The sequence below is a fragment of the Gobio gobio genome (genome assembly GCF_949357685.1).
Source record: "Gobio gobio genome assembly, chromosome: 24".
NCBI classification, from domain to species: domain Eukaryota; kingdom Metazoa; phylum Chordata; class Actinopteri; order Cypriniformes; family Gobionidae; genus Gobio; species Gobio gobio.
Genome location: NC_137120.1, coordinates 37,300,864 through 37,372,952, shown reverse-complemented (window position 1 = coordinate 37,372,952; position 72,089 = coordinate 37,300,864). Strand labels below are relative to the sequence as shown.

The window sequence follows — 72,089 nt, the reverse complement described above, 5'->3', positions numbered from 1 at the left end:
TATAAATATAGAAAATATCTTACCTTGTCGAATATTTCACATCTGTTCACCCAAATCACAGAACAGATGCTGAGTGCTGATGGCGCCTCCACCGGCTTGCCGCCTTCCTTGAGTTTTTTTTTTTTTTTTTTTAAAGGCGCATGCGCAACTAATGCGCATTTGCCACATATGGAAACAATTCAAGTATAGTGTATGTAATTTGATCAGGTTGGACTTGGATCCATTATATTCATGTTGTGTAAGACTAATTTAGATCAATAATGCTTATTTTATAAATTTTTAAATATGTTTTATTTGAATTGATTGCTTAAATTCAATTACTGGCAAGAATCATTTTTTTGAGTGTGTATTTACTATATATATATATATATATATATATATATATATATATATATATATATATATATATATATATATATATATATATATATATATATATATATATATATATATATATATATATATAAATATTTTATATATAAATGTTGGGTTTTAATGTTTTATGGGGACATTCTGCATTTTTACATTTTCAAAAAACATCACTTAGTCTGATTTATAAGATGTTTTCCTCATGGGGACCAAAAAATGTCCCCACAAGGACGAGGATTTTGGATATTACCATCTTTGTGGGTACATTTTGTCACACACACACACACACGCGCACACACGCACACACGCAGACACGCAGACACACACACATACGCAGACACACACACACACACACACACACACACGCATTTTATGTTGAATACTAAGATCATTTTGTAGCTACAATAAACTTAAAACTTCAAATCTCAAAAAAGTGCTCACAAAGTCCAAACCCATCCATCATCAAGGTCCCATAACGCTCATCTCTCCCCATGTAAAGTGCAGTAGGTCAGTCTCAAACAAAGGCTGAACCTGTGTACTTTTGCTGAACAAAACTCTCCGATGATCTCTGATAATATACAAGTGTAACCAAACATCAGCACGAAACCACATAAATCCATAGAAAATAATTGGATTACAAAACAACTCCAAAGAACAAGAACAAGCTCAGGCCCATTCGTAATATAGCTAAAAAGCCACATGACAACCAACTAGGACAGAAAACAGGCAACATAAATTACATAAGACAGCATTTATAAGAGTCCTCACACCATAAAACATTAAGGGGAAAAGGTTGGTGTGTGTATGAGTGAGTGAGTGAGTAAATATGTGAGTATTAGTGGAAAAGAGAGGGTAAGGAATATTAGATTGTAAACCTATTATCTGATCCACACTCCGGAGCAGAAAGTGGCAGTAATGCACCAAATAAGCTGGATGCCAAACACTGTAAAACAAGAAAGAAGAACATATTAATGGCTAAATCCGAAATCGCCCCCTATACCCTTAGACCCCGTCCACACAGAGACGCGTTCAGCTGTATATGTAAAAAGTTTGTACCGTATCAGCGTTTCGTCCACGGATCTGGTGTTTTGGGAGCATGAAACCGATATTTTTTGAAACCGGCTCCCAGAGTGGATAAATCTGAAAACGACATCCTTGCGTTTTCATGTGTACAGCCAATCCGTATATTTTGTGAAACGGTGATGTCATCACACCACGTCCCGCACGGAAAAGACTAGAAAGGGATAAAACTACGGGTATTGGGCATGCACACATCAATATTGCATCATTTAATTACTGTATTTGAATTATTGTAAGGGTAGGGTTAGGTGTAGGCGTTAATATATTTACATTTATATTTATGCATTTGGCAGACGCTTTTATGCAAAGCGAATTACATTGCATTCAAGGTACACATTTTACATTTAATCAGTTCTTGCTTTCCCTGGGAATCGAACCCATGACCTTGGCGTTGCTAGCGCCATGCTCTACTGTTTGAGCTAAAGGAAAGCTGTAAAAAATAAAACATCTGGTAAGTAGCACATTTATTTATTGTTATTTTATCGTGAGGTTTTGCCTCACTTCCTACCATTGCTGTACCCCTTCTCATAGATATACCTCATAGATATACATAATAAAGGCTAGATGTCTCGTCCGCGCTGCTGGCCAATAGAGGTCGACGTCCGCACCTGGCGGCCATCTTGTCAAAGTCAAAGTGTTACACTCACTCGTAACATTGTGTTTTAATGTTGGTGTACTTTTTAAATAACCATAACTTGCTCAATTGCCCGATTTTCTAACTGTTTGGTTTGTTATAAACGTCAGAGATGTAGTTATGACACTGCATACTTATGAATAATTATTCATAATTTGTTCAAGCATCCAGAATTATAGCCACGTTAATAACGTTTGTAAGAAACCAAACCATTTGTAAATTCGTCAAGATTTCAGCGAGATAAGAGTATTTGTGTTTGTGCAGATCACTCGCCTTACATCAGGTACCACAGAGCCCGCCAGAAAGCTTGCCTGTGACAAGATGGCCGCCGGTGATGACGTTAGAGACTCCGTCGTAAGACATTTAGCCTTTATTATGTATATCTATGCCCCTTCTAGCCACAACTCTTCTTCTCCATTTTTAGTGTATTTCTGTGGCAGAATTACAGCGCCACATACTGGCCTGGCATGTATACTACATCGTTTTGAGTCGGTTTCAGTGCTCTCGCGTGTACGCAGATATTTCTTGAAAGGAGGGGAAAAAAAGATTGGATCGGAAAGCTCTGGCTTCTTGTGGACGGGGCCTTAAATAGGGCATTGTTTGAGGGGACAGCCATTTGTAGTGGTGTCCGAAACCATAGTGGACATTATTGAGTGCACTCATTCTATCCCACATTGCACTGCAATAACGAGTGTACAGCCGATGTACACACAGAGGCTGTCTGAATTCGCTCACTTGTTTTCATTCACTCCTTCAAGTGAACTACACTCACTTAAAGGATTATTAGGAACACCTGATCAATTTCTCATTAATGCAATTATCTAATCAACCAATCACATGGCAGTTGCTTCAATGCATTTAGGGGTGTGATCCTGATCAAGACAATCTCCTGAGCTCCAAACTGAATGTCAGAATGGGAAAGAAAGGTGATTTTGAAAGGTGGTTGTTGGTGCCAGACGGGCCGGTCTGAGTATTTCACAATCTGCTCAGTTACTGGGATTTTCACACACAACCATTTCTAGGGTTTACAAAGAATGGTGTGCAAAGGGAAAAACATCCAGTATGAGGCAGTCCTGTGGGAGAAAATGCCTTGTTGATGCTAGAAGTCAGAGGAGAATGGGCCGACTGATTCAAGCTGATATAAGAGCAACTTTGACTGAAATAACCACTCGTTACAACCGAGGTATGCAGCAAAGCATTTGTGAAGCCACAACACGCACAACCTTGAGGCGGATGGGCTACAACAGCAGAAGACCCCACCGGGTACCACTCATCTCCACTACAAATAGGAAAAGAGGCTACAATTTGCACGAGCTCACCAAAATTGGACAGTTGAAGACTGGAAAAATGTTGCCTGGTCTGATGAGTCTCGATTTCTGTTGAGACATTCAGATGGTAGAGTCAGTAAACAGAATGAGAACATGGATCCATTATGCCTTGTTACCACTGTGCAGGCTGGTGGTGGTGGTGTAATGGTGTGGGGGATGTTTTCTTGGCACACTTTAGGCCCCTAAGTGCAAATTGGGCATCGTTTAAATGCCACGGCCTACCTGAGCATTGTTTCTGACCATGTCCATCCCTTTATGACCCATCCTCTGATGGCTACTTCCAGCAGGATAATGCACCATGTCACAAAGCTCGAATGTCAATGAGTTCACTGTACTAAAATGGCTCCCACAGTCACCAGATCTCAACCCAATAGAGCATCTTTGGGATGTGGTGGAACGGGAGCTTCGTGCCCGGGATGTGCATCCCACAAATCTCCATCAACAGCAAGATGCTATCCTATCAATATGGGCCAACATTTCTAAAGAATGCTTTCAGCACCTTGTTGAATCAATGTCATGTAGAATTAAGGCAGTTCTGAAGGTGAAAGGGGGTCAAACACAGTATTAGTATGGTGTTCCTAATAATCCTTTAGGTGAGTGTATTTTAGTGGACTAAAGTAGGGAACAGTGATTGAGGGTTTAGGGGGCGATTTCGGATTCAGTAGGTCCGTCTTTCTCTAAATGTCCTGTTAACACAATCTACCAAGAAAGCGGTTATATAAAATAAATCATTAAAATGTGTAAATGTAGTACTTGAGAAGTATTTTTATGATTAGCACAGCTGAAAATGGTTGTGAAGCTTAAAGAGGTGTGGAGAAAAAAAAAGAAAAATCTAGACTACTTGCATAAAAAATGGGCAGTAAATGTTTATTATGGATGGATAAATCTATGTTTCAGGTGTCGAGCTGTAGTGAGAACAATTTTTCTTTTTAATACTAACACATGTACAAGTTTTTCAAAGACCCCAGATGGGCTTCATTTTACCTCTTTTAATGGCCGATAGCCACAACCAATGCACTGAACCATAGAAGAACTACACAACGATTTAAACAAAAGTTAAAGTCCTTGAAACCTACATGCTGCAAAGAACCAGTGAGAAACATTCATTTAAATTCTGTTTTAGATGTTAGCCCTTGCCATTTTACCATACTTTCAGTGTGAGTAGTATCTGAGAATTACTTTTCAATATCAGCTGATTATCTTGGAAGCATCCAGCTTTTTGTCTTAAAGCTTCAGGCCACCACCTTGCCTCTCTGGGCTTGTTCTTCTCCAAACCAAATTCCTGACTGGCCAAATGTGTATATCCATCTCAATCCCTTGGCACAGAGCAACTCGGATGCCACCTGGAAGAGGGTGGGATGGTTGCGCTGCCTGAGGCTGAAGTTTTAGCCGTTATATCCGCTTCTAATGCCTACAGTCTGGCTGAGAGCAGAAGTCGAGGTCCCTGTCATGAACTGGCTTTAGTGAAGGTTTTTGGGTCTCATTCCCCCTCAAGCTGTTGGATTAAAGTTTAAACCTCATGCCAAGGAAGAGCCTTTGGAATTGGACTGGAAAAAATCCTTCATCCCTCCTCACAATTGATGTGCATCTCTGAGATGGGATTTTCCTTTGAGCCGCAGCTTTGAATAGAAGATCCCCAGAAGTTGTGATCAAGGACCATTGGTATGTTCTGAAATCTTTTACCATCACAAGAGAAATATAAAAGTTTTCTCAGATCATTTGACTGAGACGGCAAAAGCTTCTGGACTTTACACTTGAGAGGATGCTTTGGAGATCCTTTTTTTTCATTCTAGTGTGGCCAAATACCTACCTGTACCAGGGCAAAAAACGTTTACCTGGAAACCCCCCTCCCAAAAAAACTTTAAAGGGTTAGTTCACCCAAGAAAATTCTGTCATAATTTACTCACCCTCATTTAGTTCACCTTCGGAACACAAATGAAGATATTTTTAATGAAATCTCTCCATTCACAGTCTACACAACTGCACTTTGATGCTTCAAAAAATCCATAAAGAGTAAAACTAATCCATATGAATTGAGAGGTTTAGTCCAAATGTTCTTGATTGCTTTATATGATGAACAGATTTAGTCAATTTAGCTTTTACTCTCATATAACATTCATCAACTCACGCAGCAGTTGTGCTAAACAGAAATTCAAGCTTGCTTGATTGCTTGACGTGCAAGAACCAATTATGTTAATTCTCGTGTTACGCAGCACGTTTGAGCTTCAGCGAGAACCAATGAGGTTCATTCCTGTGTTACGCAGCATGTTAGAGCTTCCTCAAGAACCATTGAGATTCATTCTTGTGTTACGCAGCACATTTGAGCTTCCTCAAGAACCAATGAGGTTCATTCTCGTGTTACGCAGTACGTTTGAGTTTCCTCAAGAACCAATGAGGTTCATTCTTGTGTTACGCAGCACATTTGAGCTTCCTCAAGAACCAATGAGGTTCATTCCCGTGTCACGCAGTACGTTTGAGCTTCCTCAAGAACCAATGAGGATCATTCTTGTGTTACGCAGCACATTTGAGCTTCCTCAAGAACCAATGATGTTAATTCTTGTGTTATGCAGCATGTTTGAGCTTCCTCAAGAACCAATGAGATTCATTCTCGTGTTACGCAGCACGTTTGAGCTTCCTCAAGAACCAATGAGGTTCATTCTCGTGTTACGCAGCACGTTTGAGCTTCCTCAAGAACCAGTGAGATACATTCTTGTGTTATGCAGCATGTTTGAGCTTCCTCAAGAACCAATGAGGTTCATTCCTGTGTCACGCACGTTTGAGCTTCCTCAAGAACCAATGTGTTTCATTCTCATGTTACGCAGCACGTTTGAGCTTCCTCAAGAACCAATGAGGTTCATTCCCATGTCACACACGTTTGAGCTTCCTCAAGAACCAATGTGTTTCATTCTCATGTTACGCAGCACGTTTGAGCTTCCTCAAGAACCAATGAGGTTCATTCTCATGTTACGCAGCACTTTTGAGCTTCAGCGAGAACCAATGAGGTTCATTCCCGTGTTACGCAGCACGTTTGAGCTTCCTCAAGAACCAATGAGGTTCATTCTCGTGTTCTCATTCATAGTGCTCTTGTGTATCTGTTTTTTTAATGAAGATGACATTTTAAAATGAAAATGAAGACCCTCACCTTATAAAATGAATCTAAAAGACATTCAATAAAGTGAACTGCAAACTTCTTCACCAGCTTGAATGTGAAAAACATAGGTTGGACTTTTCTGTAATTTATTCTAAAAAAAATAAAAACCCTTCTGAAATAATATGTCTTGAGATGCTAAATCAGAATCTTTCATGTTTTAAAAGGTCATGCTGTCGCATAAAGGTGGCAGTTTAGGAAACCTGTCACTCTGAAAGCCCTCTTAGACCTTGAAATACAACTTCAAAGGTCTCTTATTAAAATGTTCATCTCTTCCATGCAGTTTTTTCCTAGGAAAGAACTGACTTTGTGCTAGCAGCACAGATTTCAAGTTTCTTTATTCTCAAAGTCCTCAACACGCATAAAGGCATTGAAATTTGATTTAAAAAAGAAGAAATTGAAATTCAATGACATTGACATACAATTAATTATTCCCTCAGTGCTATAAGAGACACTTTTCTGTCAGTTTAAGTTCAGATCTACGGAGGCCTATTTAACGCTAACTTCTCTAAAGCTATTTTAGGCAAAAACTATTCCTATCAATGTCTTTCATGCTGAGCTTTTGACTGAGATTGTCTCGCTATCACAAACACAAACACACACGTGTTTCCCCCCCCATCTGAAACTGGCTTTTGTCAGTATGTTCTGTTGACAAGGCTCCAGTCTTGCTTTCTTTGCTCTAACGCTCATAAACAAACTTCACAGGGGGTTGAGTGTCAAATCAGCAGGTAACAAGCCAAACCGTCTCCATTCTCCACGACACACTGAGCGGTATGTCATTTAAGGTAGTATTTGGTCATTTATGAAATGTTAATGAGTACGTTCAGGCCCAAATCCGTCAAAGCTTTTGTACGGTCCTGTTTCAAGCCGTTAACTTCGACAAAACTGAGAGGAAAGTTATTCACTTCTTCAACTCTTGCTGTGCTTATAGTCATCGTTATTTCTGAAAATTTCTCAGAAGATAGTGAAATCTTTTTTTGACTCTTGTAGATAAACTATAAAACGGAGTTGTCTTACCCTTTTGTACCATTTAAAAAAAAAGGAATTTCTTTTTCAAGTTTGCTATCATCTAGTAGTTAATTCTAAATGTAAACAAGTCATATTTTACCACTTCAGGCCTAAAGTACAGGATCTTAAAGGTGCACTATGTAACTTTTCCGTCCGCTAGAGGTCGCCTATTCAAAACAAAGGCGTAGTTTGATGACGCCAAGTTTGAGCGCAGAATCTTGGGACGTGGTCTTCACCTCACAGCCGGTGGAAATCGTGTTCATGGATGTAATTATTAACGTTACTGTAGTATGAAGCAGAGCAGGATGAGTGTTGTGGAACTGAGACCCAGTTCTGGAGCAATTGTTAATAAGATGAACGCAACACACGCCTCGCGAGCAGCGGGACTTTTATTATGCCACAATCGCCGGCGCCATTTCCGTTTTTCCGGTCATGAGTATGAGGTAACGCAGCTCTGTTTATCATATTAGATACATTTGAGTGTGTTGAAAAAGATGAACCTTTAAAAAACACTATTATTTAATTCAATGAATCCTTGGTGAGTAAAAACATATATATTATTTTTTTACCCTTCACTTAAACCAATAATTATTTAAACCCCATAGTAATGTTGGAATTTATATACTTATAAATTAAATTAAATCAAAACATGTTTTGACAATCCTGTTACATTCAAATTGTTTTATGGATGAAAGCTACGGGGTTGAATTTGGTGCATAATCTATTAGGCCAGGAAAATATCATTGCACTATATGTGTCAGTAATAATAACAACAACAACAACAACATGTGTACTCCACATCCACCCGCAATCTAACCATCCCCCCCAAAAAAATTCCCATCTGAGGCTGGATTTTACCACCAGCTCTCCAAACAGTGGGGTAAACAAGGAAAAATCTTTATGACCGGCTGTTAAAAAGCTCTATAAAGCTGACTGTAAATGTTTTCAGGCCAAACCCGCAAAGACATCAGTGTCTGAGCATTATCAAGCTCAGGAAGGACTCTGATAGCTCGTCCTCTCCTAGAGCTTTCCCCTGACCGCTTAAAGCTACTTCACAAGAGAGAAAACATCATCCGGATGCTTTGATCTTAACCCTCTCCCAGGGAATCACAGACTACGGGGCTGAAACCTGTTCCAGATGTCACCCGTGATGTTTACGATGAGAAAACGCAAACTAAAACCACGTCAAAGGAGTATCTGACTTCTCGCTACTGATTGTCAGTCGTCCGACGACTTGCTGAGAACCCACTTGTTTAAATGGACTTTTAATGTTTTTGTTAGTATTTTCAGAGTACACTAAAGACAATCCAAATAGCCTCCATTTAATTTGGACTTGAATTAGGCACTCTCAGAAAGAAAGGTACAGTGGAGGTACAATTTTGTTCCTTGGGGAACAAAACGTATAACTGTACCTTTAAATATACACAATTGGTCCGTAGGGTACAATTATACAATTGTTTTCCTCTTAGAGCAGAGGGCAAGTTCAGTCCTAGTGAGCCACTGACCTGCATAGTTTGGCTCCAACCCTGAAAGAATTCTATAAAAGCTCTTATTGAGAATTAACAGAGGTTTAGATGTTGATGTTTTATTGAAAATGTTCGGTCACCATTATGGTGATCAGTGTTTCATTTAGTTGGGCCATTTGAGTCTTGGCTTTTTATCATAAGAAGCCATAAACAAAAATTATCATGAAGAAAAATTTTTGACTAAACTCACTGACTAAATACATTAATAAATAATAATCACCAATAATACTTTCTTGCCACAGATCAGACATTCTGAATTTTTTTTTTTCAGTGACGGCCACTTGTACCTTAAAAGGTAAAATTTTGTGCTCTTTTTTTTAAAGAGTGGGGGCAAAATGAAAAAAAAAAATTCTCATGGTTTATGTAAAAAGGTGAATTGATTAAGACATTCACTATATGTTTTAGACACATAAAACATCCGCGTTTCATGTCATTATTGGTTGCTTTAATAATAGAATTGCATATGTGACATCATTGTGTGATTATGTAAACAAATTGGTCCATTTTTCTTTTTACCGGTTCATTGAAAATAACTGTCCGAAAGAACCAGTTTGCGGAAAAGAATCTGACTTCCAATCACTAAGGTGGAGCTGGGGAAGGTGGAGGGTTTCTGAAAGTGAGCTGGAATTTCTACAGCAAATGCGGAGCAGTATTTAAAGGATAAGCATAAGCAGAAACCAATCAGATGTGCCATATAGAGAAAGACGTGATTGCAAGCAGATGGAGTTAAATGGTTCATCCAAAAATGAAAATTCTGTCATCATTTACTCACCCTGAAGTTGTCCTAAACCTGCATACATTTATTTTTTACACTGTAAAAAAAAAATCTGGTCTCCAATTGAACATTTTCTAGTGACTGATCACATCAAAATTTTTTAGTTGGCCAAATTGAATTTCTGTGAATTAAATTGCATTAATTCACAGAAATTCAATTTGGCCAACTGAAAAATTTCAGAATTTCAAATTCAAAATTTAAAAAAAGTGTGTAATGTTTTTGCGTAAAAATATCGATTTAATAAAAAAAAAAAAAAAAAATTCTATTATATATATATATATATATATGTATTTGATTTTTTTTTTTTCATATGCAAAGAAAACTAAAAGTGATTAAAATTTATTTAAATTGCTTTCTTTGTTTAAGAATCCAAACAATCTGACATAGCAACACTGGCTCAGCCAATAGCGTGAGTTTGGGGGCGGGGCTATCTGTTTGGCTAACCAATAGAGTATCTCTGTGGAACAAAAGTGGGCATTTCTAAATGTGTGGGTGTTTACAAACTGATGGGTGTTTATAAACCATGCAATGAAAATGATCCCCTTCACCCGAACCCACCCCTAAACCCTACCCACACTGTGACGTGGGCAAATCAGGTCGCAGTGGAAAACGCCCTCTGTTTATGGCCTCGCCCACTGATCTAGTAACTCTTATTACTATCCTGCAGATTCCCATACTTGAACCAATGAGAGAAGGGAGCACAGAAATGGCATGTTTAAGTCTTTAAAACTTTTTAGTGCAAAATATTCTTACAATTATAACATGTCGTATTTCAAAGCAGGTTACACTTTAATTTGATGGTCCCTTTTTGACTAAAAGTAACTTTGCAACATGTCAACTAACACTCATTAGAGTATTAGTAGTAGACTCTCTGCGTAATATCGGCTAACTCTTTAGTGTGACGGTCCTCCAAAAGACCCTATCAGTCTACACATAATGAGAGTTAGTAGACATGTAGGTGCAACGTTACTTATAGTCAACAGAAGGTGTTAAAGTGAAACCCAAAGCTTTGAACAGGTAACACAGCTACGTACCCAGAGCAGGCCAGACACAGAACTCAAAGACAACACTAAAAGCCTCTAATGTTGCAGCACTGATGTCCTCCATCTCAGAGGTGTCTGAGAAACACTTTAATGAGGGTATAAGGGGTTTTACGGGCCCACATCATTCACAGAGCGAACAGCAGGACGTTTTGAGGTTCGTTACTGTAGACCGCAGGAGTTCTTCTCAACACTGGTGTCCACCATATGTGATTTATCATTAATTAAACATCATTACAGATCAGGCTGGACCCGTTTTATGTAACCATGTGCTCCAAGTTAATTAATCACCTTCCTCTATCAAAAGGTTAAATGTATACTCATAAATGTTAAATAGCGTTTATATGATTTCACTTACAAATAATGTGTCTCCATGGTACAGTGATTACATCAGAGAATACCTATATATATATATATATATATATATATATATATATATATATATATATATATATATAGACTGTGTGGGTTTATATATAAAAAACATTGGTTTGCTTTTAACATGTGCTTTTTTAAGTAACTTCAGATCTAAGAGCTGTTTCGGTGAGTGAATCAGCGTTATCAGAAATATCCTGTCGCTTCACTAAGAAAGCGGATCAAACAGACGTGGAGGTGGACGGTTTGAAGGCGAGTTCAGACGTGACACTGCATGTTAGATATGGACTGGTGCAGAGAAACAGAATGAGAAAGAGGGGAGCTGATGCAGGGGTCAGCGGGGGTCTGTCTGGTTGTTGGTTTGTTGAAAGTCAATACAATTTTAGCTGCGGGGGTTACAGCATCATGATAAGGAGAGCTTCAGACTGTTATTTACTGCTACAGTGTATCAAAGTTATTAAAGTTAATTCAGAAGCATGAATGCACAAGCACTCATATTGACCGGGGTGGATCATTTATAACGGCCATTTTTAAAAGCAGTACGAAAAAAGGTCCAGTTTTTGTGCACCCAAAAATAGAGCAAGTTCACTACAGATTTCTGGTAAAATATACCTAAAAATGCTTACAACAAGACTTATTTAAGAGTAAGTTATGAGAAACTTTCATCCAGGATATTAGGTTACAAGCTAGAACAGGGAACAAGTTTACAATAAACTTTAAACTTTTGTGAGATAAGGTCGGATATAAAACGGATATATTTTTAGAATCTGCCGTTGCCAAACCTCCTATGATAACATGAAAATGTCAGAACTTGTTCAACAGCACAATCTATGATATTGCTTTTATAAGCAATTAGCAATAAGTTAATACTTAATAACTTACATGTTAGACACAATATTGTCGGCTACTTTGTCTGTTTTTGCTCCGACTATGAACATATTTTCAAACAAAGCCAAGACAGATTCGGCAGAATAAATCAGTGGTGGTGATTTGTTCTTGAATGAATGAAACGCCGTGTTTGAACGAATCGGTTGAATGAATGATTCAATCTTTAGCTCTAAAGTGTTGGGGTAGCAGTTTAAGACCCCGGACCAGTAGTGAAAAATGAAGACCAAGAGTCAGGAGTGCAATTAATTAAAGACAAATTTACTGAAGAATAGTTTGCAGTTTCATCAGCAGAAGCCAGCTTCAAGTCTAATGCTGCGTTCACACCAAACGCGAATAGAGCGTCAAAATCGCGTCTACCGCGTCTAGTTGGACGCTTGAACATTTTGAATCCATTCGCGCGTCCACAGCGAATTGGACGCGCGTAGAAATTGAGTGTTTGAAGCGCGTTTCAAGGCGCTCCAGGAGAAATATGTCATAAAACACCACTCTGCCTCTTTTCATTTTCATTAAAAATATATATTAAGCATTAATAGCCACACAAATGTGGTCCAGGCAACTCCTACATTATCTCCACTGCATGTATATTTAAATATCCTTAAAAAAATTAAGTTATGAAACTTCTCTTTGCCCTCAGTCAAAACGATTTGGCAGACAACAAATTATAGATTCATGACACCAAAGATCGCCCGTTAGATCCACACAAGACGAACCACTACAGGACATCAGAGCCAGCGGCAAACGGCAGAAGGACTGGCCGAGGAAAGGCTGCTCTCGCCGGGGTTATGAGCGCTGAGCGCCCGGTGATCGCCTGGATCTCACAACTCCAAAAACACAAGATTTTTTTTTTTAAATGGGCGCTCTCTTTATAAATAAACCACAGCTTTGAGCTTTAAACAACTACATTCTCACCTGAAAAAGTCTTAAAACCTCATTTTGTGACACAATAGTAGTATTTTTTAATTATGCAGGGTTTCTGAACACGTCACTTTACCACGTGACAGCAGCAAGCAGGCTCCTGATTGGTTAACGCGGCGCGAATTGACGGCAAAGTTCAAATTTTTCAACTCTGGCGTCAGACGCGAATTTGCTTCAAACACGTGAATGCACAAAAAGCACCACTTGCGTGTAACGCGCATATCGCGCAAGACGCTCAATTCAAGTCCAATTTGCGTCATTCGCGCGGATGAGGCGGATTCGCGTCCATCACACCACGCTAAACGCGTCTAACGCGCCACAGGACCTCCAGACGCACATCAACGCGCCTTTCCATTGACTTAACATTGAAATCAGTCACTCTTGACGCTCTATTCCCATTTGGTGTGAACGCAGCATCAGACTCAATCACATTTCTTCCCCTTAGCCCTTCCCTTTCCTCTGCCCCTTCGTTTTGCGTGTTCACGTGAAGGGTAGGGGTGTCTCGATTCTCTTTTGGCTGGAGTGGTAGGGGTAAGGGCCAGATAGTCCTTCAAACTAAGATTTTTTAGGACCACACTTCGAACGAAGGGGTATGAGGAGTTTCCCTCCACCGACCACCGTGCTAAACAGAATGTGTGTATGATGTCACTTGGGATCGATCACTTGTCTGTCGCCTGGCTGCCAGTTACTCCATAGCTTGCTAAACGCACTATTTGAGTGATGTGAACACAAATTAATAATAGTTAAAAATATATATATATAGCTGGCCATCCTTCATTACGCAGTCGATATTTACATCACGTATCGTCTGTAAACTTTTACGTTACCAAAGCAACGACTGACTTGATGTATAACGGATCAGGATCAGCACGGAATGGAACGGTTAATAAACAAAGAGAACAGTCTGGCCCGATGGAAAATCGGCTTCACTAGTCTTGTATGTTTTGTATCATTTTGTATCATCTTAGGAAACTCTTAGGCTCATACTCGTTTTTAAACTGAAAACGAACGCCGTTTTATTAAGTCCAAATACAGCGCAAAAGTCTGTTGGGAATGAGTAATTTGTTAAACGTGCTCGCGCCTGATATAGCTTACGCACTTCATTGCTGTTCATACTGGTTAAATGTCACAGGACACTAATAAAAGAAACGTGTTATGGTATAGTAGTGGTGTCCCATTTCTTTGGGGAATATTTTCACCCCTACGCCTTGCCACTCTGTTTCAAGGAGCAAGGGGAACGGGTAGGTGTAGGGGTAAGGGAAGGCGAAGGAGTTTGTAGGCCGCGCTCTCTCTACCAGCCTAGCCTCCGACTATCGTACATACAATTTCTGAACAGTTATACGGTTTTCAAGGTCTAGCCACGTCATTACTGCAAGTTGAATGATTCTGATTGGCTCCGAGAAAATGAACAGTCATGGTAAATTTCCACACATTGTCAGTTAATCAGATTCACGTGCACTTGTTGACGCTTTCACCCCGGAATGAGACACGTGGCGACCTTCCAGATTCTGGAGCAGGCGCCAGCTGGCCAGAACAACACGTCCACCCGTCTCTTAGGATGCTCGTAATCCACCTCCAATACTGATCTGTAACACGGACTATAGCGCACATACACAGACACTCAGTCTCTTCAAGGTTGGAGTTGGTGAGATCTGGTCCCAACCAGAGAAAGTTTTCCAAAACATATTGATAACATGTGCTTTCCTCTCAGTGAGAGATACAGACAGTACAGTGTAGGTGCACTTAGGGCGTGTCCGAATCCCCTTTTGCTAGTTTAACGATGGGAAAAACGGTCGGCAAAACAATCAGCGTCTCATCTCCCATTCCCTTTAAAAGCCAGTTGCGCTTGCACCATGGCGGATTCGCTATTTACATAGGGGAATATAGACATCCTCAACCTGACGAGTCAGTTTAAATACATGTGTGTATTGCCATGTTTGGTTAAAGGGTTAGTTCACCCAAAAATGAAAATTCTGTCATTAACACCCGTAAGACCTCCGTTCATCTTCGGAACACAAATGAAGATATTTTAGTGTAAATCTGATGGCTCTGAAAGGCCTCCATTGGCACAATGCACGGTTCACTCTCAAGACCCTTAAAAGGTACTAAAGACGTCGTTACAAAGTCCATCTCACTACAGTGGTTCTAAAATAACTACGAATCGGCGAGAATAGTTTTTGTGCGCAAAAAAACCCTAAATAACGACTTATACAGTGATGACGATTTCAAAACATGGCCTCATGAAGCTTCGAAGCGTTATGAATCAGTGAGTCGAATCATGATTCGGATCGCGTGTCAAACCGCCAAACTGCTGAAATTTGGCGATTCAAACCACTGATTCGACTCACTGATTCATAACGCTTCGAAGCTTCATGAGGCCGTGTTTTGAAATCGTCATCACTATACAAGTCGTTATTTAGGGTTTTTTGCGCACAAAAACTACTCTCGCCGATTCATAAAGTTATTGTAGAACCACTGTAGTGAGATGGACTTTGTAACGTCGTCTTTAGTACCTTTTAAGGGTCTTGAGAGTGAACCGTGCATTGTGCCAATGGAGGCCTTTCAGAGTCATCAGATTTACACTAAAATATCTTCATTTGTGTTCCGAAGATGAACGGAGGTCTTACGGGTGTCGAACGACATGAGGGTAAGTAATTAATGACAGAATTTTCATTTTTGGGTGAACTAACCCATTCTGATACATGCAATGACTATATAGGCATTTTGATCTTAATGTAAACAATAATAATATTTTACATTATAATCCTTTTTTTTATATTTGGCGTGTTTATGCTCTTCTGTGTGTAATAAGCAGAGTGTATGCACTTGTGCACCCGACTATAGGCACATATTACTAACACACCCTTTAAATAACACAAAAAATATTGCGTTATTGACTTTAGACCAGGTTTCAGTTGGTCAATGAAACGAAGGATCCATCTGTTGAATCCTTCATTTCACAGGAAACAAATTTTGAAGGAGCCTTTGAATTGGGACAGCCTTCGTAGCCCTGTGGTGATGCAATTGGCCTTCGAATGATGCATCCTCTGAATTGGAACTTAGCTCATGATAAAGAATATTGAAACACGCAAGGTCACAACCTCAAGGTTGAGAACCTGTGCTTTAACTGCATGAAAATCCTTTTTTGCTATAGGCTATTTTTAAATCGATTTGGTCTCAACTGACCTGTGCAGATTTAGTTTATTGATTTGTAACATGCTGTCAGACTGACTCAAGTCTGACAGACTCATAAAATGCCTTATCTGTGCACACCTATGAACACAGACACGCACAATATTCCCTTCAAAACTAAACAACCGAATGACTTTTCGCTGGACCAGGTGCTTTCGCAGATAAGACCCGAGGAGGCGTGAGAACATGAAAACAGAGATGAACAAATACAAACTGATTTCTCATTCAAATGTTCTGCAATGATATTGCTTACTTCAATAAAATCAGGTTCGTATTGATGATTTTAGATATTAGTTAAAGCCTAAAAATTGAGAGATGATGAATTATATTGAAAATACAAAAGGCACAAATAGGCTATGGGAAATGAAACGAGATATAAAATGTACATTGTGAGAAATAGTCGCATTAATTTTGAAATGCATATCCATTGCAGTATATCAGAAACATTCCCTTTTCCCTTCATGTAACTACGTTTTAATTAGTTACGTCCTCAAACAGAAGGTGAAGTGTCCCTGTTCTAATTTAATCAAAGACTGTTTCTAAACAGTAATTACAGTGATTAAGAAAATTAAGGGTAAAAGGAAGAGGTTTTCTTCACCGCTTCTACTCTCGGCTGATTACAAGCCACTTTGAGAGCCGACTGGCAGCCAAATGTTACACAGTGGCTCATGCACTGTAATTACTCGAGTTAGCGCTAGGCTTCAAACCCACTGCTTTTGAACTGCAGCCTCAAAACGGTGGGAAAAAAAAAATCACTGAGGTGAGTGTAATGACTTCTAATGGTCATACAAATGGTTTAATAACAGATTAAGGATCAATATTTTGCTGGTTAGCATAGTTCAGTTAGCCCCTGCTGGTGACAGTCGTAACTACGCCAGCTGACTGAAACTAAGAAAAACGTTCTCCATTGAAGGGCATTCAAAACATTTTGTTAACACTTTAGAATAATGGTTTGTCATTTAGAGGCGAGTGGGATTAGATGAGCCTTTTTTTTTACTTGTGGTCCTCGGGATAAGAGAAAATACAATGAAAGTATCTAAAGAAATGTCAGGATGTTTCCTATCATTTCAAATGATCAGGATACGTCTGACAACATGTTCTAAAAATATGGCTTATTATTTTTAAAAAGTGTTATTGTGGCTCAATTTACCCCAGGTTAGGGGTAAGTTGATCCGAGTCAGTGGGTAAGTCTGTGTGTAAACTGATCATCTACTGTAACTGAATCTGAATGAAACCCATGTGGAATTTTACAAATAATTTACCTCGTTTAAAAACTAATTTAATAATCAAATTTCCTTTTACAAATAGTCATAAACATAACAACATAAAATCAATATCTTTAATTGTTTGCATTTCTGAAACAATACATTGAACACCAAAGTTGTAACCTTCCAAAAACAGACTGAACAGAGAATTTGTTACCACACCTGTCCCTAACTTCACCCTTAAACTTACCCATACCACCACACTTGTCCCTAACCCCACCCTTAAACTTACCCATACTACCACTCCTGTCCCTAACTTTACCCTTAAACTTACCCATACCACCACACGTCCCTAACTTTACCCTTAAAACTTACCCATCCCACCACACCTGTCCCTAACTTTACCTTTAAACTTACTCATACCACCACACCTGTCCCTAACTTTACCCTTAAACTTACCCATACCACCACACCTGTCCCTAACTTTACCCTTAAACTTACCCATACCACCACACCTGTCCCTAACTTTACCCTTAAACTTACTCATACCACCACACCTGTCCCTAACTTTACCCTTAAACTTACCCATACCCCCACACCTGTCCCTAACTTTACCCTTAAACTTACCCATACCACCACACCTGTCCCTAACTTTACCCTTAAACTTACTCATACCATCACACCTGTCCCTAACCCTACCCTTAAAGGTCCCGTTTTTCGCGTTTTTTTGAAGCTTTGATTGTGTTTACAGTGTGCAATATAACATGTGTTCATGTTTCACGTGTAAAAAAACACAGTATTTTTCACACAATTTACTTATCTGTATACCACTGTTTTCACTGTCCTCAAAACGGCTTGAAAGATTTCCCTGTTCTATGAAGTCCCTCCTTCGACAGCAGCTTAGGGCACGCAGAGCGCACATTACCGGAAAGGTCACGCCTCTTACCATAACGGGGATGCATGCGCTCAATGATCTCTAAGTACAGCGTCCGTGGGAAAGCCAAACAAAGGTGATTTGACTCCGGGATGAAAATAACAGCGTCTCGACGACATGGCGACAAACACTATACAAACGCAACAATTCCTCTTCTCCACGCGGGAGCAACAAGACCACGCCCCCTTTTTCTGCGTATTCTTGTGGGCGGAGGTTAGTCAACAAACTGCTCTACTGACGAAATTAAAGCAGGAAGTACAGAGATGTAGTCCAAACCGGCCGTTCGCTGTAGGCTTTGAAAGGTAACTTCTGTTAAATAAAATATCTCGCTTGGCATTGAACTTTGAGCTTTATAATTTTACAGGTATTAATTATGCTCTAACAGCAACATTACACACTAACTAAAGTTTGAAAAATGGGATCACGAAGAACAGGACCTTTAAACTTACCCATACCACCACACCTGTCCCTAACCCTACCCTTGAACTTACTCATACCCCCACACCTGTCCCTAACTTTACCCTTAAACTTACCCATACCACCACACCTGTCCCTAACCCTACCCTTAAACTTACCCATACCACCACACCTGTCCCTAACTTTACCCTTAAACTTACCCATACCACCACACCTGTCCCTAACTTTACCCTTAAACTTACCCATACCACCACACCTGTCCCTAACCCAGGGGTAGGCAAGTTCAGTCCTAGAGAGCCGCTGTCCTGCAGAGTTTAGCTCCAACCCTAATTAAACACACCTGAACCAGCTCATCAGTGTCTTCAGGATTACTAAAGCTACAGGCAGGTGAGGGTTTTTCAAGGTTGGAGTCAAACTCTGCAGGACAGCGGCTCTCTAGGACCGAACTTGCCTACCCCTGCCCTAACCCTACCCTTGAACTTACTCATACCCCCACACCTGTCCCTAACTTTACCCTTAAACTTACCCATACCACCACACCTGTCCCTAACCCTACCCTTGAACTTACTCATACCCCCACACCTGTCCCTAACTTTACCCTTAAACTTACCCATACCACCACACCTGTCCCTAACCCTACCCTTAAACTTACCCATACCCCCACACCTGTCCCTAACTTTACCCTTAAACTTACCCATACCACCACACCTGTCCCTAACCCTACCCTTAAACTTACCCATACCCCCACACCTGTCCCTAACTTTACCCTTAAACTTACCCATACCACCACACCTGTCCCTAACCCTACCCTTAAACTTACCCATACCACCACACATGTCCCTACCCTTAAACTTACCCATACCACCACACCTGTCCCTACCCTTAAACTTACCCATACCACCACACCTGTCCCTAACTTTACCCTTAAACTTACCCATACCACCACACATGTCCCTACCCTTAAACTTACCCATACCACCACACCTGTAAACTGATCATCTACTGTAACTGAATCTGAATGAAACCCATGTGGAATTTGACAAATAATTTACCTCGTTTAAAAACTAATTTAATAATCAAATTTCCTTTTACAAATAGTCATAAACATAACAACATAAAATCAATATCTTTAATTGTTTGCATTTCTGAAACAATACACTGAACACCAAAGTTGTAACCTTCCAAAAACAGACTGAACAGAGAATTTGTTACCACACCTGTCCCTAACTTCACCCTTAAACTTACCCATACCACCACACTTGTCCCTAACCCCACCCTTAAACTTACCCATACTACCACACCTGTCCCTAACTTTACCCTTAAACTTACTCATACCACCACACCTGTCCCTAACTTTACCCTTAAACTTACCCATACCACCACACCTGTCCCTAACTTTACCCTTAAACTTACTCATACCACCACACCTGTCCCTAACTTTACCTTTAAACTTACCCATACCACCACACCTGTCCCTAACTTTATCCTTAAACTTACCCATACCACCACACCTGTCCCTAACTTTACCCTTAAACTTACTCATACCACCACACCTGTCCCTAACTTTACCCTTAAACTTACCCATACCACCACACCTGTCGCTAACTTTACCCTTAAACTTACTCATACCACCACACCTGTCCCTAACTTTACCCTTAAACTTACTCATACCACCACACCTGTCCCTAACTTTACCCTTAAACTTACCCATACCACCACACCTGTCCCTAACTTTACCCTTAAACTTACTCATACCACCACACCTGTCCCTAACTTTACCCTTAAACTTACCCATACCACCACACCTGTCCCTAACTTCACCTGTATCCCACCTCAATATCAGCAAACGTGTTTTGCAATACAATATGAACACAATAAGTACATTGTACTTATTTTTTTGATGTTATTACATAGTTAAGGCCACCTAATATAAAGTGGGGCCAAAATACCTGCTTAAATTTTTTAGGACTTTAATTAATGTAGGTTAAACATCTTAAACAGTAAAAACTCACTTGTGGAGCAGACAGGTCTCTGCATATCATCAATGATCTTTTATGGATCCTTGGTGAATAAATTGTGCTTCTAATCTCTTGCATTCTAAGTATGGTTTTTATGCATGTACACTGGCTGGTGTGTGACTGGGATTTAGTTTGACAGGAACTTCCAGTGCCCCCTGCTGCCTTTAAATACTCACAAAAGTTTCTGAAGAACTCCTGGGGACTTGAGTCGGACAACTCTTTCAATGGATTACTGGTTAGATTACTTGCAGGTGACACGACGCGTAGATAAAACATACAAGACGTGTGGATTAGTGGATTCATATCATGATTTTGTTATCAAAGTACTTGAAATCTCCTGCAAAGAACTTTGAAACCCTACTGAAATGAATATGAGTAGCTATAACCTACCTGCAGATATTAGCCGCTAATAAAATAATCTTTTTTGACTGTTTGACACATTAAAAAGTTCACAAAAGCAGAAATCTGAAAATTAAAGATAAACACTTTGGAAAACTTTCAATGTGTCATTTTAGCAATGAATATGCTAGATGAGCCATTTCACTTTGAAATTAGAAACTTGGATTAAAGTTTTCCTAGAAATTAACATAAATACCTTTTTGAATGCCTGTATAAGACAAACCTGTTCTGAACTTCTGAAGGATGACAAGACTTTGGCACACGTGCAAGGACGTACAAGTAGTCTAACTTCTAAAGTAAATGTGATTACTTTTTGTTGCTTTTCACATAACTAGAATCTAAGAATGTTTGCGGGACATTTTGTAAAAAAGGCTTTAATGATCAGCTAGTACAGTATAAAGAAAAGAAAAAAAAAAAAGGGGGAAAACCCTTATATACAAGCATTAAAGAATTAGTTCATTTCAAAATGAACATTTCCTGATATTTTACTCACCCCATCTCATCCAAGATGTTCATGTCTTTCTTTCTCCAGTATTTTTCTCCACACCATTGACTTCCATGGCAACCAAAATGTTGAAGGTCCAAATCAATGCAGTTTCAAAGGAAGGGCTTTAGGCCCCGTCAACACGGAGACGCGTTTAGTTGTATATGTTAAAATTTTGTACCATATCAGCGTTTCGTCAACGTCAAAAGGTCCAGCATCATCTCCTTGACCAATGCAGATTGCTTCTCCTTCGCCCACTGTAACCTTGTTTTCTTCTGTTTTGGTGTTAGTGCTTGTTTTCGTTTGGCTTTTCTATAGGTAAATCCCATTTCATTCAGCCGGTTTCTTACAGTTCTGTCACAAACATTGACTCCTGTTTCCGCCCATTTGTTTTGTTGTGCATTTTCTATTTTCAAGGCATATTGCTTTGAGTTTTCTATCCTGGCGCTTTGACGTCTTACTTGGTCTGCCTGTATGTTTCTCTTTTATAACCTTCCCATTTATTTTATACTTGCACCAAATTTTAAACACAGCTGACTGGGATCAACCAACATCTTTGGCCTCACTCCGCGTTGAAATTTCCTGGCTGAAGGAGTTTTATAATCCTTTCTATTGTTTCAACTGACTCTCGTTGGGGCCATGTTTCCTTTCAATTAGCCAAGTCCAACAGCTCGTTACGGTGTGTAAGCACTCCCTTTTAACTGCTGACTAATTAGAATTTTTAGCCTTGTCCTGGTATTTGTTTTAGAAATGGAAATGAAAAGATTCCATATTTTTTTCCCTCAACATGGAGTGATTCCATATTTTTTTCCTCTACTTGATCTAAAAAAAGACATGCCATTAATATACAAAGTGTCAGTGAATTTTTTTGAAGTATGCTTCATGAAGCCAGAATTTAAAGCTATTGAACGAAAAAAAAAAGGTTTTGTGTCATATCTGTGATTTGTTTGTTTGCTATGAAGTAAAAAAGCTGTGTGAACATCCTCTAAGTGTGGTGATTCCATATTTCTTTGCCAGGGGTTGTATTTGCCATGTCTTAAAACATTGCATTACATTTAGCAATTTAAAAATGAAAGTGGGAGCATATTTGTATTTAAAAACAATGATTCAGGCAAACCAGAAACAGCTAATTGTTATTATACAGATTTTCAGACACGTCTATTCCCAGCTCCAACTCTCTTCCTCTGAATCTCCGTTTCTGCCGTAGGTCAATTTATCACATCACATCCGCAGACGTTGTAGACAATCACAACAGGCACAGTTGTAATGCTGAAGACAATGAGTAGACATCTTTCGATCTGTGAAAAAAAATGCTGATAATTTTTTGCGACAATTTGATCCTTTTCAGTTAGCTCAGTTAATTGAGGAGTTAATAAGAGGGTTTATTTTGATGTTTAAATGGCTTCATAAATAATATTAAATGCTCAACTGTCTGGGGTTGCTGTAAAAAAATAGTAACACATGGTTAAATTTCATGTGCAATAAGATTTTAAATAAAGTTCAAATTACTTTTACATACAATTTCATTGATATTAAAAATGCAGGATAAGCTACAGTTTATGACACTTACCTTTGACACGACACCACTATAAAATCAAGAGTCTATTTGAGTCTCTCTGTTTGCGTCCTCTCCAGTTGGTTTACATCCTTTTGTTTGCAGCTCATCATCTTTTATACCACAGGCAAAATATTCACCATCATAGCAGCACCCAAATCAAAGGGAATCAGGCAATACAGGAAAGACTTAAGACTAAAACAGAAAGTATAGATTTTTTTCTTTTTGCCCTGACATGTTCCAATACAGATGCATCCTACGCAACAACATAGTGTTTTTAAAAGGTCTTGTTAAGAGGAGCATTAACATAAATTCAAAACAAGGCGGTGCAGCAAGTTAAGAGATTATTGCATATTGCATGCGCATGAAAAACTGGACTAGACATCTTCTGAGTGTCAGACAACACACACCACAGCTATGTTCAATTATGTTTTTTGCAATTGTAAAACAAACTTTTTGCATAAATGCTAAACACAGCTCTCTAAACATCACTCAAAAACTAACAGCTGATGTGTTTCATTTAGAAAACACTGCCATTTAAATGCCACAATCATCCATTCCCAATTACCTACACCCAACATTACATTACACCCCCTCCCGGAAAGACACAACCACATGCCGGCAGATGAATGAAGGAGTCTCAGGTGTAAGACGAGAGTCCAGGGTGGTGCAGGTGATGCAGGCAGGTGATGTCCCAGGCCACAGCCAGGACTGTGCTCCACAGTGGCGTTGCTGGAGGGAGGAGCCATGGAGGATGGAGTCCAGAGGGCACCATGGGGATGACCGGAAGCGATGGCAACATAGGAGGTGGAGCCCACCCTACAGCCAAAGAGCCAATGTAATATAGGAACACCGAAGACCTTGGTAGCCGAGACAGAGCCGCAGTGATGACAACTTCTGATATGGAAGTAGAGATCCCGAGGGTAGAGGTGGAGTTGGCGCAACCGATGGCGAAGGCGAAGCCGAAGCCTGAGGGAATGTGGAGCTAGCCAGAGCCGTAGGGGTGGAGGGCTGGAGAGCAGTGGATGGCCTGCAGATATGTGGCAAAGGGGGTGAATTGTAAGACGGAGGTGGAGCCGACGGTCTGAGGGAGCCCGGCAAGGCCGAATGCCTGATAGTCCTTGCTGGAATTGAGGGAGGAAGGAGCGCAGGTGCAGGAACCAGGGTGACGAATCGTGTTGAATTGGAGCGTTCTGAGGCCGAAGTCGGAGCCACGGACTCCCCACGCCCAGGAAGAGGTGGCTCACAGCAGGCACGAGGTATAGTCTCACCAATTAGAGGATGAACTGAGGGACTGATGGGGCATGGTGATGACTGGGCGGGAGGAGCCAGACACTCACTCTCAGTGGTGGGAGGGGCTCACTTCCATTCCCTCATACTCCATGAGGGCTCCCACGGCAATGGATGGGGTGGTGATGTCCTGCTTGATCGATCATCTTTGTGCGGGCTCAAAAGTCGTAATGGAGGCGGGCTCTTGATCTGTGGTGGGCTCGTGCTGTTGCTCTTCGCAGCGGGATGGTCTCTGGCTGGGCACTGGTTTAGGAGTGGAACTGGCACAATCAGCTGGTCCGATGGTCAGAGATGATCCACAGGATACCAGCAAAGCTCCCTTGAGGTCCGGGTAGTTGGTGAGATGGGTTAGAAACAGGACATCCTCAACATGTTCCTAGAGGGAGCGAGCTTCCTGCTCATGGCACAATAGCAGAACGGAAGGGTGGGGGAAAAATGATTTAAAAAGTAGGGAAAAACACACACGCAAAAACACTGGAAACACCTAAATATAACGTGTGGTGTAATAACTTCTGGGTTGGGTATTCTGTCACGGGTAGTGTTGATAGATCACACATGAACACTAAGATGAAGGTAAAGATATTAGGCAGTCTTTAATAAATCCACAAGGAAAAGCCACATGGAGCAGTAAAAAAAACACTGACGAGAAACGACAACAATGAAAAGAAACAAGGGAAGTTAAAATACACATGAAAACAAGGATAATTATTCACACACACCTGAACTGAATGACAAACCAAATGAGTGACCATGATAAACAAGGCAGAGAGAAACGGTGCAAACTGAATGGCGCTGTGAACTGATCTTTAGACTGTTGTATCATGGCTCTCATTTCTCCTTGCACAGCAGATGGTGTTTCAAAATCTCTTCTTGCGCCGATCAATAACAAATAGAATAACAATTGCAAAAATGCAGCAGCCCCCAGCCAGAAAATAACCTGTAATCTTGACAAAAATAAAACAAAACAAAAAAATAGTATGAGTTATTAACAAACACATTTGTACTTATGAAGTAAGTATTTGTACTTGTTTAGATTCACAAAACCTAAAAGCTTGTTTAGCTGTTGGTTGAGGTGGTGTGTTGTGGGTTTAATTGGATTAAATCTTATTTGAAATTCCATCATTCAAAATGATTTCTTTCATCTCCAATACTGTTTGAAAAACTTGCCCCTAACCCTATTAAATGTAAAATACATTCGAAGTTGTGGAAGATCCACCAGACCAGAGTGGAAATGGAAAGGGAGTGGAAACAAGCAAGCAAAAAAGTAAATAAATAAAAAACAGCAGAGTACATTTGTCTTAGTGAACTATTCAGCCCTGTTTCTTTCATTGTATTCTTAAAAAAATAGTAAACAAACAGAAAAATAGCCTGCTAATTTAGCCGGGACTCAAACTATAGCCCTTATACTGATTGACAGCTTGTCTATGATGTTAAAAATACCTTCTTTTTTAGCTGATAGTTGCAATTTAATTAAACCTGTTCAATCCGTCTGATTTTTCCTTGCCTAGAACACAACTTGGCATATTAAGAGTGCAGAAATTATATTTACCTGAGATATATTGATAAACAATTGTGTTTTCTCATATTGTTCAGTTTCATTTATTCCTTGGCTCAGTACAGTTGGTTTGCACCAATTCAAACAATTTGGATGCAATTCATTATCACAGGCATAGTGTCCGTTCCAGTCTGTTGCTAGACAAGCCACATAATCCCCATCAATGAAAAATATACAGATCCACACCAGAGATGGAATCAGACAAGATACTATAGCTGTTTCAAAAGTCTGCTCGCTTTCTTCAGACTGAGATCCTCCACTGATCTGCTGAACTTCATCTCCTCTACTCTTCTCTTGTTCTTCATCGCTTCCATTGTTCCACTGTCCTTCAGTTATTTTATTGATCTGCTGTCTTTCAGCTTCACCACTGTTGCGCTCTATTTGAGAACAGCTACATTTAAATTGAAAAGGCCTTAACAATAGAAGCATTATAACAAAAGCAAAGAGAGTAGGTACACATAAGATGAGAAATGATACAACTTGACTCCATCCAAACTTGCATGGACATGCAAATTGTACATTCATCATCGCCTGCAAACCAAGTAATAAAAAGCTCAGTGGAACTGAGGTAAAAAGATTCTTTATGGCCAGTTGGCCGCCAATTTGGTCAAAAAAATATAGTAAAGGCATCTTCTGGGGTCTTGGTGACTCTTTTTTTTGCTCTTGTCTTTTATTCTCTATGGAATGTTGCTGTCCAGTCCACAAGAGTCGGATGAAATGAAACAAATTATAAAGTTCATTACATTTTGGTCGGATCACCTGTAGGAACAGAGTAATAATCATATCAGCAAAGAGAATGACACAATTGATAATATTTAGTGTAACAACATTCGGTACAGCATGAGAAATACTTTTGAAAATCAATATCAAGTCAGTAATTTGTTCTCTAGAAGACAAATACAATACAACACAATCATATCATTAAAATACAAAGACTGTAGGAGCCATTTTAATGCAATGTAAAGTTTTGTCGTCCACTGAGTGACAAGGTAGAACACCTGGGTAACAAGAAGTGTGTAGTGCGTTAGTAATGGGGAAGTACACAGGGTGCTTCTCAATACTCAAATTGATGCTTCCTCATTCCCTCACTCCTCCGTCCTCAGCCCATGACCCAGAAACCGATCAAAGTTAGACATCCTGAAGCACATCTCAATTCTCTAATTGCACTGTAAGGAATTAGGAAGCTTCCTGACGAGTTATGAGCCAAGACACACAAGTGTATCCTTCCCTCACATCCTAAGGGGGTTGAGCAAAGATGTGAGGAAAGGAAGGGAAAAACTAAGAAAACTAAACTAAGAATAAACACAAATGAATGGCGTGAAAGAACGCCCCCTCCCTAAAGATGTGACCTCGTGGCTTGGTGAGGAGAAGTAAGAGGCTTAGGAGGAGGGCGTGGAGATGGCGAAGGGATGGCGAAGGGATCGTGATGAGTGGCCATGGAGGAATGGGGACATAGAATGGGGACATCCGGAAGACAATGAGACCCCGGCAGGGATGGTGGTAGAGGTCCGAAGGCACAGACCCAGAGCCCAGAGACGACGGCTCACGGCGGAGATGAGGAAGGGAGGAGCCAAGTAGAGGTTAAGTAGAGGCGGACGTCAACTGGGGAACGGCGGACAGAGGTGGAGCCGATGGATCCCAGAGAGCAGATGGACAGCTGATGGAGTAGAGCAACACCGCTGGTACAGGAGGCCTAGGCAATGCCGTGGCTACGATTGTCTGAGGTGGAGCCGGATTGTCTGAGGACTGAGGCAAAGCTGGTGTGATGGAGGGCCGAGGCATACCCGAAGGGAAGGAGGAGCTTTCTGTAGCTATAGGGTTGGAGGAACGGAGTGGGGGGGGATCCCTTAGTCCATTGTGGAGGTGAAGTGATGACTGACAAGATCGGTGGCACCGGTGGGATGAGGGAACCCGGTAGAGTCGAAAGGTAGAGGGTGTCCGGTGGAGCCGATAGGTTGACTGGCTGAGATGGAGCGAGTTGTTCAGAGACCGGTGGCAGAGCCACAGGATTTGAAAGCATGGCATTAGAGGAGATGACAAAGGGCTGCAAACCTTCAGCAGAGGCGGGGCTGGAGGACTGGCTGAGTAGGGTGATGATGGAGGAAGATAGACACTCAAGGACATCGAAGGTAAGATATAGTCCATTGTGCTGTCTAGAAACAGCGATGAAAGTTAAGAGCAAACTGATGAATCACAGTCCAAACTATTTATGGTGCTGTCTAGAAACAGCAATGAGAAGTCCAAACAACTAAACAACATAGTTCTGTCTAGGAACAGCGATGCGGAGCATGAAACGGGGTGGGATAGGGTGGGAGATGATACCTCCATATTGAAGACCATCAGCCAGTCCTCAGTCTCTATTTCCACCAGTATACCCTCGGCCACAATCGTGAGAGCCCCCCGAAGATGGAGAGCTACCACCCACTGCAACGCGTCAGCCAGAGCCCGAAGGTAAGTGGACTCGCCCGGGGGGGTCAGTGCTGTCCACTTATTTTCGGGCTCTGGCTGATGTGTCGCGGTGGGTGATAGCTCTCCGTCTGCAGTGGGCTTTCACGATTCCTCCGTGAGAGCGATACGTATTACCATACTGATACATCGATTTGTAGACGAGCCAGTATAATTCACTCTTCCACTTCTTTTTTCTGGTTCAAACATGAATGGCTGAATTAAACCAGTATTTCCACTTGCTATCATCCAGCGTTTAAAGGTCCCATGGCATGAAATTTTCATTTTATGAGGTATTTCAACATTAATATGAGTTCCCCTAGCCTGAATATTGTCCCCAAGTGGATAGAAATGTTGATCGGTGTAAAACCGAGTTCTGGCTGTCTCTCTCTGCCTTTGAGAAAATGACAGGCCAGGCGAGCCAATCCTGAAGTCTCCTGGTTTGACGTCCAAGCAGGAGCGGTTTCCTCCCTTTCCCCCTCCCAGAGAATCTGGCACGCCCATGCAAACACTCGAGATCATTAACGTTACTTGTGAACGAGTGAACACTGGCAGTTTCTCAGTGTTTGGATGTACAAATGAAAACAGAAGTCTTTCTTCAGTTCCTTCTGATCTGTGATCATTGATTTCTTATGTGTAGCTTATTATTTATTATTTGTGGACACGCAGCGGCTTCTCTCTCCCGACAGAACGGTGTTTTCGTGTTTTCTATCTTGTGAGTCAGTGTTTTTGTACGTCCTTGTCGCGTCTATCTGTTCTAAAATGTGCATACAGTCTTTTCTGTTTAACATCAGCAGTCACATCTTTAGAGATAAACTTCACGCACGCCGAAGCTCGGCCTCCAACATCCCCGACCCCCAGTACTGCATCTGGCCCACAGCGGAGGCACCAAACGCGGCGTGAGATTAAGCAGAAGGGGGGTAAGCGTGAGGGTATCCGGCTAGGCTAGCCAGCTTTCCCCACAATAAACTGGATTAACGTTACATTCGATTACAGCTGTTGTGTCTTTGTTTGCGCTGTGTAACGTTACTCAATGCGCGTCAATGACGCTATTCATATAATTGGAACATATCTAGAAATAATGCTATACTCAACACTTACTAACTCGTTCATCTCGCTGTAATGGTACATTGCATGTGTTACAAAGTTGGTAGAATAATGATGAAGAGGACTCGGTGTGACTGGGACTCGTGTTTATTCAGAACTCTCAGATACAAACACAATAAACTCGCGCTGACTGTCAGCGCTCTCATAACTCAGTAGTTACTATAAATAACTTTGTTAGCAATCGCTTCGTCTCCGTGATGTCCGGTTCGCGAACGAATCATTCTTTTGAATCGGTTCTTTTTAGTGAACCGAACCAGTTCACCAAATCGGACTGAATCGTTCTAAACGGTTCGCGTCTCGAGTCAGCGCTGATCCATAATTTACTAAAGTTACTAACTTTCTGACATGAGTGACAGTCCCTCCGACTAGAAATAAACTAATAACCTGAAGTATATGCTAGTAACTACAACAGTTCACCCTGAACTGAGACATGCTGAGAGAACTGATGAGAAGTGAACACAGGTCCATCCGTCTCTATGGCAGACTCGTGCCTGCTCGTGCCTCGTTAAACCACGCCCCCTCCGCTCATTTAAAATGCAAAGATGTCAGCCAATCACAACAGTGGGCGTTTTTACTGAAGTCTCACAGCAGACACGCCTCTTGAAGCAGGGCATTCAGCCACAGGGCAAACAGCAGTATAGAAAAAATGCCTTTTATTTCTAAATTATGACATTTTATGATGTAAAAATCATACTAATAATATAAGTACACCTCAGAAAACACTATAAAATAATAGAAAAATGCCATGCCATGGGACCTTTAACAAGTGGATCAGGTATTCTGAGCTGGTGTGAGTGAATGGAGTACTAAATGGAGCAAGGGTGTAGAGTTACTTATTCAAGCATGAGGAAATTAAGGTATGGGGAAATTTTTTTCACAGGAACATTTTTTAACATGTCATTTTGGTAATCAAAGATGAGTTTTAAGGGATACAATTACGGACTATAAATAGAGAATGATCACATATAAATATATAAATACAATAATAATGTGAATACAAATATAATAAAACAATATATAATTAATAGAATAATAAAACAGATTCTTTCTGAAGTATGAGATTATGTACAAACAACACATTTTCAGAGCTTGTACCTTTATTATAAAGTGTTACCATAAAATCCAATCATAAAAAAAACTATATATCATTAAATTGAAAAAGAAGTAACTAAATACAAAGTATTTACTTCAAATTAGATGTGTTCTGTGATATATTTTTGTTCTATATTTAGGTTTGTCAAGAAAAAAAAAATGACAACAGTGTTTTTAGACTTACTCTATACTTGATTGTGTAGTCAGCTGTGATGGATCGTCTGTGATTTCAACACGCTCAGTCAACTTATCATATGTACTGAAGTATGGGCGGGTTCTCTTAAGAATAACATTGGAAGTTCACCTCTGCGTCATTATATCAAATTACTATATGGTGTGCTTTTTTCGTAGGAGGAGGGTGAACCAACTCTAGGTTAGGCTAGATGTGAATGTGATTCCTCCTTAAAAACACATTTAAATAGAATGTCATGAAATAGTTACATGTCGCCAATTAACAACCTACACATCCCAGCATAAATGCTCTTGTTATTAAAGTGGTCATAATTTGAACAAGCAAGCATACACAAAAACAGCCTAAACATTGCCTTACCTTAAAGGCACAATATGTAAGATTTTTGGATAAAAATATAGCCAAAAGCCACTAGAACAATGTTATATATTTTGTTGACTTGTGTACTTAAATTATCCCTAATGCAGTCCATGCGTTGCCTATCAATGACATCATATCCGCTTAACCCTCGTTTTCCGATTTGGTAGAAACCATGGAAACACCAAAGACGCTTGAATATTGAATCCAGCAAAACGAGAGGATTTGAGTGTGCAGATCTCAGCACTGGAAAAAAAAATTAGTGGTGAGGGGATTCTGACTGATTGGCCATTGTGTTCAAGAAATCATCAGATATGTTTGTGATTGGCTATTGCTCAATGATTCCAACATGACGCTGATTTATATTAGTTTTGACGCTCTCAAGAGCACAATCACCAAATATGTTTATGGTTATCAGTTTATGATGAGTATTCCCGAAAGTGCAGAATTCAGTGTTCAGCTCATGACCAATATATGAAAAGTATTTTTTTTAAAAAGATCTAAATATGTTCATGATAATGAGAAACATAAATTCCTTCTTGTATGTCCAAACCTTTAACTGGTAGTGTATAAAATGTCCTAAAAGGAAAAACAGGTCCATGAACCGCATTAAGCTTAAACGAATCTTACTGCATGCCTTCACCCCCAGTTGGAACCATGGAATGCAATAACATTCTTGGGTACACAAGAATGTGAAAAAGTTTGTTGGGTTGAACATTTAGTTTTTAAAGCTGTGAATCAAGTTCTTTGCATTTCACTTTTGCCAACACACCTGCTTATAAGTAAGAAATGTGCATTTCCCAATTCCATCCTTCCGTTTGTTTCAAACTTGGGTGATGATCAAACTCACGAAGGAGACCTTGGAATAGGGATGGCTGATGCGAATCTGACATTTCGAAAGCGCAGATGTTTCGAAACACTGCTCCGAACAGTGATTCAAAACACCCATGTCATGTGACCAAGGCTAAATGAAGCTTCAAGTGTTTCATCAGGTGGCGCCTGTCGAAACTGTGTTTGATTGAAAGGGGCGGGAACCAGTGGTGTAGTCTACGTGATACGCAGGTATACGGCGTATACACACTAGGAAAGGCCAAGGATTTCCGTATACCCACTTAAAAAAGCGTGTGGATACATAACAACATCGTTTTGCAGACATCCCAAGTCTCCCGGAAGTTCCGGGAGTCTCCCGCATATTTATAGCGGCTCCCTGATGCCCGCAAATTAGTTAAATTCTCCCGCAATCTAGAGCGAGCGAGCAAGAGCGCGCATGTGAAACACATACTGTGCACGCGCGCACGGCAGAGAGGGAGAGAGAGCGAGAGACCTTGCGTGTGTGCTGGTGTGCACCTAATGAAGCGCATGTAAGACGGAGAGCATCCTGATTGGCTTGTTTCGGTAAGTCAACCAATCAATTGTCAGTGTGGGTGGGCTTTTATCTCTTCTCCCGAACCGAATTAATTAGTTCAGTGTATCTAGAAACTGGAGCGCCATGGCAGAGGGAGAGTGCCCCAAAAAACAAAAGTATAAAGTATAAACATAATGACAATCTTGCACGCTGTACAGTTTGTAACTGACATGTTATGGTTGAGTTAAACAAGTTTTATTTCATCTGCATATTTTTCAGGTCGGCTATAGTTGCCAAGGCTACATGAAAACAACAAACTCCTTAGACCTGTTTAAAGTTGCAATGAAAATATAAAAAAAAAGCAGTTTACATAAATAGTATAAGCAGCTTATGTAAATAGTAAAAGTGATCTACATAATTTTACGTATTTTTTTTTACAAATAATTGCATAGGCCTATAGAAATTATATATTAATGATATATTATACTATACAAGTAAAGTCATGTTCTGTGGGGTTTTTTTGTGGGTTTTTTTTTTGTTTGTTAATTATTATTAATTATAATAAATTGGAATGTTGGATGGGTGCGTATGAGGCTGGGAGGGGGAAAAAAAATCACAGTATACTCACTACAAAAAACTAGACTACACCACTGGCGGGAACAAACCACACAGTCACACATCTGTATAAACCTTAATCCTCACAGTTTAAAAGTGGAGTTAATCCGTCTTCACCTCGTGGGTTTTTGTGAGAGGAGAGAGATTTTGTGATAGCAGGGATTTTCCCTCATTTGTATGAAAGCCAGCAACAAATGTCTAGCCTAGAAATCTAGACGCACCCTAGGGGCAGAAAAATTATTTTGCCGCGAGTGTAGTCTAGCAACTCTCGGTAGACCTGAGAGCTGGAAAAACCAAACTCTGGTCAGGCCAATCACATCATAAGGACGACGGCACGTCACGGCAGAGTTGCGGAGGTTCTGCATGCTACTCGTAAAAAAAGCTGACGAATAGCGGTCTTTTGAATCGGCTTTGGCCATGACTCTGGAAGACTTGTCATGGAGTTAAGCTTTTCTTTGAGAAAAGAACAAAGAATGGCACTGAAGTCATTCTTAAGAAAAGAAGATGTGTTCGAAGTTTTGCCGACCGGATATGGCGAAAGTCTATCAACTAACTTTGGCTCGGCTTCACCTTCTTCTTTGCTCTGGTTGGTTGAGGCGCTCATGGCGCTATCTAATTGCGTACAGAGGGAATATGAAAGACAACCGTTTATCCCGCCCCTCGGATTGAGCCCTGTCAATGATGAGTTTCCAGACCCAACATCTTGATGTGGGTCTGGCTTGTCAGGTTAACAAATGTCCCTTGTGATTGGATTTTTTCAAAGACTGGAGAAATTATATGTTTAAAAAAAAAAAAGTCAGCTAAGTCCTTCAACAGCAGAGCAAATAATATTTTCAAAAAAAAATGTTATGTAACAAATGTGACATTGTGGCTTTATTTTTATTTATCATTTTTTATCAATCATTAATCATTTTTCATGACCAAAAAAACCCTATAGTTATCCACAATGAGGAGGCTACAGGTTAAAAAAACAAGATCATGTAGTTGTCAGATTTTTTTTTTACATGGATCCTCAAGGTTATTGCAGATCAACACAAGTGACCACTAGGTGTCGCCGTAGAGACGGGTGTCAAATTGATTCAAAGCTTCGAAACAATATGGCACATTTGCTTCAACTGTTTCAGTGCTTCATGGAGCCTTGGTCTGCCCATCACTACCTTGGAACAGGAACTTTTAATGAACAAACTCACAGGGAACACACCAGTATACGTCGACAGACAAACACTAAGGGGAAACTGAAGACTATGGCCCTGTCCCAAATGGCACACTTCATGTGCACTTTCGGTCTTGTGGACTTACAATGGCCGCTGCGTGCACGTGTCACACAAACACACAAAAACACAATTAGCTTTTGGAATGGCATGCGTTAATTTGTGTGTGCGTGTGTTTTTTTGTGTATAAGTGTGTGTGTGTGAGAGTTTTTTTGTCTGTTTTGCACTCTTGATGTTTTAGAGATTCACCCCTTCACTGTTGAGTCCTTTTTTTCTGCATCCTGGCTGATTTGTAGATTGTATGCAGAAAAAAAACGAATTTCCCATTAATTTCCTGTGGGGGTAATTTTTTACCCGAAGGTCCTGAATGTGACTATTTTTTTAATGACCACTTAGCCTTTTTTAAATCTGGTCCCCAATTTTTTTGGGTGTCAATATACCAAGTACCAATAAAGTCACCAAGTTTCGGACCCTTCCGATGAAGCTACGATTTTTTACTTTTTTTTTTAATATAAAACGCAAGATCCACTATAGTGGTAAAAATGTGCTATTGTGTGATAAAAATGCTCAAAGTGTCCACCGGATGGCGCCGATCTCATTTAAAAAATTGCTTTCATGAGGCCTAGGCTTGACTCTAAAATGAAATGTAATAAAAAAAAAAAAAAAAATTATATATATATATATATATATATATATATATATATATATATATATATATATATATATATATATATATATATATATATATACACACACACACACACATTTTTTTATTATATTCAATGGGAAAAAATGGGTCATAATTATTGCATAAATATTAATTATTAATCATAAAATTATCTCAAAACACCAAAAAAGAAAAGAAAAAATGCAGTAGCAGTAACGTCAAAGTCTGGGTTTGGAACCAGTGTTAATTTCGACAGCAAATTTTTATTTAGGTTTAGTCATAGTCTTTTGACTAAAATGCCATGTAGTTTTAGACATATTTTAGTCACCTGAATTGTTTTTAGTTTTAGTCTAGAGTAACTACTTCGGAAGAAAAAAGTAAAGCATATTTTGTTACCTTTTGGAGCTTGAAAGGGTTCAGTTTGAGCAGATGTTTTATATACCAGGATATGTTTTAATATAGGGGTGCACCGATCCGATATTAGGATCGGATATCGGCCGCGATACAGACAAAATAGCTGGATCGGGGATCGGAAAAATTAACAGATCCACAAGCCGATCCAGGTGTTTTTTTCCGTCGCAGCAGAACCTACGTCATTCGTCAGCTTCACGTGTGTCGCATGCTAGAAGGGAGCGAGCCAGAGAGTCGGCTGTGTGGAGGAGATATTTCACGCTTGCCACGCCAACTAGTTCGTCGCTGTTTCGAGGGTATTACTGCAAAGTCAGGGTCTTTCCTGCATTGACATTTTTTTGACGGCCAAAGCCTAATTTGATGAGTTATTGTGATTTACGAGTGATGTAGAACAGATGCTGCGCTTGTGACAGAGAGACCGATCTGAGAGCTCCTCCCCCGCGCGCGCTCTCTGGGTCTTCAAAATAATCAGTGTTCGCTCTCATATTTCACATATTAATCCAAATCAAAAGCTCGGAAGACCGAAACCATGTTGCACGTGACACATTTGGACAATTTTGTCCTTGAATTATCACTGGGTGTGAATTGCGCTCAAAAAACATTGACTCTTCTCTGACCAGCTGACATAAAGCATACTTTCAATAAGCGGGAGACAAATTATAATCAGTTATGAAGTGTTTTCTGTGTGTTGACATCTTTCGCGATGTTCTAACAGACGGGATTCGCACACAACGCGTCTGCTAATGTCCGATTCGTGACCTAATGACTCCTTTGAACCGAATCATTTTAACGACTTGCCAGAACAACTGATCTGTCCAACACTGAACTCAGTTTATTAATTTACTCAGAACGCAACTGAAATGAGAACACAAGTGTGCTTACCCATTTTAGCAAGAGTGGGTAGTAAGAATTATTTTTAATTATCAACAGTATTTCATCTTATTTCTGTTGACAATGTGTAGTAAAATAAATAGGCCTAGCCTACAATCATTTAATCTGGAGTGAGGTGAAACCAGAACAAAGTTGTTATTAGCTAGCTGAAAATTTTTATTAAATTGCATATGGTAGAAAATTAGACTATTTGTTAATTTGTAATGCTACTTTTTAATATTGATATGATTATATACCAAAACAATTATCTGTAGTGTAAAAAATGTTTGGTAACTGTCAGATTACTATTGTATGTTTGACCAATACACTGTTTTTTGTTTCCACTGCTACATTTTATTTATTTAAAGAAGTTTGATTACATTGTATTTTAGATTTGAATGCACAATTGTTTTTTTAAATAAATAAGAATTCAACACCTTACATACATCTGTTATTTTGTCTTAGTTATGTTTAGTTAGTAAAGTCTGGTGCCTTTAGTCTCTTCAAGGAAGGTATAAGGTGGAAGATATACAGTTTATTATTAATTCAACAATATATCGGATCGGTATCGGGTATCGACAGATACACAAAGCCCAGGCATCGGTATCGGTATCGGGACTGAAAAAGTCGGATCGGTGCACCCCTATTTTAATATAACTCCGATTGTGTTCGTCTTAAAGAAGAATGTCATATACACCTAAGATGACTCGAGGGTGAGTAAATTATGGGATAGGGCGGGATCGGGAAAGGTCAGCCAGTGGCCTGGCTCCATTTTGTTCATAGCACACCAGCTGCTCTCTCGTATGGTCTATTTCCCATACCGATTGGTCCAAATATTGATATGAAACCGTGTCCAGTTGCCCTTTAATACACAGAACAAAAATGACTAGTTTCAGCTTTAAATTTAGAAAAAAGTATACAGCTCTTTTATGAAGTGCAGAGGATTATAGACGGCCTTCTATGATTTAGTAATAAACACCAACAATGGCAAGACCTGCAAACTTAAAGGGATAGTTCACCCAAAAACGAAAATTTTATGTTTTTCTGCTTACGCACAGGGCATCCAAGATGTAGGTGTCTTTTTTTCTTCAGTAGAACACAAAGGAAAATGTTTAACTCCAACCGTTGCCGTCTGTCAGTCGTATAATGCATGTGAATGGGGTCCAATTCTATTAAATAAAAAAAAACATGCACAGACAACTTCAAATTAAACCCCGCGGCTCGTTGCGACACATTGATGTGTTAAGACACGAAACGATCGGTTTCTGCGAGAAACCGAACGGTATTTATGCTATTGTTTCACCTCATATCAGACGAATGTCATCAGCTCTCCAGACCGCCATAATTTCCTGCGAATAAGGTCAAAATACCAGCGCGATCGTAGAAATATATACATAGATTTGACCGATCTGTGCAAGCACTAATGAGGCGTCTATGTATATATCTATGACCGTGCCGTAATTTTGACCTTATTCGCAGGAAGTTATGGTGGTCTGGAGAGCTGATGACATTCGTCTGATAATAGGTGAAATAATAGCATAAATACTGCTCGGTAGAAAACGAACGGTATTTATGCTATTATTTCACCTCATATAAGACTAATGTCATCAGCTCTCCAGACCGCCATAACTTCCTGCGAATAAGGTCAAAATACCAGCGCGTTCGTAGAAATATATACGTAGATTCGACCGATCCGTGCAGGCACTAATGAGGCATCTATGTATATATCTATGACCGTGCCGGTATTTTGACCTTATTCGCAGGAAGTTATGGCGGTCTGGAGAGCTGATGACATTCGTCTGATAATAGGTGAAATAATAGCATAAATAATGCTCGGTTTCTCACAGAAACTGATCGTTTCGTGTCTTAAGACATCAATTTGTCGCCACAAGCCGCGGGGTTTAATTTGAAGTTGTCTGTGCATGTTTTTTTACTCTAATAGAATTGGATCCCATTCACATGCATTATACGACTGACAGACGGTAACGGTTGGAGTTAAAAATCTTCATTTGTGTTCTACTGATGAAACAAAGACACCTACATCTTGGATGCCCTGGGGAAGCAGAAAAACATCAAATTTTGGTTTTTGGGTGAATTATCCCTTTAAGAAAAGACAAAACGAAACACAACAGTAGATTTAGTTAATTTTCATGAACATTTGATGAAAATATAATAATTATAAAAAATATAATAATTCATATAAAAATGTCAAATTTGTTTGTGGTTTCACTTTCAGTTTTGACTCTACTACAGACATATGCTACAAGTTGCTGTTTGGTTTTATGCCTTTTACTTCTAGTTAAACGTCATTGTAAACATTATAGTATACTTTCAGCTCTACCTGTCTTTCCCCAACCTCATCTTCAATAAATCATGGAGAGATAACAGATGACTCATACTTACTGCTTTAAAGTGCCCATTTAATCAGGGTTCCCACTCTTTCATGAACACCAGATTCAAGGACTTTCAAGGACTTTTTAAAGCACCTTTTATTTTAAATCAAGCACAATAAATACGAGAAAGGTGGGTGTGTTACTTCTACTATATCAAATACCTACTGTACCTGTGTCTATCATTAATGCAGTAAAGCTAAGGCATATACTGACAACTAAAATACAATTTCCAATTGGGAAAAAATTCCAATTTTACAAAATTCAATGAGGAAAGAGGCTGGTGTACAAGAGCGAGCGAGTTTTAACGAGAGATGCAGTTTGCAGCTCTTATTCCTGCATTTAACATTTATTTCACACTAGTTTTAGTTTTCTTTTTTATAAATCATTACTTAATTAAAACATCGAAATATAGAGATAATATTGTACACATGAATTTTCCAATTAAATGAAAAGATATGGACAAGTTGATTGTTAGGCATTAAAAATATGCAAAATTATTTATTAAATCGCCTGTACATGTAAAAATCAATTTAAAGGCTTTTAAGACCTGCACATATTATATTTAACATATATAAATGCTGCCGTAATAACGGCCCATTTCAAATGTTTACGTGCTTTTCTTCTTTTTATTTTTTGAACGGTGATGAAATATTGCTCTTGTAAATATTTGCCAGCATTTCAGTAATTAAAGTCTAGATTTTTTAAATGCATCCATATTACAGCAAAGCGCAACCGTACGGTGCTCTACAGGGGTCAAAAAGGGTATAAACAGTACATTTTGAAGAGATCTCATCTTGAAAACTCAGAGATGTGGATTTGGACGGCAATTAAATGACCACACGACCTTGTGGTTAGTCAAAAAACTGTAGGTAATTCGGCCGGGGATTTTTACGCGGGTGGTGGGAGAAAAACACTGACATTCTGGATTCAGGCGGCAATAAAAATCACTGACTAGCCCCTGTAAATGATGAAAATACCTTACGACCCCACGAGAAACAATTACCTTCCGAATAGGGCTTTTGACAGTAGATGGCGCTTATGGAACAGCAGAAATATATTGAAATAGCTTCCTCCCGTAGTGCTATTTTGTTCTGGCAGCGCATGAAAGCCAATTTTTGTTAAAAGCACCATGCTACTCTAACAAAATGCAGTTCATGCTTAATTCAAGCACTTTCAAGGACCTATGTTTGTTTTCAAGTACTTTCCAGGCCTTGAATCCATGTCTCTAAAATTCAAGAACTTTATACTTTCAAGAAGCGTGGGAACCCTTTTTAATGCTATTTTATGGCTCGTTTTCACTGAGTGGTACGGTTCAGTACAGTTCAGTACGGTACAAATTTTTTACCGTTTTCATTGTCAGAAGTTGTGAATGGTACCCTAATTCCGAATCATACTGTACCACTTTTTTGGCACCCTTCCATTAGGGCAGTCCTTCCTGGAGGACCCCCAACAGTGCACATTTTGCATGTCTCCTCAATCAAACACACCTGATTCAGGTCATCAGCTCATTAGTAGCTACTCCAAGACCTGATGTGGGTGTGTCAGACAAAGGACACATCCAAAATGTGCACTGTTGGGGGTCCTCCAGGAACGTGGTTGGGAACCACTGCATTAGGGTACCTAGCACAGAAGTCTGGTACTAAAAGGTGGAGCTAGACTCACTGCAGAACGTTGCTTTTTCAGGTTATGGTTAGGGTTAGACAGCCACATGCTGAGAAGCAAGCGCAAAATCTGCGGTTTGTCGTCCACTGTTGTTTACTGTGTCACTTTCTTCTTTGCGCAAGAATGACGCTACACCATGCCTATCATAAGGGTACTGTTGGCGGTGGAAACGCAAGCCGGATCAGGGTTTAGCGTCCTATTAAAGGCTCCTAATTTTGTTTTGGAGGTCTCCTAAAACAGGTTTACATTTATTTCATCAACTCAGTAAAACGACGTTTGAGGGCTGATCAAGTTGTTCGCAGGCAGACATTATGCAAATGTCTTTTCTACAGGCAGAACCACCACGAGTGGGATTCGAATGACAAATTACAGTCGATTCTTTCTTTTGGGAGACAATAACTTTATTTATCATGCACTTTCGACGTTTACATTCACAAACAGGCATATTACAAACTGCATGAAAGGGAATATTCGAAAAACATATTTAATAATCATTGGGTTTACATTGTTTATTGTATTTCACATCTACACTATTATCACACTTGTTTTTCATTATTAAGGGTTTTATCTGAGCATGTATAGTTATATCAAGACAATACAGCAAAGATTGAAGTACAAACACACAGTGAATCTAGACAAACAGCAGAAGTCAGCCAAGAAATGACACGTCGCCCATGTTGTTCCCTGTAACAATATTAATCTATGTGCATTTGTATGTAGATCTCCCTGATGGGTTCAGACGGACCGCTGCAGTTCAACCTCTGAGCCGTAAACGGATGACTCTGATAGTTGTGTTGGTTTATTCCGCTTTTCCTGACGCTCCAGACATCTTGTTCTAAAATCCCAGCAGCTTACAGCAGCAATGACAACAACGCTGAGGAATGTGAGCAGAACTAAAGCTGAAAACTAATAAAACACACAAAATAAATTGTTAAGAAATATTAAGACTTTAAAGCTATATAAAAAACATTTTTATTTATTATTTATATAAAACCAGTACACTCACCCTTGAGTAGAAAATGATTTTTTCGGTCAGATCTCGCAGGTCTGTTGCGTTCTCGCTGGCGGCCTTCGGTCCGGTGGGTTTGCACCATTTTATCTGGAGTTCTTCATCCAGGACATAATCTCCTTCCCAGTGTTCTATCCCACAAGCGACATATTCACCGTCAAACAACAACAGAAACATCCACAACAAAGGTGGAATCAGACAAAGTAAAACGACCCCGGCACAATCAGAAGATGACCGTCGGCAAGGCCTTTGAACGAACATCATCACAGCCAGAGCCAGAAGAGCAGGTCCAAAAAAGATGAAGCTGATCAGTACCGCATTAAAACCAGGAGAACATGGGCAGGAAAATTCCCGGTCCATCAACTTCTGCAGTCCAAATAACACAAAGCTAATATGCAACACACCGAAAGAAGCTGGGCTTCTTTCTGGATTGTTCGAAAACAACTCGAAAGGCACCATTTTTCATGAATAATGTGAAACAGCCTATACTTTAAAGAGCACTAGCTTACTTTAGACTCCGCTGAAGAGCGGAGACCTTTTAAACAGAACAGATCATTAATATGTGTTTACTGAAACAGGTGTAACAGCGGAACTCAAATCCTACAGCAATTTAGGATTTTTTTTAATAACAATTTTCTATATCAATCATACTATGAGACAAAGGACAAGGGCAACACGACAATAGAAACTAATTATGTGAATGGGAGTCAACTCCTTTCCTTTAATGTATAGACATGCTCAATTCAATGAAATTCTATGAAATTCATAAGAACTAAATTAAATCTTGTTTGGCCAACAAAATGAAAACAAACAGCAAGCATTGTTCCATATCATGGCACATGACAATGCCATGCAGCAAATATTTACACTAAATCTAAACTCAGATTATTAAATTAAAGGACATTAGATGAAGTGTTATTGGCTTCTCTCAATGAACAACTGCAAAGGTTACATAAACATATATAAAACTGAATAAATAGGCTTTGTATTAAAAAAAATAACTAACACAATCCAAGCTGTATTTTGACAATGCTAGCACAGTCTTAGTATTATTTGTAAATAAATGTGTGGTAGATAAACCGCAAATAAAGTGGTAAATGACAGTAGACTACTTACATGTTTTGTTTTGTTGAAGCACCGGCACTGAAATCACGAGCAAGATTTGTTTACATTGGTAAACGCGACCGTTTCCGTTTTTACCTCAATGTGAAATGTTCTCTGGTTTAACTTACTTGACAAGTTTTGCAGTTACTAAAATGACATTTGAAAACGCTGTGAAATAGGTAATATGAAGAGTTAAAACGCTTCCCCAGCTCCCCTAATTTCTCACAAAGCCACCTGTTGAACATCATCCAAAATCAGTTTCAATATTTACTCGTTGTGTTAGTGTAATCTACTAAATCTCATTATGTATTATTACTGTTAATCACTAAATGAACTACAAGGCAAACAAAATAATAATTTGTACAGGTTGTGGTTCAGGGGAAACATTTCAAGGTTCACTGGTTCAAAATAAAAGGAACACACACACACACACACACACACACACACGAAACGAATGACACGCAGCGCCCCCAGTGGCGACAAAGAGAAGTTCAATAATACTAATACAATTGGGTTACTTTATATAGGTAACCTACTGTAGTTGTGTAAAAAAAAAAAAGTGTATTTAAAGCAGAAAGATAATATTCATAATACATTCTCAGACAACAAAACTTACTGAAAAGCAACAAGATCAACAAGTGAAATGTCTTTATTTGTGAACTTGTGTCTTACACATACATTCCATATTTCTATATCATGTGGTTGACAGGAGAGACAAGTAAATACACTGAGTCAATATCACAATGTCAATGAGGTTTTGAGTCAAAAGTCCAATTACAGGACAAGGGCTTTCATGTATGTTTTTTTCAAGCTTTAACAGCAAGTATTTTTCATAATCATTTATGGCAGGTCAGGGCAAGGCAAGTTTTGACCTGGCATATGTTTTACATTTTTATTTATTTATTTATTTAAATTACAATATTGGTTAGGTAAAATGCTAGTTTGTCTTTTCTTTTCTTTCTTTTTTGTGGTGAAAATCAAGTTTTTTATGTTGTTTATAAATGTGGTGTTTTTGCTTCAAGACAAACCATGTGCAAATTCATAAGTCAAGACCATTGCTGAGTATTTTCTCTTTAAAACAGCAGTGAACCAAAGACTGTCTCAAAAACGCGGCTTGAAATCGTGTTTCTGATATCACAAACTATAACAAACCAATCACGTCAACGTGCCAGCATATCATTAATTATTCTCTGAACCAGTCTCAAGGGAAGCCAGGTTATCCCGGTATATTTTTCTGTTTATGTGAAAAATCTGGTAGATTTAGCAATCTAGCAGGTGAATTACGTACGGTATATGATGTATATCACGATGTTATAACCCATATGACTTTATCGACGTTCTAAGTTGTTCAAAGTTTTTCTAAGGATACTGTCTGATACGAGAACATGGTTTGTGTAACATTAGCAACACATTTCATATTTTTTATTAATGTAGTCAAGCCAAAGAATAATCATATTAATAACGTTGTAAAGAGTGCCATTGTGCAGCGTTTACCTCAGTGAATTAAACGGGACTACCAATGGACTACCAATGAAAACTAGCCTTTGGGCTAATTTGGGTAAATTAAAATGTATGAATGTTGATTAAATGTACATTGTCCCTTTTTAAATAAATAAATAAATAAGTTGGCGACTGTATTTTGGAGCTCGTGTGAGTGGAGGCGGGGCTAATTTGCATATTCATGAATCCGCGTATACTAAATGAAGCAAGAGTGAATAGTTACATTCAAGCTATTTTAAAGGAACACTCAAAGGCTAATTTTCCAACTCCCCTAGAGTTAAACGGTTGAGTTTTACCGTTTTCGAATCCATTCAGCCGATCTCTGGGTCTGGACGTAGCACTTTTAGCATAGCTTAGCATAGATCATTGAATCTGATTAGACCGTTAGCATTTTGCTATAATATTAATACATTTTTGATATATTTACAGTCAGAAATGTACAAAATATCTTCATGGACATGATCTTTACTTAATATTCTTGTGATTTTTGGATTTTTTGGGGAAAAAAAATTATTTTGACCCATACAATATATTGTTGGCTATTACCACAAATATACCAGTGCGACTTTTGACTGGTTTTATGGTCCAGGGTCACAAATATTTATGTATTTATCTATCGAAATCAAGCTCAGATAAATGTCAGGAAAACACGATTCCTGGCTGCATGGATCACTGGATCTTTGTTTAGTGGAACACTAAACCTAGTCCAACCTTTAGTTTAAACTGATAACCGTTTATTTGACACGTTTTCCCCTATTCATGCTGCAGCCCTTCTGCCACTCAGTCCCAGCTGAGGGGGTGTGTCCGACAGGAAAGTGAAGTCAATCCATTCCCGCTTTTAGCTGAATTTTCCCTTTGAGGGCAATATGCACAGTGTGAAAAACATGCTTCCAGTAACTGAAAAGGAAGTTCGTCAGAGGGCCATTAAAACTTCATTTCCCTTCCCAGACAAAATGAACGAGTAAGGCTGACTAATTTCATAGAAGCTTATCTTGCTTTCTACAGAAATGTGACGTGCGTGCAGGAGCTATTTGAAACATTTGTAAGTAAGGCTAAATGCAGCCCATCTGTTCTGCACACATTTACAGTAAAACAAACTTCACAGACTGTTCAGAATTAACTTCAGCATGACTACTCCCATGAATCTGTGTGTTTTATGGGTCTAGCCTCTAGATCAGGTCCCCTTGACTTCATAGTTTATTCCTCTGTTTTGACATATGTGACATATTCAACATTTTTCTGCCACAGAATAAAACCGTTTAAAAGATAATTGCAACTTTTTATCTCACAATTTTGACTTTTTTTTCCTCACAATTGTGAGGTTATATCTCGCAATTCTAACTTTATGAATCGCAACTCTGACTTTTTTTTTCTCACATTTGCAAGTTTATAGGCTATCTGGCAATACTGACTTTAAAACACTCAATTCCGACTTTTTTTCTTGCAATTCTGACTTCTTTTCTCAGAGTTGTGAGATATAAACTCGCAATTGCGAGTGTAAAGTCCAATTCTGAAGGAAAAAAGGGTAACACTTTACAATACGGGTGCACTAATATGCATTAATTCATGCTATTACTATTCAGAGGTGTAAAGTACTTGAGTAATTTTACTTGATTACTGTACTTAAGTATTATTTTTGGGGATTTTTACTTTACTTGAGTACAATTAAAAATCAATACTTTTACTTTTACTTAGTTACATTTTTTAAGGAAAAAAAAGTACTTTTTACTCCTTACAATTTTATTTACTGTCAAAAAGTACTTCTTTTTTGGAGATCACTTAATTCTATTTTCCCTTGCTATTACCAAACCAATTGAATTGCGCTGATGCCCAGTTTAATTTAAAGGGTTAGTTCACCCAAAAATGAAAATTCTGTCATTAATTACTTACCCTCATGTCGTTCGACACCCGTAAGACCTCCGTTCATCTTCAGAACACAAATGAAGATATTTTAGTTGAAATCTGATGGCTCTGAAAGGCCTCCATTGGCACAATGCACGGTTCACTCTCAAGACCCTTAAAAGGCACTAAAGACGTCGTTACAAAGTCCATCTCACTACAGTGGTTCTACAATAACTTTATGGAGTGACGAGAATAGTTTTTGCGAGTTTATATTTTACAATTTTGTCTTTATAACTCGTTATAATATGTTACATACAGTATGTTAAAATATGAGATAAACTCGCAATTGCGAGAATAAAACACCTCAATTGTGAGAGAAAAAAAAGTCGCAAATGATGTCGGAAACAAGCTTCCATATTAACATGTGCACACCTTCAACTGTAGCTAATTGCTTAAATTATCTCATATGAAATCAAATTAAACATCAAACTAATTATGTGCACCACACTCCATAAAGCGCTTTTAACATTAATGGAACTTTGTCATTTCACAAGATTCCTTATAGTGGGAGGTTTAGGCTAAATATTCTTCGCACTAAGAAAAACGTAAGACCTTTTGTAGGGGAATTTACAGAATGTACAAATGATGAATGAAGACCAGGAGTCAGAGACGCAATCAACTGAAGAAAAGTTTACTGAAGAATATAGTTTGCAGTTTCAACATCAGAAGAGTAAATATAGGTTTTAACAGGTGACATGACATTTTATAACAAGTAACAAAGTTTGATGGTTATTTCAAATTTAGAAGGATACATATTGATTAACAACTACTCAAAGGATATACATTGAAGTGGCAGTGGATTCAAGTATCCATCACTTAATTTTTCACTAAAAGAAGAGTTTTAAGAGTGCACCTCCCTCCAAAATGTATTAATTAATTAATTTATTAATTTTTAGTAAAAGCCATAAGTGGGTGAGTAGTAATGGAGGAGGTGGGGCTGCTGCACTCGACATCATCCTGTCTATGTCCTCCACCGCGTCTCACTTTTCGTCCGCAGAACAACAACAGTCGTCTTGGGCAGTGGTCACATTTCCCACTAATGCAGCTGTCGTAAATACCCACAACGACAAGCGACAAGGCACTGAAGACAGAGATCAGGACAAAACCTAAATACTGAAAGATAGAAATAAATTAGTTGAATTTGTGTTCGTTATTATTTCCTTTATAATATTACAGTAACAAAACAAGCTCATACGGTATATGATATTTACCTGAGATTGATGAATATATTTGCGAGTCAAATATTGTAGCGCCATCTCACTTTGTGTCCCATCAGTGGGTTTACACCACTGCATTTTTTGCACCTCATCAAAAACAGAAACTCCCTCCCAGTCCGTCATGGCACAGGCAACATAATCACCATCAAGTAACAAGATGAAGACCCACATTGCAGGTGGAATCAGACAAAATATGAGAGTTTTAACGCAGCTCTTCTGAGTATCATCTTCCACTCTTTCAGGGCATTGAAGACATCCATATCTAAGAGGCCTTAGAAGGTGGAACATTACGACAAAAATAAAAAAAACAGGTACAGTAAAGAGGGACACTGTTAACGCTGCGTTCAGATCATTTCTGCACGGGCATGTGAATTGATGAGCTATTGCAGACATAAATACGATTAACAAAATGCTCATTATAACAGAGCCTAAACCAGGACAACATTTCAGGAACTTTTCACTTCGTTTCTCTTGAACGGACATCTTCCGAGGGAAGTTTGATGACGCTTTTGGCTGCTTCTTTCACTTTTAGTCCGGTTCAAAAGCTGGTATTCTGGACGGATTCCCTTTAATAAAGAAGATGAGAATTATTATTCATATCAACAGAACAAAGGATATGGTTTTAAACACATCAATGGTGCAAATAACATTTCACCCTTAAAAATAAAGGTTACTTATTGGTTCCATGAAGAACCTTTAACATTCAGAACCTTTCCGTTGTACTAAACCCGTAACCCGTTTTTTTTCCAACCTTCTACCCGTGAAAGTGCACTGGAACGGCAGTCAAACCCGTGACTTCCCAACCGTGAACTTGTACTAGATCAATGTACTCCCAGTTACGCGCTCTGACGTCACACAGCCCGTGAAACAACAATGGCAGCCACTACGGATGCGGTGTAAAGTTGTACATTAAAAACCAAATAGTTTATTAAAATAAGGTATTGCTCTAACGTTATTTATCCGCAAATGTTATGCATTATCAGCAGCGTTTGAGTGCAAGAATAAATGAATACCAAATACACTCTAAAAAATGCTGGGTTAAAAATAACCCAAGTTGGGTTGAAAATGGACTAACCCATCAATTGGGTTGTTTTAACCCAGTAATTGGGTTGTTTTAAGCAAACATTTAACCCAAGCGCTGTGTTAGTCCACTTTCAACCCGACTTGGGTTATTTTTAACCCAGCATTTTTTAGAGTTTACATTTCCAAATATACAAATAACATAAAATAAAAGGTTTAACAGATTCTCTTGCCTTATGCGCCGTTTTTCTCCTCTGTTTCCCTCAAATAATCAAGGAGTAAGCACCTTTGGCGATAGAAATGATTGTAAATTAGCATAAGCCCCGTACGGTCCGCCATTCTTTGTTTACATCTAGCCACCGCTCAGGCAGTTTGGCGTGACTTTGCCTGGAACGCTACAAAGTCGCGAGTCGTGGTTTGAAGTCGTAACGTACGGGCTCAAAAACCTGCCTGGAACGCAGCATAAAGATTCTTTATATCGGAAACAGTTCTTTACCAAAAATGAAAAACCCGTTTTAGAACTTTTTAAGAGTGACCAGAACAATCTGCAGAGTTTGATGGACTTTACTACTTTCAGAGTTGCCGTGTAGGTGTAACAAAACAAACCCAATGGCCAATCAAAAATAGCCCATTGACGATATCCCAAATATAAAAAAATTAGCCATTCCCACACCTAAAATATTTATTTTACAGTCACTGTTATGCTAAATGAAAACCTATACATCATACACTGTAAAATCTAATTAGTTTGGCTTACTTAAAAAAAACATGCAAACCGATTGCCTTAAAAAAAACAAGTAAAGTGAAATAGGAATAGTATGTTGTGCTAACAATTGCTTATAGTTCGCTTACAAAAGAGTTCTAGTAACTAAAAAAAGAACTGTAGAGTGTACTTGATCTTTTACTTTAGATTTACTTTTGACTTAGTATAGCTACCATTGTTGTTACCACTGTTGTGCTTTGCTGAGTGTTGAAGTGTGTGTGTGACTCAAGCATGGTCAATCATAAGATATTGTTACAAATATAGAGGGATTATATCAACCCAGTTGAAAGTTTCACAGGTGTTTATGACGTAAGTGTTAGCAATACAATTGTAAACGATCATTATATATGACATAAAGGGAAATATTACAAAGGTGACCTTACTTTCTGACTAAATCAAAAACCTTTTAAAAGCAACCTATTTATTACTTCTCTTCCTTTGAATCCAAATAACTGAGAGTTATATAATACAAATAACTGTTCCAAGTGCCCAACCAAAGGGAACACTGATCTACATAATGGTGAGTTGTTGTTTTTTTGCTTGGAAAAAAATGCACTCAAACCAATCAATTCATCTTAATTGGGGTTTCTGAGTAAACAAGGAATAGTATGTTAATAGTACAGATTACTAGATTTTTACAATTAAGTTAAGACATTACGTTAACTAAAAAGTGTTAGTTAGAGTCTAGCACAGTAGAATATAAAATATTTCAATTCAAGCACTTCAGTCAAATATAAATTATGCAATGTGTCAAACCGTTAACCCGACTCACTTGAGACTCACCCTGGCACAGTTAAATCATCCAACTTTCCTTTCATAACTTTCTTTAAGTTATTCATAATATTGTTATTATTATCTTGAAGTATTTTATAGGATTTGTAACTTGTAATTTTCCAATTGTTTGTTTAAACAAAAACTGTCTCCACCCTCATGCTAGCTTTTTAGTGGTACCCAAAAAGAAAAAAAGTACAAAAGCATTTCCAAAACAAGTCAACATCTGTGGCGCATGGACATTTTCCTGAATCGCATCATACAATCTCAAAAAACAACTTACCTGAAGCTAGTTTGAATTCACTTCGATGTGAGCAACTTTCAGAGTCTGCTGTAGTGCTCTATACTGTACGTTTACCACATTCTTTTCTCTTTGGAGAAACCACACATTCCTTCCAAACTGCTCCTCCTTATTTTATGGAGCAGACAGATGTTTCAGGTTACACAAGCCCGCATGCGCACAAGTGTTTTTCAGCAGCATTGACAAAGGCCTGATTCTATGCCACTTTTTATGGGCATGGAAACGTCACATCCATCAATGCCTACAATACATTTACAGGAAATCTCAGTGGAACACACTATAATGCTTTACAATCAGGTCTCAAATGTTAACGTCAGTTAATGCTATAACTAATGTTTACTAACAGTGAGCACTACACTTGTTATAGTATTTATTATTCTTTGTTAGAGAATTTAAAGGGATAGTTCACCCAAAAATGAAAATGATCCCATGATTTACTCACCCTCAAGCCATCATAGGTGTATATAACTTTCTTCTTTCAGACGAATACAATCGGAGTTATATTAAAAAATGTCCTGGCTCTTCCAAGCTTTATAATGCCAGTGAATGGCAGTCCAAAATTTGAAGACCAAAAAAGTGCATCCATCCATTATAAAAGTAATCCACACGGCTCCGGGGGGTTAATAAAGGCCTTCTGAAGTGAATCGATGGATTTTTGTAAGAAAAATATCCATATTTAACACGTTATAATGTAAAATATCTTCCAGCGGACTTCCTTATGCCGTCTAATAATAACTGAAAAGTCAGTAATGCTGTTTATTGGCAGGTTCCATTGTGGCAACAATACTGGTCACCGTGTTTCCAGTGAACTGTAACTTAACTCTGTCTTGAGCAAAAACTGTAGAATTGTTAAATAGTTGTTCCCGTCACATTCAACGTAAGGGAACGAGGGTTACATTCTTAACCGAGACGTTAATTGTATATATATTGTTAAGTGTGTATATATATTTATTTCTCTTACTGCAAAAAAAAAAGAGACATGCATTTTGTATTAAAAATATTTTTTATAAGCTCATTAATTACTAATAGTAGCTAGCTAACATAAAAATGTAAAAGATAGTGTTAGGGCCGTTCACACAGAACAGGTTTTTATGTTTAAAAATGTGAGAGTCAGGGCAGTTGAATGGAATAAACCCTGCAAGGTTTGTAAAAGTTTATATAACTTGACACAGCGTTCTGACTTGAACGCAATGGTCAAAGACGAGCGTCGGGCACATGCATAAAAAAAAAAACAAGGAACCACAGCACAGTGGATGCAAAAACATGTTGTGTGTGAACGGCCCCTTAAGGTCTGTTCACACCGGGAAGATTTTCGCGAGTTTATTGCCGTTGTTTAACGCCTCATGACTAAACAAAGGGCGCCAATGTGAGTGTGCACACCGACACGCAAAACGGCAGGCGTTAAAGCGTCATTTAAAAAAAAAAAACGCCTCGAGTTTGTTTTTTTATTTTGACGCGGCGCGTTAAAAACTGGCCGACCAATGAGATCGGCGCTTTTGTTCACATGCCTGGAGCTGCTGAAGTGACAGTAAAACACGACTTGGTGGCGCTCAAGCACACATTGATACGATGAAGTAGTAGTAAGTAGACAAAGAAGAAAATGAGCTGCTAATGCTGCTTGCCAGTTAGCAAAAAGTGTGTGAATGGTTTTGGCAAGCACGTAAATACTTTCTCTCTTCTACTTCTGCGTGACAAGTGAGTGTCAGAAGCGTAAAGTGCTGCAGCACCACCTTGTGTAACGGGAACGCTATCTACTCAATTTGCATGTTCACTTGACGCATCGCCATTGAAAATCCCTTGGGTGTGAACATTCAAGACGCGCCAAAAAATGTAACGAAAAAACGCTGCCGATAAGCACGCGTGATATACGTCCCGGTGTGTACAGGCCTTTAGTGAGTTAAGGTTTGGTCACATTTAATGCTACGCGTGGAATCAACAAGTACCAGATGTGGCCCGGATCTGGGCCAACACTATGTTGCTGTCTGGGTTGCTTAATTGTCATTGTAATAGGATTCGGTGCGATGGGAAATTTAGCATGAGGGAAAAAATGTCCCCGCTCAGATTTTGCATCGGGTTACAAATTAATCATGTTGACCTACAGAGATCAGCTTGTTTTGAAAGTGGCATCTGTGTGAGTGGTGAATTTTTTGCATCACTACACTAATGGACAATTGACCTTTGTTGCATGCAAAATGTTGCAAATGTGACCACACCTTCCCTCGAAAATATAGCTGTTTATTCTTGCTCTGAAATTTATACATTTGTGTCTGCAGTGCTGGAGGAAGCGGCAGCGACAGGAGTAAGAGGCATGACATTTTGTCCATCGTGTGTCTCTGTTCGTGTTCGTCCACAGAAGGATAACAGCCATGTTGGGCAGTAGTCAAGCTTTCCACTTAAGCAGCTGTCATAAATAGCCACAAGGACAATGGCTAAGACACTGAAGATAGATATCATGACATAACCTGAAAACTGAAAGAAAAAGAAAAACACTTTAATAAAATAACAGTACGTTTTAGTTGAATGTATGTTTTGTGTGGTGGTTTTTTGTACTACAGACTCCTTTTCCTTTCTGACTTATTGTGAGATCGTGAGAGAATTAATTTAATATTTCAGTAACACTTCACAATAGCAGGACATTAATAATCATGTCCTAATACCTGAATTAATAGTTACTTCAACATGAACTCATGATTATTGAAGATATGAACTAGTCATGAACCAATGAAGAACTTCCTTAACTACGACAGGGGTCATGGATTCAAGCATGAATAACAGCAGCCTTAACTAAATGTTAGTACATGTTTGCTAACTAATGCATTAAATAACATGCAAACTAAATCAATCAGGCTCCAAACAAGAAGCACTCTGAATTTGAATTAAACATGATTCAACATTAAACTGCAATATCATAATCTGCAGCTTTGTGGCAAATAATTGGAATGGCACATGATTATTTAGCCATTAATTACACATATATGTCTAATCAAACGTGGAAAATAGACTAATAACTCCCACTAAATAAATTTGATTTGATCTAAACCATTTTCTGATTTTTATAGTTCTTTCATAGTTTAGTCATAGCTTTTCTTCTAAGAAATGAAAGCTTTAGCATAAGTTCTGCCGGGAAGACTTAATTGTCACGTCACTTCAACTTTTTATCTATCCAATCACATTCTAATACTTGGGTATAAAAGATCGGTAACTCATGTCTGAGTTCGCAGATGCTGACGCTCCAATTCAGTTGGCGATCCGGACGTTCCGTTCCGTAGCGGTCGATCGCTGGTCCTATTATGGAGTTGGTGGTGTGCATACAGTGGTGTTCTAAGTCCATGTCAGCTATCACGCTTTTCACTGGGCTGCCGCGGCAAGAGACGCGAGTGCCTTCACTAACAAGAGCAAAATCTCACGTTCAGGTTCAGAACAATCACTTCCAATGGAGGATTATCTGGGCATGTTATCAAAGGCTGTGATTTTCATCACCATTCTGGCGTCATCACTACATCAGCATTTATCACAGTCATATGCATAATGGTTATGCATTCCGATGCCGATTGGGTGTAGTATCTTACTCTTTCTCAATTTTGTGGCAAGCATGTCTGTATAGAGCAGACACATGCATCGTATGAGACGCGCACAGGTGTCTGCCGGTTTGCTTGTGCAACGTTGTCGCTTGCTTGTGTCGTAACTTTCCATAGTGCTCGTAAATGATTCGCATGACACCGGTTACCGTTATTGATAGTATTTTGTTAGAAAAGCAGAAACAGAACAGATGGCACAGCATATTAGCCTCTATCATTCTCCCCACGAATGCAAGGAAACCAACATGGGTTTTAAAGCAACACGCACCCATTTAATCGGGGCTTCATGAACTGAAGTTAAGCCGAAATCGGAACGGGTTCAGTGTTATCAGATCGCAACAATTGAATTTAAAAACTATGCTGAGCAAATTAGCATATTTAAGTACAGCACCAACATCAGTGCTTTGATCCGTTCTGATTCAATGGTGTTAGATTCATCTTCCAAGCGCTGTGAGTTTTTCACATACAACATGCAATTTAACTGACACAACATAGTTTCAAGCTTAGAAGTGTTTTGGTCTGTCATCCAGCAGAGTATATATTTTGCTCAAACATACGGGGCGCCCAGTGTTGGAATGGCTTCCTTTTGTGATGTGACATGGCTCCTTCCCTATGAGGAATGAACTGTAGCTTTCTGTGTTCATATAAAGGTGCTTTGCTTATTGCATTATAATATGCGCTACATATTAATAAATTAGTTAATAAAAACAAACACGTCATATATATAGTAATTGTGTGCTTTTGTCTTCACTTTACTTCAGTTCATTTGTCTCTATTCGTGTTTTATTCAGCTACTGATATCTGGATACCTCTTTCTATTTTTAGAAACTTAGAATTTTGTGTTACGTCTCACTTGGTCCTTCCGTGCTAGGATGCCATGGCTACAATTATGAATAAAACAATTGTGTATCCCGCTCGTACTCTCAGCACCATATGTCGGGTAAGGTTTGCATACAAAACAAGGTTTGACTGGATATTCGATAGCAGCACTAATTTAATTCCGTACTCAATCCGACCCATTTACATAAAGATTGCATCGTACAGCATCTAAATCGCAGCACGGGAACATAATTATTCACATTTTTATGAATACAGTGAGCAGAGTGCACTCCCTTTTATAAACGTATGAAACTGTCAAATGCTTCAGTTCAGATAAACTCCTATACCAGTGGAAACTGCTGTGGTCAATCTGACTACACCAAATCATGAATCTATCACATGTTCTACTCTTCGTTGGTCAAACATATGCACTAGAGGGCAGAATTAGCCAGTGAACAAGCTCTGAACCATTCAATCTGATTGCGTATTTTGTGTTATGTAACTCCTCCAATTGGGCATTGCATTCAAGCGCTCAACAGACATTTACATTAACATTTATGCATTTGGCAGACGCTTTTGTCCAGGGCGACTTGAATTGCATTCAGGGTCCACATTTGGCATTTTTTCGGGTCTTGCTTTCCCTGGGAATCGAGCCGTGGCTTGGTGTTGCTGGTGCCACGCTCTACTGTTTGAGCTACAGAAAAGACATGTCTGTGATCGGCTACACTCGCATTGTAAACGGCAACTTTTTTAATTCTATAGTGACTAACACAATATACAGTGTACAGATATACAGGGGAGTAAATATAGCGTTGACTGCTGACACAGTCTGCACATGCGTATTGATTCCAGGCTGCACCGCAAACGACGAGCTCTCTCGCAGTGAGCTTTTTCTCTTCACTAAAGCTGGCATACACAGTGCGCTTATAGTCATTGTGATTCGTTGCTTTTCAGACTGTGATCCTGATGCCACCCTGTGGGATCTCAGTGCATTAATGGCAGGCTGTACATTAATCAGACGCATGAGAACTTGTCTGGAGTTTTACATCAACCATTCACTTAGCGAAATTATTCAGGCCAAAATTTCATCATGGGTTGGTGAGCATGTCAAACTAACTATTAAAGACATCAGATTTTATTCCAGGGTCAAAGGAATTTTTAGGATTGCGATATTTGTCTCATACTGTCAAACTCTCCCATCAGAGCCGGCTCTCCCTATAAGCGAACTAAGCGGCTGCTTAGGGCCCCGCCGCCACTAGGGGGCCCCCTAACTACAGATTGCACTCGCCAGCGTCGCCGCAGTTTATCACGCAAGACGCTCAATTCGCGTCATTCGCACCGCGCAAAAAGCGCCTTGCGCGCCGCGGGACCTCTAGACGCGCGTCAACGAGCCTTTCCATTGACTTAACATTGAAATCAAATCACTCGCGCCAGACACTCTATTTGCGTTTGGTGTGAAGGCAGCATAACGTTAGCTGTCCGTCGATTATGCTGAATCAACATTGCTTGCGCTATGGTCCAGCCGTCGGCCCCAGCTCTGGGCTACAGATCGCGTAGAGACAGACCCACCTCCTATGAATGTATTTTCTTTTTAACAGTTAACGTTACATGACCTACACTAGTTCTGGGAAAGAAAGAACCGAAAAATCTTTGTCTCAATAGACGCTTATTACAATAAAAAAAAAATAGTTTAAGAACATTCGAGAGAAAGAAAGTAATGGGAAGAGAAAGAGCAATCATTTGACAGTCAAAATCAAAATGAAGTTTAAAATAAAGCGGTTAAATACAAGCTTTTTCTTATGGTCTTAATTGAATAGGCAATTAAAGATTATTAATAAATATTAATCTATATACTATTATGAAATATTTTATATAGGCTATTGTTAAACTAAATCGCCCAGACCATTTAAACCTAAAGAAAACACAGTGTCCTCTCTGAAACATTATTGAATGATGATCGATACAAGACACCTAAAAGCAAAATGGATTTGTGGTAAATTTTAGTAAAGAACACTGTAAAAAAAAAGCAGGTCCCCAATTGAAAATTTTCTAGTGAGCGATCACATCTAAATTTTTCAGTTGGCCAAATTGAATTAATGTGAATTGATGCATTTTAATTCAATTAAATTTCAAGAAATTAAATTTGGCCAACTGAAAATTTTAGATGTGATCGCTCACTAGAAAATTTTCAATTGGGCACCTGATTTTTTTTTTTACAGTGAATGTATTACTGTATGTAATCATTAAAGGTAAAAAATATCTCACTCCATGCTGTGAAGGTTTAAAATATGAATAGTATGTAAGAGTTAATCAACCAATAATTAAATAATATAATTTAACATTGGATTTCTTTTAATTTACCCTTAACATAATTGTAAAAAACTAAATGTCACTTTCTCAGGAGGAGCCATTCTTAAATATTTTGGTGGTCGTGGAGAAACATTTCAGGAGGCTGACACAAGTAAATATTTCCCACTGCCTTTCTTTTGAATAGTTTTGTGCGCAACTTCAACATAGCTAATTTTCCTCTTGCCAATAAAAAATGTAGTTTTATAATCATAATTCACTATGTTGTCTAATTGTACTTTAATATTAATTTAAAATTAATGTGTTTTATACTCTGCATACTGTATTTATTATTAATTATATTGTAATCTCAACAGCTGGAGGATGTGACTCTACTGCTGCATCAGTAGAGCATAGCGAGCCGCATACCACTATGGCTAATGTTGTAAGTTAGCTATATATTGTTAATGCTAAATTATTAATATTTATTTGTTTACAACAAATTGACCTTAAATTTGCAAATCTATAATCTTTACTTTTACTGTTTCAGTGAGTGTACTTTAATAAGCAGTAAAATAATTGTAGGCAATCATGTTAAAAGATATACAGATGAAATATGTAAGTGTTAGATTGTATACAGTTGATGGTTTGCAGTGCAATACTCCATTATTCACTGCAAGGCAGGGCCCCAAAATTATCCTGCTTAGGGCCCCCAGATTTACAGAGCCGGCCCTGTCTCCCATAATTCCAAAGGTAAAACTAAGATTACCTACTTATCTTAACAAACATCAGGTAAGTTCAAAGCTTTTAATTTAACTCCTAACACTTAAATCGTAAAGGTCGCTCTTCCACTTACACCGATATTCTGCTAGAAGCTGTGTTTGTGACACACACTCTCTCTTCAATTCAGAAAAAACTGAATTTTTAATTATTGGACAAAAAAGCTCCACAAGTAGTAACCTAGAATACTGTCTAACACTTGATGGCTGCTCTGTCAAGTCCTCGTCGTCAGTGAGGAACCTGGGTGTGCTCTTTGATACCAATCTTTCGTTTGAAAGCCACGTTTCTAACATCTGTAAAACTGCTTTCTACCATCTTAAAAATATATCTAAATTACGGCACATGCTCTCAATGCAAAATGCTGAACAGTTAGTTTGTAAGAGTCGGTTTTGGTGCTAAGACAAAAGCTGAGATACATACCTCAGCAATTGAACAATAAAAGTCACTAATCTTGAGGAAAAGATCTCACAGAAACTGTGACAACACCCTGACAAACATTCCTCCCCCCTCCCCATTTTGCCCTCTCTTTGTCCTGGTTTCAAGTCACCAAATGCAGATATATCAGTGATGATGTTATTTGTAAATGTATTGTTTTATCCTTTTCATGTTTGATGTCTTTTTAAAGGTCTCAGTGCGAATGGTAAAATGGTCTCAGTTTCGCTGCAGTCACTGGTAGTATTAGAAAGATTGGAAAACTAATGAGAATTCAGTTCTCCTTTGAGTAGTCTCTTCAAAGATATCTGATCCACTCCCCCAAAACCAGGTGGGGGTGTTGCAAATATTTACAGCCCTTTTGTTCTAGTTGGAGTATTTAAGGCTGGATGTTCTAACTCTCTGGGGGAATATTCTGCAATCAGACCCCCCGTGTAAACTGCATGTAGATGTGCCAGACATGATGACTCTTTTAAATTATTTTCATATTGCTTTGCAATTGTGTTTTATGTTTTTACGCTGATCAGTTGTGTACCATGGATTCTTGTTTACGTATTTACTTTTCCTGTCTGGCCAAAATAAATGTTAACCTTGATTTCTCTTGTATGGTTCCGAAATCGTTATTCTAGTATGGATCGATGTAGAGTCCTTTATTACCGCAAAATCTAGGGTTATGATAGATCAAACCGATGACGCCACGACTGAAGCATGGAGCGCAGCGTGCTCGATATTCCGATTTCTGACTATCGCTGGGTTAGCAAGTTGTAGTCCGTAGATATTACTAAAATTACACTTTTTGTTGAGTGAGCATGTGCAACCACTTAAAGGTAAAATATTCACCCTACATCCTCTGACTAATCACAGAAGTAACCGTTTTGTGCCCGTGAGCGCGCGAAATCCGGACGCGTCATGTCTCTAAGCGATTTAGGGTCTCTCGATGAACGAATATAAAAACTAGGAAGATATAAAGAAAATCAACGATCTAAATTAAATCGCAACTAATCGTAAAATCAGCTGATAAACTCTAAATGTAGCACACTTTATGGAGTCACTTAGAATTTGAGTCAGATAAAATTATTAATGGAGTCAGATTTAAAATGAGATATCAATAAATTAGGAGAACTTCACAGAAAGGCTGAAAAGGCTTACACGTAGAATTCCTTCTGGCCAAGTCATTAGTTTTCGGTTTTTGGGCTAATGGATGGAGATTTACAAGTTCATGCGTTCATGACCTCAAGGTTAGATTATTGTAATGCTCTACTGGGTGGTTGCCCTGCTCGCTTAATAAATAAACTCCAGCTGGTCCAAAACGCAGCAGCTCGAGTTCTTACTAGAACCAGGAAGTATGACCATATTAGCCCAGTTCTGTCAACACTGCACTGGCTGCCTATTAAACATCGCATACATTTTAAAATCTTACTTATTACTTACAAAGCACTAAATGGTTTAGCTCCCCAATACTTGAGCGAGCTCTTAACATATTATACTCCATCACGTCTACTGCGGTCTCAAAATTCTGACCAGTTGATCATACCGAGAATATCCAAATCAACTGCAGGCGGTCGATCGTTTTCCTATTTAGCACCTAAACTCTGGAACAGTCTTCCTAACATTGTTCGGGAAGCAGACACACTCTGTCAGTTTAAATCTAGACTAAAAACACATCTCTTTACTGTGGCATACACATAAAACACTTTTTCAATGAAATGATTGTTAGGCTGCATTAACTAGGTCAGCCGGAACCGGGAACACTTCCCATAACACCTGATGTACTCGTTACATCATCAGAAGAATGGCATCTACGCTAATGATAGTCTCTCTGTTTTATCCCGAGGTTTACTGCAGTCAGCCGGATCCGGGCCGTATCCAGTCCAGATGGTGGACCTGCGCCCAGAGAAGACCAACACAGGACCCCGAAGTGTCTGAGAGACCGTTATTAGACTCCCCCTGCAACTGCCTCATCGACACGGCATCTCAATAAACCCGTCTCCAGCGTGTTGCCTCCGATCATTCGAATATTGCACTTTAATAATTATTTAATCAACATCATCCTCAATAAACCCGTCTCCAGCATGTTGCCCCCGGTCCCTCGAATATTCTGATCTATTATGACCTCGGAGCTGTAAAACTGCCAGAATAATAATAATAATACGCTGTTTGTTAATTAGCCAGAGGAGAACTGGCACCCCGACTGAGCCTGGTTTCTTCCAAGGTTTATTTTTCTCCATTAGGTCACCTAATGGGGTTTTGGTTTCCTTGCCACTGTTGCCTCTGGCTTGGCGTGCTCAGTTGGGGACACTAAATTTTTCAACTAAACATCGAAATACATCTAAATAATAAACTAAATTAACCATTTAAACTAAATTACTGATCAAATTATTGATCTAAAGCCCACACTGTCACTGTATGATACTTGAAATTTTTCCAGAATGGCTATACAGCTGAATAAAATTATGCTGCATTATTTTCCTGTTTAACACTGTAAAGCTGCTTTGAAACAATCTACATTGTTAAAAGCGCTATATAAATAAAGTTGACTTGACTTTTATCAGCCCTTTTCGGCTTCATGTGTCCAGGGAAATTCTCTTTAGAAACGAATCAGTTTGATCCTACTCTCGGTCTTTCCTATTCTGATCTTCACTTCTCACTCAATTTCTTTACTCTTTTACTTAAGCATTCTAGAAAGAATCTAAAGGTTCTGGTCTCACATTAACAATTTCTAAGATGAAGAATAATTTCTGTCCCTTCACTTCCATGGTTAAATATCTTCGTCCTAAGACTCCTGACCACTCCCCCCTATTTATTTTATCTAATGGAGCACCTCTCTCTAAGGCCTGGTTTCAAACCCACTTTTATACTGACCTTAAAAGCTGCAGTTTACCTCCTTCTCTTCGTATCGGACTTTCCTACAGCTACGACCGTGGAATTTCAAGCTACTGGGGAGATGGTGTTCTTCTACATTTGAGTCTTATAGAAGACTGATTAAAAAAAAAAAAAAAAAAAAAAAAAAAATTCATCCTTGAAGCTCAGCAAGCTCTCAAGTAATGGTTCAGGTAAATCCCTATGCAACTACTGGTGGTGGTGTTCCTGACAATTTGGCTCGGTACGTTATCATAGCATGGTCTTTCTACTATGTCAAAAGATGGCCTGTGGTCCGTGTCCTATCAAAAGATTGTTTGTGGCCCATGTGTACTATCAAAAGTTGGCCTGTGGCCCATGTGTCCTATCAATAGATGTCCGTACATCATGGTAGCTGTGAATCTCGCGTCAGGAACTACGATGGCCAGTGGTTTCGCATCTTAACCTAAAATAGTACATGGTCTAAAATCTAAGTAAATCCCTATGCAACTACTGGTGGTGGTTTAATAATGATGTAAATGTGTATAAAACAAAAACAAAAAACAAATGTGTATGTGGTCTAGCAGACCGTGTGGCCCTGCGGCCTTGTCTCTGTGGTCTAGCAGACTGCGCGGCCCTGCGGCATTGTCTCTGTGGTCTAGCAGACTGCGCGGCCCTGCGGCCTTGTCTCTGTGGTCTAGCAGACCGTGTGGCTCTGCGGCCTTGTCTCTGTGGTCTAGCAGACCGTGTGGCCCTGCGGCCTTGTCTCTGTGGTCTAGCACAGTGGTTCCCAACCACGTTCCTGGAGGACCCCCAACAGTGCACATTTTGGATGTGTCCTTTGTCTGACACACCCACATCAGGTCTTGGAGTAGCTACTAATGAGCTGATAACCTGAATCAGGTGTGTTTGATTGAGGAGACATGCAAAATGTGCACTGTTGGGGGTCCTCCAGGAACGTGGTTGGGAACCACTGGTCTAGCAGACCGTGTGGCCCTGCGGCCTTGTATCTGTGGTCTAGCAGACCGTGTGGCTCTGCGGCCTTGTCTCTGTGGTCTAGCAGACCGTGTGGCCCTGCGGCCTTGTCTCTGTGGTCTATCAGACCGCGCGGCCCTGCGGCCTTGTCTCTGTGGTCTAGCAGACCGTGTGGCCCTGCGGCCTTGTCTCTGTGGTCTAGCAGACCGTGTGGCCCTGCGGCCTTGTCTCTGTGGTCTAGCACAGTGGTTCCCAACCACGTTCCTGGAGGACCCCCAACAGTGCACATTTTGGATGTGTCCTTTGTCTGACACACCCACATCAGGTCTTGGAGTAGCTACTAATGAGCTGATAACCTGAATCAGGTGTGTTTGATTGAGGAGACATGCAAAATGTGCACTGTTGGGGGTCCTCCAGGAACGTGGTTGGGAACCACTGGTCTAGCAGACCGTGTGGCCCTGCGGCCTTGTCTCTGTGGTCTAGCAGACCGTGTGGCCCTGCGGCCTTGTCTCTGTGGTCTAGCAGACCGTGTGGCCCTGCGGCCTTGTCTCTGTGGTCTATCAGACCACGCGGCCCTGCGGCCTTGTCTCTGTGGTCTAGCAGACCATGTGGCCCGTGTGTCCCCATCTCTGAGGTCCCAGAGACCTCTCGTCCCTCTCTGTCGCCAGCCTCCTCTCAGGGCAGAGCCCAGTGGAACGTGCGTTCTTCCCTGGTCTCCTCTGTCAGGAAGCAGCTGCTGACTGTGCCCCCACACCGGGATGCTACGCCTCCCACGTCCGGGCCAGTCACGCTGCCTCGCTGCCCCACCCGGGGTACGTCTGTGGTTCGAGTGACCCCGCTGGTCAGTTTCTGGGAGCCTGGCTACAGCTTCAGGGACTGTCCGCTGGGTCACGAGGACCATCAGGCTCGGCTACGAGATTCAGTTCGTGCAGGCTCCTCCCCGCTTCCGGGGAGTCCGCGCTCCATGGTGGGGCCCAATAAAAGGCCCCAGTCATGCGTGCGGAGGTTGCCACCCTACTGGCGAAGGGTGCGATCGAGCCTGTCCCTCCAGCCGAAATGAAGTCCGGCTTCCTCAGCCCTTACTTCATTGTACCCTAGGAAACCGGTGGGTTACGGCCAATCCTAAACCTGCCCATCCTGAACTGATCCCTTCACAGGCTTCCGTTCAGGATGTTGGTAGCGAACGCCTCCTCGGACGTGTTCGTCCGGTAGATTGGTTGCAGCGATCGACCTGAAGGACGCTTACTTCCATGTCTCCTTCCTCGACGCGGACCGTTCCTACGGTTTGCTTCGAGGGGCGGACATTCAGTACGCGGTCCTCCCATTCGGGCCAGCTCAGACTACGTGGAGTCACGAGGGGACAATCGAGGCAGCCCTTGCGCCACTCAGGCAGCACGGGGTTCGCATCCTGAACTACCTCGACGACTGGCTCATACTGGGTCACTCTCGAGAGCAGGTTTGCGAACACAGAGTCCAAGTGCTCCGGCACCCGTCTGGGCCTTTGGGTCAACTGGGAGAAGAGCAACTCTGCCCCGTGCAGAGGATCTCTTTTCTCAGTATGGTTTCTGACTCGGTCGCCATGTGCGTGCTGCTTACCAGCAAGCGCGCACAGTCACTGCTGACTTGCCTTCATTAGTTCGAGAGCAAGAGTGCGGCCCCACTGAAGTTATTTCAGAGGCTCCTGGGGCATATGGCATCTGCAGCCATGGTAACACCGCTCGGATTCTTCATATGAGACCGCTTCAGCTTTGGCTTCGCGATCGGGTCCCGAGATGGGCATGGCATCCGGGCACGCTCCGGGTCCCAGTGACTTGGGCCTGCCTGCAGACCCTCACCCCGTGGCTGAACCTCATTTCTACGGGCCGGGGGCCCTTAGGACAAGTTTCCACGCATATTGTTGTCTCAACAGATGCCTCCTCCACGGGCTGGGGTGCCATGTGCAATGGACATGCTACCGCGGGCTCCTAGACAGGACCCCTGCGCCTCCTGTATGTCAATTGCCTCGAGTTGCCGGCAGTGCGGTTCACCCTGCACCGCTTCCTAGCGTTGCTGAAGGGTCAACATGTACTAGTCCGGTCAGACTACACGGTCAGTATCGTACATCAACCACCAGGCTGGTCTATGCTCCGCCGTATGTCTCAACTCGCCCGCCATCTCGTTCTATGGAGTCAGAAGCGCCTGAGGTCCCTTCGTGCTGTCCATATTCCAGGAGCTCTGAACCGTGGAGCCAACGAGCTCTTACGGTCTCAGCCACTCCCGGGAGAATGGAGACTCCATCCCCAGACGGTCCAGCTGATTTGGGAACAGTTAGGGGACGCGCAGATAGATCTGTTTGCCTCCCACGACTCTTCCCACTGCCGCCTGTTTTATTCCCTGACCGAGGGCACGCTCGGCATGGATGCTCTGGCGCACAGCTGGCCGCGGGGCCTACGCAAATATGCGTTCCCCCCAGTGAGCCTACTCGTACAGCTCTTGTGCAAGATCAGGGAGGACAAGGAGCAGGTCCTTCTGGTCGCCCCGTACTGGCACGGCCGGACCTGGTTCCCCGAACTCATACTCCTTGCGACAGCCCCTCCCTGGCCTATTCCTCTGAGACCGGACCTCCTTACTCAGAGACGGGGCACCCTATGGAACCTCCACGTGTGGCTCCTGGATGGGACGTGGCAGGTCTGAGTAGCCTACCGCCTACGGTGGTCGCTACCATCACTTCCGCTAGGGCAGAGTGCATTCGGCATGCCTATGCGTTGAAGTGGAACCTCTTCGTCACCTGGTGCTCTTCTCGCCAAGAAGACCCCTGGAAATGCCCGATCGGGTCTGTGCTGTCATTTCTCCAAGAAGGGTTGGAGCGAAGGCTGTCTCCCTCCACCCTCAAAGTTTATGTGGCCGCAATATCTGCCCACCACAATCTTTTGGAGAACAAAAAGGTAAGTCAGCACGACCTGATCATCAGGTTCCTGAGGGGAGAGAGGAGACTGAATCCTCCTCGCTCTCCTCTCGTACCCTCTTGGGACCTCTCAGTAGTTTTAGACGCTCTGCAGAGGCCTCCCTTTGAGCCTTTGCAGTCAGTGGATCTTAAATATTTGTCAATGAAGACAGCGATCCTGACTGCATTGGCCTCCGTCAAGAGGGTCGGGGACCTGCAGGCATTTTCGGTTGACGAAGCGTGCCTGGAATTCGGGCCGGCTAACTCTCACGTGATCCTGAGAACCCGGCCTTGATATGTGCCCAAGGTTCCCACCACTCCGTTCAAAGACCAGGTGGTGAACCTGCAAGCGCTGCCCATGGAGGGGGCAGACCCAGCCTTGGCACTGCTCTGTCCAGTACACGCTCTCCACGCTTACGTAGACAGGACGCAGTGTTTCAGGACCTCAGACCAGCTCTTTGTCTGTTATGGTGGAGAGCGGAAGGGAAGAGCTCTCTCAAAGCAAAGGCTGTCTCACTGGATAGTGGACACCATTGTTTTGGCTTACCAGCAGCAAGGTCGACCATGTCCCCTTGGGGTTCGGGCCCACTCCACTCGGAGTGTCGCCTCCTCTTGGTACCTCGCTAACAGACATTTGCAGAGCTGCAGGCTGGGCGACACCTAACACATTCGCCAGATTCTACAATCTCCGAGCGGAGCCAGTGTCCGACTATGTACTCGCCCCCCCTTGGGGCCGGTAATGGGCCAGGCTCAGGTGTCTTCGCTTGCTCGCCATTCCACTCCACGGACTGGATACGTGCGATATATTCCTCAGGTGAGCTCCCCGAGAGCCCTGAGTCCCTCCAGCACTGTTTACGTCGATACCTGTGTGTCTGCCCTCTAACGAGCCCAGACCCTAGTGTCCGGCCAGGTGCCCCATGTGCTTGGTTCCCCTCCGGCGACCCCCACACCGTGTATTTCCACCATAAGCCTCCGCTTGAGCAGGTGTCTTTCCCTTGGCAAGCCCCTGCCACCCCTAGGGTTAAAAGTCCACCTTCGGCTGGTACCCTAGAGTTTCCCATATGCAGCCCCTAGTGGGTCATATGTGTACTCTAAAGTCCTCCCTACGGGTAGGCATCTTGGCATTTCCTCACTGGAATATGCATCCCAGTGTACCTTGGTATTCCTGTGATAAGTGGGAGTCCTTCGTCCGTACTAGTCTTACGACAGGGCACTCGCACTTACGCAGGGCACTGGAAGACAGCTGAGTGGCGTGATTATATTGGGACCCCCATTCGTTAGTCACTAACGTTACGTTGTAGTGACTGAACGAAAGGGAACGTCTCGGTTATGGATGTAACCCTCGTTCCCCGAGGAGGGAACGGAGACGTAACGTCCCTTTGCCACGTCCGCTGTACTGCTGGAACGGCCGGGAGTTCAGTCTTGGCTCCTCAGCAGGTAACATAATGCGATATTGCCCACATACTTCCTTATATACCCACACGGTGGGGCGGAGTTACGTATGCAAATTCCGTATGCCCATGGCATTGGCATTTTCTAAGATCTCGAAGATGATTGGCTTCTAGGCGAAACCCCCATTCATTAGTCACTAACGTTACGTCTCCGTTCCCTCCTCAGGGAACGAGGGTTACATCCGTAACCGAGATGTTCTGTTTTGAACACATTTAATGATTTTTTTTTTATGGATTTGAATATATATTTAAGAAAATCTCAAAGACTATTTATTATAAAGTTTTATATATTTTTTTGTTTGTTAGAAATATAGATTTTCATTCATTTCTTATGGTGGTCATTTTTGACCGAAGAGCGCAAGTGGGAGTATTTTTTTTACGACCACTTAGCATGCTCCAATCATGACCCCAATTTTTGTGTGTTTACATACCTAATGCTAGAAAAGTCACCAAGTTTCATATAATTCTGATGAAGCTGTGATTTTTAAAAATTCCAAATGTGGTTGTTCAGTTTTTCATAGCTGTGTGTGTGTGTATAAGTGTGCGTGTTTGCGTGTGTGTGTGTGAATATCACACTCTTGGTGTTTTAGAGTGTCACCCCTTTACTGCTGTGTACTTTTTTTCAGCATTGTGACCGATTTGTAGATTGTACACACAAATATTCGGTGAATTTTTGTGTTTTTGCCGATTTCTCATTAATTTCCTATGGTCGGTCATTTCTGACCGAAGACAATGAAGGCTACTTTTTTTTTTAACGACCAATTAGCATGCTCGAATCATGACCCCAATTTTGACGTGTGTTTACATACCTAATGCAAGAAAAGTCACCAAGTTTCATATGATTCCGATGAAGCTGTGATTTTTAACATTTCAAAACAGAAAATGTTCCGGTCAGAAATGAAGCTTATGCGCAAGTTCTGGCAGGAAGATGCAATGTTACGTCACTTATCACATTCAGACCTATCCAATCAAGTCATAATTCTCAGAGTATAAAAGATCGGTAATTAACACATGTCTGAGTTCACAGATGCTGATGCCAGCATTGCCTCCATCCTCCCCACCACCACCAGGTCGGTCCCTGTCTATACCTCCCGGGGGTCGGCTGCTCCCCTGCCTTCATCTTCAGGCAGGAAATGCAGAGTCCGTTACCCTCGTGACGAGCGCTACGGACGGGGCCTACGCCAAAGAACCTCTAATTTAATACTTGCTGGTCTGCTAATAAACTTGTGGTGTTATCATACTTTATCTGGTCTCCCGAGTCTTCATGGTAGAAATGACCGAAGAGCACCAGAGGGTTAAAATGGCAAGGCGCGCAGCTTCTCTCTTACACAGTGCGGATTGCGGAAGCGGTTGAAATTGCAATAAACAAGTGTAAGTTGTGAATGAATAATTTGCTGATAATTTGTAGAGAATTGCCAGAAGAAGCAGCCATGATGAACAGCCGATTTGTACGGAGGCATCTGATGACCAAACTACACTGGAATTCGCGAACAGAAAAATCAAGTAAGCCCAGAGCGGTTTGTGTTCAGATTGCGTGTTTTTAGCGAACCTTAAAGGGGTCTGAGATCGTTTGGAGCGTTAACATATGGGCCAAAATCACGCAAACCGCGCTCAGACCCCCTGAAAAGGATCGAGTGTGAAAACACCCTTAGTTTACCCCAAAATCATAATTAATACATTAATTATCAAACATGTAATAACATTTAGTTAAGGCTGATGTTAATCATGCTTGAATCCATGACTCCTGTCATAGTTAAGGATAGATCTTAATTGGTTCATGATTAGTATCTTCACTAATCATGAGTTCATGTTGAAGTAACTATTAATTCAGGTATTGGTACGTGTAATGTCTAGTGTTTTGGTTTTGTTCTTATTTTGTCATGTGCACTGTCATGTTTCCTGGTTTTGTCATGTGCTGCCTTTGTCATGTGATTCCCTTGTCCTCACGTGTTATGTTCTCATTGGTTGTTTTAGTCATGTGTTCTCAGTTCAGTTCTGCCATTGGTTCATTGTCTTGATTGTTCACAGGTGTGTCTTGTTAGTCATTAGTCTTTGTGTATTTAAGCCCTCATGTCTGCCATGTGTCCTTGTTGAGTATTGTTCCCTAAACCCGCTGTTGGTGAGTGTCTGTTCATGGTTTAAGTCAAGTCTGTTCATGGATCAAATCAAGTCTGTTCTAGTCTTTTTCAAGTCAGGTCATCGTTTGTGTTGTCTCTGTTCATGTTTGTAAATAAACTGCACTTGGGTTCATCTACGCTTGCCACCAGTGGACATTTCGTTACTGTACATGATCAATGTTTCTATTACGATATTACATTAAAACAACAAGTTATACAGTATATGATATTTACCTGAGACTGATGAATATATTTTCTAGTCAAATCTCGTAGCTCTGTCTCATTTAGCATCCCTTCAGTAGGTTTACACCATGGATGTTTTAGCTCCTCATCAGAAACATAAACGCCCTTCCAGTATGTCTTGGCACAGGCAACATAACCACCATCAAGTAACATGATAACGATCCACATTACAGGTGGAATCAGACAAGATAGGAGAGCTTTAAAAATGTGATTCTGTTTCTGTTTCTGATTCTGATTCTGATTCTGATTCTCTTGTTCGGGACAATGACACCATCCAAATTTAAAAGGCCTTAAATGGAGGAACATTAAAAAAAGAGTAAAAAAAGCAGGTCCAATGAAGATGAACACTGTTACCAGTGTATTCCGATCAGATCTACACGGGCATGAGAAGTGTTGATCAATTAGGGCTTCTAATCCGATTAACAAAAGGCTCAATGGGAAAGAGCTGAAAGCAGAAGATGTTTTCAGGAATTCAAGTAGTTTTTGTAAAAAATCGAATTGCGTCGACATCTTCTGAGGGAGGTTTGATGATGCTTTTGGCTGCCTCTTTCTCTTATAGTCTGTAGTCCAGTTCACAAGATCTGTATATGGTGTACACACAATAGCTGTGGTGCATTAATAAGGACAACATGACTTGCTGAACTTTTGACTTTTCCTGAATGACATCATAAAATCACAAATTATTTGAGAAATTACCACAGATTAAAGGGTAACTTGAGTGATTTAGCATTAGGCTTTGTATCAGTAGAAACCCGGTAGTATATTCAAATGATGGTACTTTCCCCCCCTCATATCCCCCTGAGACGAGAGAATTATGCATTTTATTTCTGGAAAAAATTTTTGGCCAGAGGCAAAGACTACAGCCACTAGATGGAGCTGTTCCGCATGTTATCAACCCGCCCACAGGGGAGGGATCTCACTCACAGAATGTAAGACACAGACGGCCGCACGGACAATCATAACGGAGCGCGGTGCAGAGTAAAGTGTTTCAACTTTTCAATGAATTCCTGTGATAGTTAAGCTTCCATATGCGATCTGAAAACGTGCCAGACTGGCACTTAACGTTACCTCAGCTCTGCTCAGCTCGAATGAAATCCGACACTGCTGCGTCTGCGCCATTACTTTTGTTCGGCTCACTCACACTTTATTGAAAAGACACGTTCAGTTTTTAATTGTAGTGTTTATTCTCTAACTAAACGAAATGATTGTATTACTATGAAGATCAAATGATGGTGTACGGCAGGGTTATTCAAATCTTGCCCTGGAGGGCCAATGCGCTGCAGAGTTTAGCTCCAACCCTGATCAAACTCACCTACCTGTGATTTTCTAATGAACCTGAAGACATTGATTAGCATGTTCAGGTGTGTTTGATTAGGGTTGGAGCTAAACTCTGCAGCGCATTGGCCCTCCAGGGCAAGATTTTAATAACCCTGGTGTACGGAGTGGCCTCGTAGGGCAGCGAAGCAAGTGCATTCTGGGAGTTGTTGTCTTTCTTCCACATGAGACAAAAATACATTTACACAAACACAAAGCTTAATGCTAAATTAAATCCTTTAAAGGGTTACTTCAGTGATTTAGCATTAAGCTTTGTATTTAAACTGGGTCATTTATGCAGTAGAAATGTGAAATTATTTTTGAATTTGCTGCCTTGTAGACTGAGAAAAGACAGAAAATGTATTTTTGTCTCATGTGGATGAAAGACAACAACTCCCAGAATGCACTTGCTTCGCTGCCCTACGAGGCCACTCCGTACACCGTGGTTTTTATCTTCATAGTAATACAATAATTTAATTCAGTCAGAGAATAAACACTACAATTAAAAACTGAACGTGTCTTTTCAATAAAGTGTGAGTGAGCCGAACGAAAGTCACGGCACAGACGCATCAGTGTCAGATTTCATTCTTCACGAAGAGCTGAGCAGAGCTGAGGTAACGTTAAGCGCCAGTCTGGCACGTTTTCTGATCGCATAAGGAAGCTAAACTATCACAGGAATTCATTGAAAAGTTGAAACACTCACTTTACTCTGCACCGCGCTCCGTTATTATGATTGTCCGTGCGGCCGTCTGTGTCTTCATTCTGTGCGTGAGATCTCTCCCCTATGGGCGGCTTGATAACATGCGGAACAGCTCCATCTAGTGGCTGTAGTCTTTGCCTCTGGCCAAAAAATCCTCAGATGACGCAAAATGACGATATTTGCGTCATCGGAGGAATTTTTCCAGAAATAAAATGCATAATTCTCTCGTCTCAGGAGGAGGGGAAATGAGGGGGGAAAGTACCATAATTTGAATATACTACTGGGTTTCTACTGATACAAAGCCTAATGCTAAATCACTGAAGTTACCCTTTAAGTGAACGTCTTTGTAGAAGGTAGGCCTACCTGCGACTAGCTTGAAGTCATGAAGTCTTCGATGTATGCATCTACTAGAGTCTGCTGCACAGAGCTGTAAAGGTTCCACACGTACTGTATACTGAAATTAAATGTCAAATTTACCATTTGGAAAACAGGAAACAGGACATTCCTTTCACAATGCTCTTCCTCATGGGTGCAGGAGACACTTTCAAAGTTGGGGGGACCAAACTGTAAGCAAAAGCCCAGATAGTAAGATCAGATTTCCAGATATCAGACCAATGAAGTGAGTTTTTGCTTAGTTAGTTAGTTAGTTAACTTTCTTGTCCCCAAGGGGAAATTCTGCTTAGGCACAGTGCAGAGTTGCTTCATAAAGATAGACCAGATAACTTATAACAATCTATATTCTCTGCCACAACAATTTATGATTTATTAAACTATAATTTATGATTTATTACACCAATTGTTTTAAATAACCTTATGTGATCTCATTTGGCTTTGGATCAAAAAATCAAACAGAAAATATATTTTACAATATTCTGCATAATTATAAAAGCTCGAGTAGCATTACATTATAAATATAATCTATTATGAAAACACCCAACATGGTATAAATAACACAGATAAGCCATATATTGTCGCGATTGTGTGTTTATTATCTTCAAACTTGCTTTTAATCTGCATGTTAGTCTAACATTGTAAGATTGTAATACGAGCGTCAGCTGCTCTCATTCATAAAAAAATCTTCATACTTCATACTGGCAGCCAGAGGGCGCTCCGTGCACATGTAGTCCATATATAGCACGCATGAAGAAGATATCTTCTTCATGCGTGCTATATATGGACTACGTGCTATATATGGACCCCATAACCATATTCACGCGCCCCCAGCACATTACCGAAGTCTAGCACTGGGGGTGTTGGAAAGCCGTGCTGAATATGGTTTGTCCCAAGAATTGCATAACTCATTATGCAAGTCTGGGAAAAAATGGTAAGCCATGGCGTGGAGGTTGAGCCCGCCACTTGACAAAGCATCCGTCCAGCTTGCTTGTCGGCTGGACTTCCTGCCTTTCCTATTTGGACTTCCCTATTTTTTCGCTGGTCAAAACCTCGACCAACTCCTCTTGACCGGTTGAGTGAAGTGGCGAGTCAGCCTCAACTTCACCCGACTCAATGCCGAGCGCATCTGATTCCTCAGAACCAGACAGCTCTA

The 72,089-nt window shown here is 40.4% G+C and overlaps 1 long non-coding RNA gene across 1 annotated transcript; it reads right to left on the bottom strand.

Moving 5' to 3' along the window:
* Positions 1 to 46,624: 46,624 nt before the first annotated feature.
* LOC307120592 lies at positions 46,625 to 70,999 on the bottom strand. Its single transcript, XR_013815819.1, has 6 exons — positions 70,907 to 70,999; positions 68,521 to 69,110; positions 50,530 to 52,556; positions 50,070 to 50,328; positions 47,227 to 47,798; positions 46,625 to 47,128 (listed from the first exon to the last, which is right to left on the bottom strand). It is a non-coding gene; the product is annotated as an uncharacterized lncRNA (long non-coding RNA).
* Positions 71,000 to 72,089: the final 1,090 nt, after the last annotated feature.